The following is a 70,562-nucleotide window of genomic DNA, read 5'->3' as shown; positions in this document are numbered from 1 at the left end:
CCTGGCCCTGGCCCTGGCCTGGCCTGGCCTGGCTGGCCTGGCCTGGCCCTGGCCTGGCCCTGGCCCTGGCCTATTTTCTTTCAGCCTGGCCTGGCCTGGCCCTGGCCCTGGCCTGGCCTGGCCTGAGCCTGGCCTGGCCTGGCCTGGCCTGGCCTGGCCCTGGCCTATTTTCTTCTCAGCCTGGCCTGGCCTGGCCTGTTTGGCCTGGCCTGGCCTGGCCTGGCCTGGCCTGGCCTGTTTGGCCTGGCTGGCCTGCTGAGCCTGGCCTGGCCCTGGCCTGGCCTGTTTGGCTGGCCTGGCCTGGCCTATTTTCTTCCTGGCCTATTTTCTTCTGTGCCTGGCCTGGCCTGGCCTGGCCTGGCCTGGCTGGCCTGGCCTGGCCTGGCCTGGCCTGGCCTGTTTCTTCTTCTGGCCTGGCCCTGGCCTGGCCCTGGCTCAAACCCTGGCCCTGGCCTGGCCTGGCCTGGCCTGGCCTGGCCTGGCCTGGCCTGAGCTGTTTTCAAGCCTGCCTAGCCTCGGCCTGGCCTGGCCTCAGGCCTGGCCTGGCCTGGCCTATTTGCCTGGCCTGGCCCTGAGCCTGCCACTGGCCTCGGCCTGCCCTGCTTCCACAGGCCTGGCCCTGGCCTGGCCTGGCCCTGGCTCTTTGGCCTGCTGGCTCAGCCTGGCCTGGCCTGGCCTGGCCTGGCCTCAGCCTGGCCCTGGCCTGGCCTGGCCTGGCCTGGCCTGGCCTGGCCTGGCCTGGCCTGGCCTGGCCTGGCCCTGGCCTGGCTGCCCTGGCCTGGCCTGGCCTGGCCTGGCCTGGCCTGGCCTGGCCTGGCCTGGCCTGGCTGGCCTGGCCTGGCCTGGCCTGACCTGGCCTGGCCTGAGCCTGGCCTGGCCCTGGCCTGGCCTGGCCTGGCCTGGCCTGGCCTGGCCTGGCCCTGGCCTGGCCTGGCCTGGCCTGGCTGGCCCTGGCCCTGGCCCTGGCCCTGGCCTGGCCTGGCCTGGCCCTGGCCCTGGCCCTGGCCCTGGCCTGGCCTGGCCTGGCCTGGCCTGGCCTGGCCTGGCGCTGGCCTGGCCTGGCCTGGCCTGGCCCTGGCCCTGGCCTGGCCTGCCCTGCCTGGCCTGGCCTGTTGCCTGGCCTGGCCCTGGCCTGGCTGGCCTGGCCTGGCCCCTGGCCTGGCCTGGCCTGGCCTGGCCTGGCCTGGCCTGGCCTGGCCTATTTCGGCCTGCCTGGCCTGGCCCTGGCCTGGCCCTGGCCTGGCCTGGCCTGGCCTGGCCTGGCCTGGCCCTGGCCTGGCCTGAGCCTCGGCTGGCCTATTTTGTCCCTGGCCTGGCCCTGGCCCTGGCCCTGGCCTGGCCTGGCCCTGGCCTGGCCTGGCCCTGGCCTGGCCCTGGCCTGGCCTGGCCTGGCCCTGGCCTGGCCTATTTTCGGCCTGGCCCTGGCCTGGCCCTGGCCTGGCCTGACCTCAGCCTGGCCTGGCCTGGCCTATTTTCAGGCCTGGCCTGGCCTGGCCCTGGCCTGGCCTATTTTCTTTAGCCTGGCCTGGCCTGGCCTGGCCTGGCCTGCTGGCCTGGCTGTTTGGCCTGGCCTGGCCTCGGCCTGGCCTGGCCTGGCCTGGCTGGCCTGGCCTGGCCTGGCCTGGCCTGGCTGACCTGGCCTGGCCCTGTGTTACAGCCTGGCCTGAGCCTGGCCTGCTGGCCTGGCCTGGCCTGGCCTGCTGGCCTGGCCCTGGCCTGGCCTGGCCTGGCCTGGCCTGGCCTGGCCTATTTTCGGCCTGGCCTGGCCTAGCCTGGCCCTGGCCCTGGCCTGGCCTATTTCTTCCTATTTCTTCAACCTGGCCTGGCCTGGCCTGGCCCTGGCCTGGCCTGGCCTGGCCTGGCCTGGCCTGGCCTGGCTGGCCTGGGCCTGGCCTGGCCTGGCCTGGCCCTGGCCCTGGCCTGGCCTGGCCCTGGCCTGGCCTGGCCTGGCCTGGCCCTGGCCTGGCCCTGGCCTGGCCTGGCACCTGGCCCTGGCCCTGGCCCTGGCCTGGCCTGGCCTGGCCTGGCTGGCCTGAGCTGGCCTGGCCTGGCCTGGCCTGGCCCTGGCCTGGCCTGGCTGGCTGGCCTGGCCCTGAGCCTGGCCTGGCCTGGCCCTGGCCTGCTGGCCTGGCCTGGCTGGCCTGGCTGGCCCTGGCCTGGCCTGGCCTGGCCTGCTGGCCTGGCCTGGCCCTGGCCCTGGCCTGGCCTATTTTATGGCCTATTGCCTGGCCTGGCCTGGCCCTGGCCCTGGCCCTGGCCCTGGCCCTGGCCTGGCCTGGCCTGGCCCTGGCCTGGCCCTGGCCCTGGCCTGGCCTGCTGGCCTGGCCTGGCCCTGGCCTGGCCCTGGCCTGGCTGGCCTGGCCCTGGCCCTGGCCTGGCCTGGCCCTGGCCCTGGCCTGGCCTGGCCTGACCTGGCCTGGCCCTGGCCTGGCCTGGCCTGGCCCTGGCCTGGCCTGGCCCTGGCCTGGCCTGGCCCTGGCCTGGCTGGCCTGGCCTGGCCCCTGGCCTGGCCCTGGCCCTGGCCCTGGCCCTGGCCTGGCCTATTCTGCCTGCCTGGCCTGGCCTGGCCTGGCCTGTTTTCGGCCTGGCCTGGCCCTGGCCCTGGCCTGAGCCTGGCCCTGGCTGGCCTGGCCCTGGCCCTGGCCTGGCCTGGCCCTGGCCTGCTTGGCCTGGCCCTGGCCTGGCCTGGCCTGGCCTGGCCTGGCCTGGCCTGGCCTGGCCTGGCCTGGCCTGGCTCCTGGCCTGGCCTGGCCTGGCCTGGCCTGCCTGGCCTGGCCTGGCCTGGCCTGTTTCTTCCTGGCTGGCCTGGCCCTGGCCTGAACTGGCCTGGCCTGGCCTGGCCCTGTTTCTTCCTGGCCTATTTTCAGCTATTACTGTTTTCTGGCCTGGCCTGGCCTATTTTCATTTAGCTGGCCTGGCCTGGCCTGGCCTGGCCTGGCCCTGGCCTGGCCTGGCCTGGCCTGGCCTGGCCTGGCCTGGCCTGGCCTGGCCTGGCCCTGGCCTGGCCCTGCCCTGGCCTGGCCCTGGCCTGCTGGCCTGGCCTGGCCTGGCCTGAGCTGGCCTGGCCTATTTTTGGCCTGGCCTATTTCGGCCTGGCCCTGCTCCCCTGGCCTGGCCTGGCTGGGCCTGGGGCCTGGCCCTGGCCTGGCCTGGCCTGGCCTGGCCCTGTCAGCCTGGCCTGGCCTGTTGGCCTGGCCCTGGCCTGGCCTGGCCTGCTGGCCTGGCCTGGCCCTGGCCTGGCTCGGCCTGGCCTGGCCTGGCCCTGGCTCGGCCTGGCCTGGCCTGGCCTGGCCTGGCCTGGCCTGGCCTACTGTTTCAGCTGGCTACTGGCTGGCCCTGGCCTATTTTTCTTCTGAAAGCTGGCCTGGCCCTGGCCTGGCCTGGCCCTGGCCTGGCCTGGCCTGGCCTGGGCCCTGGCCTGGCCTGGCCTGGCCTGGCCTGGCCTGGCCTGCCTGGCCTGGCCTGTTTCGCCTGGCCTGGCCTGGCCTGGCCCTGCCTGGCCTGCCTGGCCTGGCCTGGCCTATTTCTGGCCTGGCCTGGCCCTGGCCCTGGCTGGCCTGGCCTGGCCTGGCCCTGGCCTGGCCTGGCCTGGCCTGGCCTGGCCTGGCCTGGCCTGGCCTGGCCTGGCCTGGCCCTGGCCTGGCCTGGCCTGCCTGCTGGCCTGGCCCTGGCCTGGCCTGGCCTGGCCTGGCCTGGCCTGGCCTGGCCTGGCCTGGCCTGGCCTGGCCTGGCCTGGCTGGCCTGGCCTGGCCTGGCTGGCCTGGCCTGTTTTCGGCCTGGCCTGCCTGGCCTGGCCTGGCCTGGCCTCGGCCTGGCCCTGGCCTGGCCCTGGCCTATTTTCAGCCTGGCCTGGCCTGGCCCTGTGGCCTGTGGCCTGGCCTGGCCTGGCCTGGCCTGGCCTGGCCCTGGCCCTGGCCTGGCCTGGCCTAGGCCTGGCCTGGCCTGGCCTGGCCTGGCCTGGCTGGCCTGGCCTGGCCTGCTGGCCTGGCCTGGGCCCCTGTTTGGCCTGGCCTGCTGGCCTGGCCACTGGCCTGGCCTGGCCTGGCCCTGGCCTGGCCTGGCCTATTTTCAGCCTGGCCCTGGCCTGGCTGGGCCCTGGCCTGGCTCGCCTGGCCTGGCCTGGCCTGGCCTGTTGGCCTGGCCTGGCCTGGCCTGGCCTGGCTGGCCTGGCCTGGCCTGGCCTGGCCCTGGCCTGGCCCTGGCCTGGCCCTGGCCTGGCCTGGCCCTGGCCTGCCTGGCCTGGCCCTGCCTGGCCTGGCCTGGCCTGGCCTGGCCCTGCTCGCCTGGCCTGGCCCTGGCCCTGGCCCTGTTTCTTTGGCTGGCTGGCCTGGCCTGGCCTGGCCTGGCTCGGCCCTGGCCTATTTTCTTCTTCTTCTTTCTTCTGGCCTGCTAGCCTGGCCTGGCCCTGGCCTGGCCTGGCCTGGCCTGGCCTGGGCCCTGGCCTGGCCCTGGCTACCTGGCCTGGCCCTGGCCCTGGCCTGGCCCTGGCCCTGGCCTGGCCTGGCCTGGCCTGGCTCAGCCTGGCCTGGCCTGGCTGGCCTGGCCTGGCCCTGGCCTGGCCTGGCCTGGCCTGGCCTGGCCTGGCCTGGCCTGGCCTGGCTGGCCTGGCCTGGCCTGGCCCTGGCCTGGCCTGGCCTGGCCTGGCTGGCCTGGCCTGGCCTGGCCCTGGCCTGGCCTGGCCTGGCCTGGCCTGGCCCTGGCCTGGCCCTGGCCCTGGCCTGGCCTGGCCTGGCCTGGCCTGGCCTGGCCTGCCCTGGCCTGTGCCACCTGCCCTGCCTGCCTGCCTGGCCCTGGCCTGAGCTGGCCCTGGCCCTGGCCCTGGCCTGGCCTGTGGCCTGGCCCCTGGCCTGGCCTGGCCTGGCCTGGCCTGGCCTGGCCTGGCCCTGGCCTGCCCTGGCCCTGGCCTGGCTATTTGGCCTGGCCTGGCCTGGCCTGGCCTGGCCTGCCTGGCCTGGCCTGGCCTGGCCTGGCCTGGCCTGGCCTGCCTGGCCCTGGCCTAGCCCCCAGCCTGGCCTAGCCTGCCTATTTCTGTTCTGGCTCTAGCCTGCCTCCTTACAGCCTGGCCTGCCTGACTGCCTGCCTGCCTCCTCCTCCTGCCCTGGCCTGCCTGGCCTGGCCCTGCCTCTCTTCAACTGTGCCTGGCCTGGCCTGAGCCTGACCTGGCCTGGCCTGGCCCTGGCCTGTTTCAGCCTGGCCTGCCTCCCTGGCCTGAGCCTGGCCTGGCCTGGCCTGGCCTGGCCTGACCTGGCCTGGCCTGGCCTGCCTGGCACTGGCCTGACCTGGCCTGAGCCTGGCCTGGCCTGGCCTATTTCTTTGTTTCAGCCTGGCTATTTTTGACCTGGCCTATTCTTTCCTGGCCTGGCCTGGCCTGGCCTAGCCTGGCCTGGCCTGGCCTGGCCCTGGCCTGTTTGGCCTATTTTCAACTGGCTATTTCTTTCTTTATTACAGCCACCCCTGGCCTATTTCTTCCTGGCCCTGCGGCCTAGCCTGGCCTGGCTCTTGGCCTGCCCTGCCTGGCCTGCCTGGCCTGGAGCCTGGCCTTCTTCGCCTGGCCTGGCCTGGCCTGGCCTGGCCTGCCTCCTCTTCCCTGGCCTGGGCCTGCGGCCTGGCCTGCCTGGCCTGTTCCTGGCCCTGGCCTGGCCTGGCCTGGCCTCCCTGGCCTGGCCTGGCCCTGCCTGGCCTGGCTGGCCTGGCCTGGCCTGGCCTGGCCTGGCCTGGCCTGGCCTGGCCTGCTGGCCCTGGCCTGGCCCTGCCTGCCTGGCCTGCCTGGCCTGTGCCTGGCCTGGCGCTGGCCCTGCCTGGCCCTATCGCCTCCCTGCCTGCCTGTGCTGCCTGCCTTTCCTGGCCTGGCCTGGCCTGCCTCCCCTGGCCCTGGCCTGGCCCTGGGGCCTGGCCTGGCCTGGCCTGGCCTGGCCTGTCCTGCCTCCCTGCCTGCCTGCCTCTGCCTGCCTGGCCTGCCTGCCTGCCTCCCCTCTCCTGGCCCTGCCTGCCTGGCCTGGCCTGCCTGGCCTGCTGCCTCCTGCCTCCTCTGCCTTGGCTCCTGGCCTCCTCTGCCTGCCTGGCCTCTGGCCCTGCCCTGGCCTGCCTGCCTGGCCTGCCTGCCTGCCTCCTGGCCTCCTCTGGCCTGGCCTGCCTGGCCTGGCCTGGCTGCCTCCTGCCTGGCCCTGCTCTCCTCCTGGCCTGCCTCCTGCCTGGCCTGCCCCCTGGCCTGGCCCTGGCCTGGCCTGGCCTGCCTCCTGGCCTGGCCTGGCCTGGCCTGGCCTGGCCTGGCCCTGCCTCCTGGCCCTGGCCTGGCTGGCCTGGCCTGGCCTGGCCCTGGCCTGGCCTGGCCTGGCCACTGGCCCTGGCCTGGCCTGGCCTGGCCCTGGCCCTGGCCTGGCCTGCCTGGCCTGCCTGCGCGGCCTGGCCCTGCTCCTGCTGCCTGCCTGGCCTCCTGGCCTGGCCTGGCCTGCCTGCCTGCCTGGCCCTGGCCTCCTCTCTGCCTGCCTGCCTGGCCTGGTGTCCTGGTGGCTGGCTGCCTGGCCCCCCTGCCTGCCTGCCTCTGGCCTGGCCTGGCCTGCCTGGCCTCCTCCTGGCTGGCTGGCCTGGCCTGGCTGCCTCCTGGCCTCCTGGCCTCCTGGCCTGGCCTGTGCCTGGCCTGGCCTGCCCTCCTGCCCTCCTCCTGCTCCTGCCTGCTGGCCTGTTCTCCTGCCTGGCCTCCTCCTCCTGCTGCCTGGCCTCCTCTCTCTTGCTGGCCTGCCTGCCTGCCTGGCCTGGCCTCTCCTCCTGCTCTGGTGCCTGGCTCCCTGGCCTGGCCTGGCCTGCCTGCCTGGCCTGGGCCTGGCCTGGCCTGGCTGGCCTGGCCTGGCCTGGCCTGGGCCTGGCCTGGCCTGGCCTGGCCTGGCCTCTGGCCTGGCCTGGCCTGCCCTGGCCTGGCCTGGCCTGGCCTGGCCTGGCCTGGCCTGGCCTGGCCTGGCCTGGCCTGCCTGCCTGGCCTGCCTGCCTGCCTGCCTGTGCCTCTCCTGGCCCTGGCCTGGCCTGGCCTGGCCTGGCCTGCCTGGCCTTGGGCCTGGCCTGGCCTGGCCTGGCCTGGCCTGGCCTGGCCTGGCTGGCCTCGGCCTGGCCCTGGCCTGGCCTGGCCTGGCCTGGCCCTGGCCCTGGCCTGCTCCTCCTCCTCCTGCCTGCCTCCTGGCCTGGCCGCTGGCCTGGCCTGGCCTGGCCTCCCTGCCTGGCCTGGCCTGCCTGCCTGCTCCTGGCCTGGCCTGGCCTCCTGGCCTGGCCTGCCTGGCCTGGCCTGCCTGGCCTGCCTGCTGGCCTGGTGCCTGGCCTGGGCCTGGCCTGGCCTCCTGGCCTGGCCTGGCCCTGGCCTGGCCTGGCCCTGGCCTGGCCCTGGCCTGGCCTGGCCTGCCTCGGCCTGCCTGGCCTGGCCCTGGCCTGGCCTGAGCCTGGCCTGGTCCTGGCCTGGCCTGGCCTGGCCCTGGCCTGCCTGGCCTGCCTCCCTGCCTGCCTGGCCTGGCCCTGCCTGCCCTGGCCTGGCCTGGCCTGCCTGCCTGGCCTGCCTGGCCTGCCTGGCCTGGCCCTGGCCCTGGCCCTGGCCTGCCTGCCTGGCCTCCTGCCTGGCCTCCTGGCCTGGCCTGCCTCCTGGCCTTTCCTGCCTCCTCTCCCTGCCTGGCCTGGCCTGGCCTGGCCCTGGCCTGGCCTGGCCTGCCTGCTCCTCCTGGCCTGGCCTGGCCTGCCCTGGCCTGCCTGCCCCACCTCCCCTCCAAAGCACATCAATGGACATCTCGGCCTCCCAGGAGTACAACAAAACAAACCCCAGCTCCCCACACATTACCTTCTCCACATACAGAGATTGGACAGGGGGTGTCCAATTGAGTTTTTATCCCTGTACCTATGTGCAAAAACATAGCCAAATTTTGAAATCCACCTAGCCCCCTCCAAAGCACATCAATGGACATCTCGGCCTCCCAGAAGTACAACAAAACAAACCCCCACCTCCCCATGACATTACCTTCTCCACATACAGAATTGGACAGGGGTGTCCAATTGAGTTTTTATCCCTGTACCTAACCAAATTTTGAAATCCACCTAGCCCCCTCCAAAAGCACATCGATTGACATCTACGGCCTCCCAGGAGTACAGCAAAACAAACCCCAGCTCCCCACGACATTACCTTCTCCACATACAGAATTGGACAGGGGTGTCCGGTGGGTTTTTATCCCTGTACCTAACCCTACCCTAACCTAACCCTAACCCTAACCCCAGCTCCCCCCCAAATTACCTTCTCCACTACAGAATTGGACAGGGGTGTCCAATTGAGTTTTATCCCTGTACCTATGTGCTAAAAAACATAACCACATTTTGAAATCCACCTAAACCCATCAATGGACATCTACGGCCTCCCAGGAGTACAACAAAACCAACCCCCAGCTCCCCACGACATTACCTTCTCCACATACAGAATTGGACAGGGGTGTCCAATTGATTTTTATCCCTGTACCTACCCAAATTTTGAAATCCACCTAGCCCCCTCCAAAGCACATCAATGGACATCTCCGGCCTCCCAGAGTACAACAAAACAAACCCCAGCTCCCCACGACATTACCTTCTCCACATACAGAATTGGACAGGGTGTCCAATTGATTTTTTATCCCTGTACCTAACCAAATTTTGAAATCCACCTAGCCCCCCTCCAAAGCACATCGATTGACATCTAAGGCCTCCCAGGAGTACAGCAAAACAAACCCCAGCTCCCCACGACATTACCTTCTCCACATACAGAATTGGCCAGGGGTGTCCAATTGAGTTTTTATCCCTGTACCTATGTGCTAAAAAACATAACCACATTTTGAAATCCACCTAAACCCATCAATGGACATCTCGGCCTCCCAGAGTACAACAAAACCAACCCCAGCTCCCCCCACATTACCTTCTCCACATACAGAATTGGACAGGGGTGTCCAATTGATTTTTTATCTCTGTACCTACCCAAATTTTGAAATCCACCTAGCCCCCTCCAAAGCACATCGATTGACATCTAAGGCCTCCCAGAGTACAGCAAAACAAACCCCAGCTCCCCACGACATTACCTTCTCCACATACAGAATTGGACAGGGGTGTCCAATTGAGTTTTTATCCCTGTACCTATGTGCTAAAAACATAACCAATTTTGAAATCCACCTAACCCCCTCCAAACCCCATCAATGGACATCTACGGCCTCCCAGGAGTACAACAAAACCAACCCCAGCTCCCCACGACATTACCTTCTCCACATACAGAATTGGACAGGGGGTGTCCGATGGAGTTTTTATCCCTGTACCTAACCCTAACCCTAACCTAACCTAACCTAAACCCTAACCCAACCTAACCCTAACCTAACCCTAACCTAACACATTTTTCAAAAAAGGGACTGCGACAAATCTACCGACTTTTTCTGGTGTTATTGAGTCATTTGGAGACTCTGATGTGAAAGCATCGTATCGTTCGTACTCTTCTCCAACGAGCAGCGGGTTGGTTAAAATTAGCGTTTTTTACAGCCCGGCTCTATCTCTGAACGAATGTCGGAGCGACTTTGGCTGCCCGTAATTTTCCCACCTACCCTGAGCAGTTAAAATTAGCGTGTTTTACAGCCCCTCTATCTCTGGGCGACTTTGGCTGCCTCGTAATTTTCCCACCTAACCCTGAGCTGTTAAAATTAGGCGTGTTTTACAGCCCCGGCTCTATCTCTGGAACAAATGGTATTTCAGTGGACCCGTATATACGAACATCATATTTACCATTGAAGTGTTTTGCATTAATTAAAAAACTAGTCTATTTTAGAAGACGTGTATTGACCTCTTTTGTTCCTAATACCAGATTTGAATTGACGCAACTTAACACAAGAGTCTATTGTCCTGCTAATAGCCCATCATGGGTGGATGGATTGTTGCCTCTGCCTGTTGGAGGTGGAGTTCCAGAGCTCACAGGTGTGCCTGGCATGGATTGTGACTCCATGTCGTTCCTCGCCCTCTTCAACGCATCATTCTCCGTCTGACGGAATGTGTACATTAGTACGCAGTAAATTGATGCGTGCCTCTCCGCCAGTGTTGCCAACTTAGCGACTTTGTCGCTATATTTATCAAGTTTTCAGACCCCTCTAGCGACACATTTTCAAAAAGGGACTAGCGACAAATCTACCCGACTTTTTCTGGTGTTATTGGAGTCATTTGGAGACTCTGATGTGAAAGCTAACGTATCTAAACCTAACCCTAACCTAACCCTAACCCTAACCCTAACGCCTCCCAGGAGTACAACAAAACAAACCACAGCTCCCCACGACATTTCCTTCTCCACATACAGAATTGGACAGGGTTGTCCAATTGAGTTTTTATCCCTGTAACTAACCAAATTTTGAAATCCACCTAGCCCCCTCCAAAGCACATTGATTGACATCTCGGCCTCCCAGGAGAACAGCAAAACAAACCCACAGCTCCCCACGACATTACCTTCTCCACATACAGAATTGGACAGGGTGTCCAATTGAGTTTTTATCCCTGTACCTAACCCTAACCTAACCTAACCTAACCCTAACTCTAACCCTAACCCTAACCTAACCCTAGCCCCCTCCAAAGCACATCGATGGACATCTCGGCCTCCCAGGAGTAGAGCAAAACAAACCCCAGCTCCCCACACATTACCTTCTCCAATACAGAATTGGACAGGGGGTGTCCAATTGAGTTTTTATCCCTGTACTAACCCAACCCTAGCCCCCTCCAAAGCACATCGATTGACATCTACGGCCTCCCAGGAGTACAACAAAACAAACCCCAGCTCCCCACGACATTACCTTCTCCACATACAGAATTGGACAGGGCTGTCCAATGGAGTTTTTATCCCTGTACCTATGTGCTAAAAACATAACCAAATTTTGAAATCCACCTAGCCCCCTCCAAAGCATCAATTAACATCTACGCCTCCCAGAGTACCACAAAAACAAACCAGCTCCCCACGACATTACCTTCTCTACATAAGAGATTGGACAGGGTGTCCAATTGAGTTTTTATCCCTGTACCTATGTGCAAAAAAAAATAACCACATTTTGAAATCCACTAGCCCCCTCCAAAGCACATCGATTGACGTCTACGGCCTCCCAGGAGTACAGTAAAACAAACCACAGCTACCCACGACATTACCTTCTCCACATACAGAATTGGACAGGGTGCAAAAAAGTTCCCTGTAAAACCCTCTAGGAGCACGTTTCAATACCCCCAGAGTCATCTGGAATAGGTTTGTGTTGCACTTTTTTTAAGTCACCAAAGAGCCAAACACAGCAATTCATCAGACGGAGACTAAGTTTTGAAATCCACCTAGCCCCCTCCAAAGCACATCGATGGACATCTCCGGCCTCCCAGGAGTACAACAAAACAAACCCACTCCCCACGCATTACCTTCTCCACATACAGAATTGGACAGGGGTGTCCGATGGGTTTTTATCCCTGTACCTATGTGCAAAAAACAAAACCACATTTTGAAATCCACCTAGCCCCCTCCAAAGCACATCGATGGACATCTCCCCGGCCTCCCAGGAGTACAACAAAACAAACCCCAGCTCCCCACGACATTCCTTCTCCACATACAGAATTGGACAGGGGTGTCAATGGAGTTTTTATCCCTGTACCTATGTGCTAAAAACATAACCAAATTTTGAAATCCACCTAGCCCCCTCCAAGCACATCAATAACATCTATGGCCTCCCAGGAGTACAACAAAACAAACCCCAGCTCCCCACGACATGACCTTCTCCACATACAGAATTGGACAGGGGTGTCCAATTGAGTTTTTATCCCTGTACCCTATGTGCAAAAAAAATAACCAAATTTTGAAATCCACCTAGCCCCCTCCAAAGCACATCGATTGACATCTACGGCCTCCCAGGAGTAGAACAAAACAAACCCCAGCTCCCCACGACATTACCTTCTCCACATACGGAGATTGGACAGGGGTGTCCAATTGAGTTTTTTTTCCTGTACCCTAACCTAACCTAGCCCCCTCCAAAGCACATCGATGGACATCTACGGCCTCCCAGAGTACAACAAAACAAACCCCAGCTCCCCCACGACATTACGCTTCTCCACATACAGAATTGGACAGGGGTGTCCAATGGAGTTTTTATCCCTGTACCTATGTGCAAAAAACAAAAACAAATTTTGAAATCCACCTAGCCCCTCCAAAGCACATCGATTGACATCTAAGGCCTCCCAGAGTACAGCAAAACAAACCCCAGCTCCCCACGACATTACCTTCTCCACATACAGAATTGCCAGGGGTGTCCAATTGAGTTTTTATCCCTGTACCTATGTGCTAAAAAACATAACCACATTTTGAAATCCACCTAAACCCATCAATGACATCTACGGCCTCCCAGGAGTACAACAAAACCAACCCCAGCTCCCCCACCATTACCTTCTCCACATACAGAATTGGACAGGGGTGTCCAATTGATTTTTATCTCTGTACCTACCCAAATTTTGAAATCCACCTAGCCCCCTCCAAAGCACATCGATTGACATCTAAGGCCTCCCAGGAGTACAGCAAAACAAACCCCAGCTCCCCACGACATTACCTTCTCCACATACAGAATTGGACAGGGGTGTCCAATTGAGTTTTTTATCCCTGTACCTATGTGCTAAAAAACATAACCACATTTTGAAATCCACCTAACCCTCCAAACCCCATCAATGGACATCTCGGCCTCCCAGGAGTACAACAAAACCAACCCCAGCTCCCCACGACATTACCTTCTCCACATACAGAATTGGACAGGGGTGTCCGATGGAGTTTTTATCCCTGTACCTAACCTAACCCTAACCCTAACCCTAACCTAAACCCTAACCCTAACCTAACCTAACCTAACCTAACCTAACACATTTTCAAAAAGGGACTAGCGACAAATCTACCGACTTTTTCTGGTGTTATTGGAGTCATTTGGAGACTCTGATGTGAAAGCACGTATCGTTCGTACTCTTCTCCAACGAGCAGCGGGTGGTTAAAATTAGCGTTTTTTACAGCCCCGGCTCTATCTCTGGAACGGAATGTCGGACGACTTTGGCTGCCCGTAATTTTTCCCCACCTACCCCTGAGCAGTTAAAATTGGCGTGTTTTACAGCCCGGCTCTATCTCTGGAGCGACTTTGGCTGCCCGTAATTTTCCCACCTAACCCTGAGCTGTTAAAATTAGCGTGTTTTACGCCCGGCTCTATCTCTGGAACAAATGGTATTTCAGTGGACCCGTATATCACAACATCATATTTACCATTGAAGTGTTTTTGCATTAATTAAAAAACTAGTCTATTTTAGAAGACGTGTATTGACCTCTTTTGTTCCTAATACCAGATTTGAATTGGCGCAACTTAACACAAGAGTCTATTGTCCTGCTAATAGCCCATCATGGGTGGATGGATTGTTGCCTCTGCCTGTTGGAGGTGGAGTTCCAGAGCTCACAGGTGTGCCTGGCATGGATTGTGACTCCATGTCGTTCCTCGCCCTCTTCAACGCATCATTCTCCGTCTGACGGAATGTGTACATTAGTACGCAGTAAATTGATGCGTGCCTCTCCCCAGTGTTGCCAACTTAGCGACTTTGTCGCTATATTTATCAAGTTTTCAGACCCCTCTAGCGACACATTTTCAAAAAAGGGACTAGCGACAAATCTACCGACTTTTTTCTGGTGTTATTGGGTCATTTGGAGACTCTGATGTGAAAGCACGTATCTAAACCTAACCCTAACCCTAACCCCTAACCCTAACCTAACGCCTCCCAGGAGTACAACAAAACAAACCACAGCTCCCCCACGACATTTCCTTCTCCACATACAGAATTGGACAGGGTTGTCCAATTGAGTTTTTATCCCTGTAACTAACCAAATTTTTGAAATCCACCTAGCCCCCTCCAAAGCACATTGATTGACATCTACGACCTCCCAGGAGAACAGCAAAACAAACCACAGCTCCCCACTACATTACCTTCTCCACATACAGAATTGGACAGGGGTGTCCAATTGAGTTTTTATCCCTGTACCTAACCTAACCTAACCTAACCCTAACCTAACCTAACCCTAACCCTAACCCTAACCCCTAACCCTAGCCCCCTCCAAAGCACATCGATGGACATCTACGGCCTCCCAGGAGTAGAGCAAAACAAACCCCATCTCCCCACGACATTACCTTCTCCACATACAGAATTGGACAGGGGTGTCCAATTGAGTTTTTATCCCTGTACCTTACCCTAACCCTAGCCCCCTCCAAAGCACATCGATTGACATCTCGGCCTCCCAGGAGTACAACAAAACAAACCCCAGCTCCCCACGACATTACCTTCTCCACATACAGAATTGGACAGGGCTGTCCAATGGAGTTTTTATCCCTGTACCTATGTGCTAAAAACATAACCAAATTTTGAAATCCACCTAGCCCCTCCAAAGCACATCAATTAACTCTCCGGCCTCCCAGGAGTACCACAAAAAAAACCCAGCTCCCCACCATTACCTTCTCTACATACAGAATTGGACAGGGGTGTCCAATTGAGTTTTTATCCCTGTACCTATGTGCAAAAAAAAATAACCACATTTTGAAATCCACCTAGCCCCCTCCAAAGCACATCGATTGACGTCTCACGGCCACCCAGGAGTACAGTAAAACAAACCACAGCTACCCACGACATTACCTTCTCCACATACAGAATTGGACAGGGGTGCAAAAAAAGTTCCCTGTAAAACCCTCTAGGAGCACGTTTCAATACCCCCAGAGTCATCTGGAATAGGTTTGTGTTGCACTTTTTTTTAAGTCACCAAAGAGCCAAACCAGCAGAATTCATCAGACGGAGACTAAGTTTTGAAATCCACCTAGCCCCTCCAAAGCACATCGATGGACATCTCGGCCTCCCAGGAGTACAACAAAACAAACCCCAGCTCCCCACGACATTACCTTCTCCACATACAGAATTGGACAGGGGTGTCCGATGGAGTTTTTATCCCTGTACCTATGTGCAAAAAAACAAAACCACATTTTGAAATCCCACCTAGCCCCCTCCAAAAGCACATCGATGGACATCTACGGCCTCCCAGAGTACAACAAAACAAACCCCAGCTCCCCCACGACATTACCTTCTCCACATACAGAATTGGACAGGGGTGTCCAATTGAGTTTTTTCCCTGTACCTAACCCTAACCCTAGCCCCCTCCAAAGCACTCGATGGACATCTCCGGCCTCCCAGGAGTACAACAAACAAACCCCAGCTCCCCACGACATTCCTTCTCCAATACAGGATTACGGGTGTCCGTTGGGTTTTATCCTGTACCTAACCTCCTACTCCTCCTGGCTCTACCTGCTGCCCTTCTGGCCTGCCTGCTGCCTCCTGCCTGTCCTGCCTGCCTGCTGGCCTCCTGCTGCCCTGGCCTGGCCTGGCCTGGCCCTGGCCTGGCCTGGCCTGGCCTGGCCTGCCTGGCCTGGCCTGGCCTGGCCTGGCCTGGCCTCTCCTCCCTGCTGCCTGCCTGGCCTGCCTGCCTGCCTGCCTCCTGCCTCCTGGCCTGCCTGCCTGCCTGGCTGCCTGGCCCTGGCCTGGCCTGGCCTGGCCTGGCCCTGGCTGCCTGGCCTGGCCTGGCCCTGGCCTGGCCTGGCCTGGCCTGGGCCCTGGCCTGGCCTGGCCTGGGCCTGGCCTGCTCCTGCTGCCTCCTGCCTGGCTGCTGGCCTGCCTGGCCTGCCTGGCCCTGGCCTGCCTGGCCTGCCTGCCTGCCTGCCTGCCTCTCTCCTGCCCTGCCTCCTGCCTGCCTGCCTGCCTGGCCTGGCCTCCCTGCCCTGGCCTGGCCCTGGCCCTGCTTCCTGGCCTCGCCTGGCCTGGCCCTGCCTGCCTTGCTGTGCCTGGCCTGGCCTGGGCCCTGGCCTGGCCTGGCCTGGCCTGGCCTGCTGGCCTGGCCCTCCTCCTGCCTCCTGGCCTTGGCCTGGCCTGGCTGGCCTGGCCTGGCCTGGCCTGCCTGGCCTCCTGCTCCTGGCCTCCTGCCTGGCCTGCCTGGCCTGGCCTGGTGCCTGGCCTGGCCTGCCTGCCCTGCCTGCCTGCCTGGCCTGGCCTGCCTGCCTGCCTTCCCTGCCTGCCTGCTGCCTGCCTGGCCTGCCTGGCCCTGGCCTGGCCTGGCCCTGGCCTGGCCCTGGCCTGGGGCCTGGCCTGGCCCTGCCTGCCTGGCCTGGCCTGGCCTGGCCTGCCTGCCTGGGCCCTGGCCTTGCCTGCCTGGCCTGGCCTGCCTGGCCTGGCCTGGCCTGGCCTGGCCTGGCCTGCCTGCCTGGCCTGGCTGTGCCTTGCTCTGCTCCTGCCTGGCCTGGCCTGGCCTGGGCCTGGCCCTGGGCCTGGCCTGGCCTGGCCCTGGCCTGGCCTGTCCTGCCTGCCTGCCTTCTCTCTGCCTGCCTGTGCCTTCCTGCCTGCCTGGCCCTGCCTTCCTGGCCTGGCCTCCTGCTGCTGGCCTGGCCTGGCCCTGGCCTGGCCTGGCCTGGCCCGCTCCTGCCCTGGCCTGGCCTGGCCTGTCCTGCGGCCTGGCCTGCCTGCCTGCCTGCCTGGCCTGCCTGCCTGCCTGGCCCTGGCCCTGGCCTGCCTGGCCTGGCCTGGCCTGCCTTGGCCTGGCCTGGCCTGGCCTGGCCTGGCCTGGGCTGCCTGCCTGCCTGGCCTGGCCTGGCCTGGCCTGGCCTGGCCTCCCTCCTCCTGCCTGCTCTGGCCTGGCCCTGGCCTGGCTGGCCTGGCTGGCCCTGGCCTAGCCTAACCACCCTACCCCTCCAAAGCACATCAATGGACATCTACGGCCTCCCAGGAGTACAACAAAACAAACCCCAGCTCCCCACGACATTACCTTCTCCACATACAGAATTGGACAGGGGTGTCCAATTGAGTTTTTATCCCTGTACCTATGTGCAAAAAACATAACCAAATTTTGAAATCCACCTAGCTCCCTCCAAAGCACATCAATGGACATCTCGGCCTCCCAGAAGTACAACAAAACAAACCCCACCTCCCCATGACATTACCTTCTCCACATACAGAATTGGACAGGGGTGTCCAATTGAGTTTTTATCCCTGTACCTAACCAAATTTTGAAATCCACCTAGCCCCTCCAAAGCACATCGATTGACATCTCCGGCCTCCCAGGAGTACAGCAAAACAAACCCCAGCTCCCCACGACATTACCTTCTCCACATACAGAGATTGGACAGGGGTGTCCGATGGAGTTTTTATCCCTGTACCTAACCCTAACCTAACCCTAACCCTAACCCCAGCTCCCCACGAAATTACCTTCTCCACATACAGAATTGGACGGGGTGTCCAATTGAGTTTTTATCCCTGTACCTATGTGCTAAAAACATAACCACATTTTGAAATCCACCTAAACCCATCAATGGACATCTACGGCCTCCCAGGAGTACAACAAAACCAACCCCAGCTCCCCACACATTACCTTCTCCACATACAGAATTGGACAGGGGTGTCCAATTGATTTTTATCCCTGTACCTACCCAAATTTTTGAAATCCACCTAGCCCCCTCCAAAGCACATCCAATGGACATCTCGGCCTCCCAGGAGTACAACAAAACAAACCCCAGCTCCCCACGACATTACCTTCTCCACATACAGAATTGGACAGGGGTGTCCAATTGAGTTTTTATCCCTGTACCTAACCAAATTTTGAAATCCACCTAGCCCCCTCCAAAGCACATCGATTGACATCTAAGGCCTCCCAGGAGTACAGCAAAACAAACCCCAGCTCCCCACGACATTACCTTCTCCACATACAGAATTGGCCAGGGGTGTCCAATTGAGTTTTTTATCCCTGTACCTATGTGCTAAAAACATAACCACATTTTGAAATCCACCTAAACCCATCAATGGACATCTCCGGCCTCCCAGGAGTACAACAAAACCAACCCCAGCTCCCCACGACATTACCTTCTCCACATACAGAATTGGACAGGGGGTGTCCAATTGATTTTTTATCTCTGTACCTACCCAAATTTTGAAATCCACCTAGCCCCCTCCAAAGCACATCGATTGACATCTAAGGCCTCCCAGGAGTACAGCAAAACAAACCCCAGCTCCCCACGACATTACCTTCTCCACATACAGAATTGGACAGGGGTGTCCAATTGAGTTTTTATCCCTGTACCTATGTGCTAAAAACATAACCACATTTTGAAATCCACCTAACCCTCCAAACCCCATCAATGGACATCTACGGCCTCCCAGGAGTACAACAAAACCAACCCCAGCTCCCCACGACATTACCTTCTCCACATACAGAATTGGACAGGGGGTGTCCGATGGAGTTTTTATCCCTGTACCTAACCTAACCCTAACCCTAACCCTAACCTAAACCCTAACCCTAACCCCTAACCCTAACCCTAACCCTAACCCTAACACATTTTCAAAAAGGGACTAGCGACAAATCTACCGACTTTTTTCTGGTGTTATTGGAGTCATTTGGAGACTCTGATGTGAAAGCACGTATCGTTCGTACTCTTCTCAACGAGCAGCGGGTGGTTAAAATTAGCGTTTTTTTACAGCCCGGCTCTATCTCTGGAACGGAATGTCGGAGCGACTTTGGCTGCCCGTAATTTTCCCACCTACCCCTGAGCAGTTAAAATTGGCGTGTTTTACAGCCCGGCTCTATCTCTGGAGCGACTTTGGCTGCCCGTAATTTTCCCACCTAACCCTGAGCTGTTAAAATTGGCGTGTTTTACAGCCCGGCTCTATCTCTGGAACAAATGGTATTTCAGTGGACCCGTATATCCGAACATCATATTTACCATTGAAGTGTTTTGCATTAATTAAAAAACTAGTCTATTTTAGAAGACGTGTATTGACCTCTTTTGTTCCTAATACCAGATTTGAATTGACGCAACTTAACACAAGAGTCTATTGTCCTGCTAATAGCCCATCATGGGTGGATGGATTGTTTGCCTCTGCCTGTTGGAGGTGGAGTTCCAGAGCTCACAGGTGTGCCTGGCATGGATTGTGACTCCATGTCGTTCCTCGCCCTCTTCAACGCATCATTCTCCGATCTGACGGAATGTGTACATTAGTACGCAGTAAATTGATGCGTGCCTCTCCGACCAGTGTTGCCAACTTAGCGACTTTGTCGCTATATTTATCAAGTTTTCAGACCCCTCTAGCGACACATTTTTCAAAAAGGGACTAGCGACAAATCTACCGACTTTTTCTGGTGTTATTGGAGTCATTTGGAGACTCTGATGTGAAAGCTACGTATCTAAACCAACCCTAACCCTAACCCTAACCCTAACCCTAACGCCTCCCAGGAGTACAACAAAACAAACCACAGCTCCCCACGACATTTCCTTCTCCACATACAGAATTGGACAGGGTTGTCCAATTGAGTTTTTATCCCCTGTAACTAACCAAATTTTGAAAATCCACCTAGCCCCTCCAAAGCACATTGATTGACATCTACGGCCTCCCAGGAGAACAGCAAAACAAACCACAGCTCCCCACGACATTACCTTCTCCACATACGGAATTGGACAGGGGTGTCCAATTGAGTTTTTATCCCTGTACCTAACCTAACCCTAACTCTAACTCTAACCTAACCCTAACCCTAACCCTAACCCTAACCCTAACCCTGGCCCCCTCCAAAGCACATCGATGGACATCTACGGCCTCCCAGGAGTAGAGCAAAACAAACCCCAGCTCCCCACGACATTACCTTCTCCACATACAGAATTGGACAGGGGTGTCCAATTGAGTTTTTATCCCTGTACCCTAACCCTAACCCTAGCCCCCTCCAAAGCACATCGATTGACATCTCCGGCCTCCCAGAGTACAACAAAACAAACTCCAGCTCCCCACGCATTACCTTCTCCACATACAGAATTGGACAGGGCTGTCCAATGGAGTTTTTTATCCCTGTACCTATGTGCTAAAAAACATAACCAAATTTTGAAATCCACCTAGCCCCCTCCAAAGCACATCAATTAACATCTCCGGCCTCCCAGGAGTACCACAAAAAAAACCCAGCTCCCCACGACATTACCTTCTCTACATACAGAATTGGACAGGGTGTCCAATTGAGTTTTTATCCCTGTACCTATGTGCAAAAAAAATAACCACATTTTGAAATCCACCTAGCCTCCAAAGCACATCGATTGACGTCTACGGCCTCCCAGAGTACAGTAAAACAAACCACAGCTACCCACGACATTACCTTCTCCACATACAGAATTGGACAGGGGGTGCAAAAAAGTTCCCTGTAAAACCCTCTAGGAGCACGTTTCAATACCCCCCAGAGTCATCTGGAATAGGTTTGTGTTGCACTTTTTTTTTAAGTCACCAAAGAGCCAAACACAGCAGAATTCATCAGACGGAGACTAAGTTTTGAAATCCACCTAGCCCCCTCCAAAGCACATCGATGGACATCTACGACCTCCCAAGAGTACAACAAAACAAACCCCAGCTCCCACTACATTACCTTCTCCACATACAGAATTGGACAGGGGTGTCCGATGGAGTTTTTATCCCTGTACCTATGTGCAAAAAAACAAAACCACATTTTGAAATCCACCTAGCCCCCTCCAAAGCACTCGATGACATCTACGCTCCCAGAGTACAACAAAACAAACCCCAGCTCCCCACGACATTACCTTCTCCACATACAGAATTGGACAGGGGTGTCCAATGGAGTTTTTATCCCTGTACCTATGTGCTAAAAACATAACCAAATTTTGAAATCCACCTAGCCCCCTCCAAAGCACATCAATGAACATCTATGGCCTCCCAGGAGTACAACAAAACAAACCCCCTCCCCACGACATGACCTTCTCCACATACAGAATTGGACAGGGGTGTCCAATTGAGTTTTTTATCCCTGTACCTATGTGCAAAAAAAAATAACCAAATTTTGAAATCCACCTAGCCCCCTCCAAAGCACATCGATTGACATCTCGGCCTCCCAGGAGTAGAGCAAAACAAACCCCACTCCCCACCATTACCTTCTCCACATACAGAATTGGACAGGGGTGTCCAATTGAGTTTTTTCCCTGTACCTAACCCTAACCCTAGCCCCCTCCAAAGCACATCGATGGACATCTCGGCCTCCCAGAGTACAACAAAACAAACCCCAGCTCCCCACATTACCTTCTCCACATACAGAGATTGGACAGGGGTGTCCGTGGGTTTTTATCCCTGTACCTAACCTAACCTCCTTACCTCCCTTCCTCTCCTGCCTGCTGCTGGCTGCCCTGGCCTGCCCTGGCGGCTGGCCTGCCTGGCCTCCTGGCCTCCTGGCTGCCTCCTGCCTGGCCTGGCTGCCTGCCTGGCCCTGGGCCCTGGCCTGGCCTGGCCTGGCCTGCCTGGCCCTGGCCTGCCCTGCCTGCCCTGGCCTGGCCTGCCTTGCCTGTGTTCCTGGCCTGGCCTGGCCTGGCCTGGCCTGCCTCCTGGCCTGGCCTGGCCTGGCACTGGCTCCCTGGCCTGGCCTGGCCTGGCCTGGCCTGGCCTGCCTGGCCTGCCTTCCTGCCTGCCTCCTGCCTGCCTGCCTCCCTGTCCTGCCTGGCCTGGCCTGGCCTGGCCTGGCCCTGGCCTGGCCTGCCTAGCCTGCTGGCCTGGCCTGCCTGCCTGGCCTGGCCTGGTGGCCTGGCCTGGCCTGCCTGGCCTGGCCTCCTCTGCCTCCTCCTGCTGGTCTCCTCCTGGCCTTCCCTGGCCTGGCCTGGCCTGGCCTCGGCCCTGCCTGGCCTGGCCCTGGCCTGCCTGGCCTGCTGCCTGCCTGGCCTCTCCTCCCTCCTCTGGCCTGGCCTGGCCTGCCCTCTGTGCCTGCCTGTGGCCTGCCTGCCTCCTGGCCTGGCCTGCTGGCCTGGCCTGGCCTGCCTGGCTGCCTGCCTGCCTGCCTGCCTCGGCCTGCCTGCCTGCCTCCTGCCTCCTCCTGCCTGCCTGGCCTGGCCTGCCTCCTGCCTGGCTTCTCCTCCTCCTCCTTCTACCTCCTCCCTCCTCCCTGCCTGCCTCCTCTCCTGCCATCTGTCTTCCTGCTCTGCTGTGCCTGCCTGCCTCCCCCTGCCTGGCCTCCTCCTCGCCTGCCTCCTTCTTCCTTGGCCCTGGCCTCGCCTGGCCTCCTGCTGCCTGGCCTGGCCTGGCCTGCCTCCTGGCTCTGCCAGCTGGCCTGGCCTGGCCTGGCCTGGCCTCCTCCTCTGGCCTCTTGCCTCCTGCCTGCCTGCCTGCCTCCTCCCTGGCCTGCCTGCCTGGCCTGCCCGCCTCCTGGCCTGGGCCTGCCTGGCCTGGCCTGCTGGCCTGCCTGGCCTGGCCTGGCCTCGCCCTGCCTGGCCTGCCTGGCCTGGGCCTGGCCTGTCTCCTGGCCTGGCCTGGCCTGGCCTCTCCTCCCTGGCCTGGCCCTGGCCTGGCCTGGCCTGGCCTGGCCTGGCCTGGTTCCTGGCCTGGCCTGGCCTGGCCTGCTCCTCTGCCTGGCCTGGCCCTGGCCCTGGGCCTGGCCTGCCTGGCCTGCCTGGCCTGGCCTGGCCTGGCCTGGGCCCTGGCCTGGCCTGCCTGGCCTGGCCCTGGCCTGGCCTGGCCCTGGCCTGGCCTGCCTGCCTTCCTCCTGCCTGGCTCCTCCTCCTCTGCTTGCTCCTTGCCTTCCCTAGCCACCTCCCCCTAGCACATCAATACATCTCGGCCTCCCAGGTCACCAAACTTTCTCCCTGAATTCAGGTTCCATTAGTTTTTTCCCTGTCCTATTCAAAAAACATAACCAAATTTTGAAATCCACCTAGCCCCCTCCAAAGCACATCAATGACATCTCCTCCCAGAATACAACAAAACAAACCCCACCTCCCCATACATTACCTTCTCCACATACGGGATTGACGGGGTTCCAATTGAGTTTTTATCCCTGTACCTAACCAAATTTTAAATCCACCTAGCCCCCTCCAAACACATCGATTGACATCTACCGCCCTCCCAGGAGTACAGCAAAACAAACCCCACTCCCCCCACATTACCTTCTCCACATACAGAATTGGACAGGGGTGTCTGGAGTTTTTATCCCTTACCTAACCCTAACCCTAACCCTAACCCTCCCTAACCCCAGCTCCCCACAATTACCTTCTCCACATACAGAATTGACAGGGGTTCCAATTGAGTTTTTATCCCTGTACCTATGTGCTAAAAAACATAACCACATTTTGAAATCCACCTAAACCCATCATACATCTCCCTCCCGATACAACAAAACCACCCCCAGCTCCCCACGACCTTGCCTTCTCCACATACAGAATTGACAGGGGTGTCCAATTATTTTTATCCCCTGTACCTACCCAAATTTTTAAATCCACCTAGCCCCCTCCAAAGCACCATCAATGACATCTCCGGCCTCCCAGGAGTACAACAAAACAAACCCCAGCTCCCCACGACATTACCTTCTCCACATACAGAATTGACGGGGTGTCCAATTGATTTTTATCCCTGTACCTAACCAAATTTTAAATCCACCTAGCCCCCTCAAAGCACATCATTGACATCTAAGGCCTCCCGGACTACAGCAAAACCAACCCCAGCTCCCCACACATTACCTTCTCCACATAGAATTGGCCAGGTGTCCAATTGGTTTTTATCCCTGTACCTATGTGCTAAAAACATAACCACATTTTGAAATCCACCTACAGCCCATCAATGACATCTCGGCTCCCAGGAGTACAACAAAACCAACCCCACTCCCCACGACATTACCTTCTCCACACTACAGGGTTGGACAGGGTGTCAATTGATTTTTTTATCTCTGTACCTACCCAAATTTTGAAATCCCCCCCTAGCCCCCTCCAAAGCACATCGATTGACATCTAAGGCCTCCCAGGAGTACAGCAAAACAAACCCCAGCTCCCCCCACACTTACCTTCTCCACATGTTGAGTGTCCAGTTGAGTTTTTATCCCTTACCTATGTGCTAAAAACATAACCACATTTTAAATCCACCTAACCCCCCTCCAAGCCCCATCAATACATCTCCGGCCTCCCAGGAGTACAGCAAAACCAACCCCAGCTCCCCCACTTCCTTCTCCACATACAGAATTGACAGGGTTCCGTATTTTTATCCTCCTCTAACCCTAACCCTACCCCTATCAACCCTACAACCCCTAACCCTAACCCTACCTACACATTTTCAAAAGGACTATCGACAAATCTACCCTTTTTTGGTGTTATTGGAGTCATTTGGAACTCTGATTAAACTTTTCTCTCTTCTCACGGCATTGGTTAAAATTGCGTTTTTTCCCCGGCTCTATCTCTGGAGCGAATGTCGGACCACTTTGGCTGCCCGTAATTTTCCCCACCTACCCCTAGCAGTTAAAATTGCGTTTTTCACCGCTCTATCTCTGAACTTTGGCTGTATTTTCCCACCTCTTTATTGGCGTGTTTTACCGCTCTATCTCTAACAATGTATTTCCAGTATTTCTCAACATCCTTTTACCATTAATGTTTTCATTAATTAAAAACTAGTCTATTTTATGTATTGACCTCTTTTGTTCCTAATACCAATTTGAATTGTCCAACTAACACAGGAGTCTATTGTCCTGCTAATACCCATCATGGGTGGATGGATTGTTGCCTCTTTTGGGGTGGTTCCGACTCACAGGTGTGCCTGGCATGATTGTACTCCATGTGTTCCTCGCCCTCTTCAACGCATCATTCTCCGTCTGACGGAATGTGTACATTATACGCATAAATTGATGCGTGCCTCTCCGTAGTGTTGCCAACTTGCGACTTTGTCGCTATATTTATCAAGTTTTCAGACCCCTCTAGCACAATTTTCAAAAGGGGACTACACAAATCTACCGCTTTTTTCTGGTGTTATTGAGTCATTTGGAACTCTGATGTGAAACTTCTATCTCCACCTAACCCTAACCCTAACCCCTAACTCCTAACCCTAACCCTCCCAGGAGTACAACAACACCCTCCCCACCTTTCCTTTACAGAATTGACAGGGTTGTCCAATTGAGTTTTTATCCCTTACTAACCAAATTTTGAAATCCACCTACCCCCTCCAAAAGCACATTGATTGACATCTCGGCCTCCCAGAAACAGCAAAACAAACCACAGCTCCCCACGACATTACCTTCTCCACATACGAGGTGGACAGGGGTGTCCCAGTTGGTTTTTATCCCTGTACCTAACCCTACACCCTAACCTACCCTCCTAACCCTTCCCTAACCCCTCCCACCCTAACCCTCCCCTCCAACACATTTCCTCCCAGGAGTAGAGCAAAGCAAACCCCACTCCCCCACATTATTCTCACATCAGTTGACGGTTCCATTGTTTATCCCTTCTCCTACTCCCCTCCAAAGCACGTCGATTACATCTCGCCTCCCAGAGTACAACAAAACAACCCCCAGCTCCCCCCACATTACCTTCTCCACATACAGAATTGACAGGGCTGTCCAATGAGTTTTTATCCCTGTACCTATGTCTAAAACCATACCAAATTTTGAAATCCACCTACCCCCTCCAAACACATCAATTACATCTGCCTCCCAAGTACCACAAAAAAAACCCCAGCTCCCCCCACATTCCTTCTCTACATACAGTTACGGGTTCCATTGAGTTTTTATCCCCTGTACCTATGTCAAAAAAATAACCACATTTTGAATCCACCTAGCCCCCTCAACATCGATTGGCGTCTCCGCCTCCCAATACAGTAAAACAAACCACAGCTACCCCACATTACCTTCTCCACATACAGAATTGGACAGGGGTGCAAAAAAAGTTCCCTGTAAAACCCTCTAGGAGCACGTTTCAATACCCCCAGTGTCATCTGGAATAGGTTTGTGTTGCACTTTTTTTTAAGTCACCAAGCCCTGCGAATTCATCAGACGAGCTAAGTTTTTTTAAATCCACCTAGCCCCCTCCAAAGCCCATCGATACATCTACCCTCCCAGGAGTACAACAAAACAAACCCCAGCTCCCCACACATTACCTTCTCCACATACAGAGATTGACAGGGTGTCCGATGGTTTTTATCCCTGTACCTATGTGCAAAAAACAAAACCACATTTTGAAATCCACCTAGCCCCCTCCAAAGCACATCGATACATCTCCGGCCTCCCAGGAGTACAACAAAACAAACCCCAGCTCCCCCTACATTACCTTCTCCACATACAGAATTACGGGTTTCCATTGTTTTTATCCCTTACATCTCTGCTCCAAACACATCGATACACTCCCCTCCCAGAGTACAACAAAACAAACCCCAGCTCCCCACACATTACTTCTCCACATACAGTTGAGTTCTTTTTCCTCCTTGCCTAACCTAACCTACCTCCTCCTCCGCTGTCCTTGCCTGGCCTGGCCTGGCCTGGCTGCCTGCCTCCTGCCTGGCCTGGCCTGGCCCTGCCTGGCCTGGCCTGGCCTCCTGGCCTGGCCTGGCCTGGCCTGCCTGCCTTCCGGCCTCCTGGCCCTGGCCTGGCCCCTGGCCTGGCCTGGCCTGGCTGCCTGCCTCTCTCTGGCCTGGCCTCGCCCCCTCTCTCCTGCCTGCCTGCTTCTCCTGGCCTGGCCCTGGCCTGGCCTGGCCTGGCCTGGCCCCTGCCTGCCTGGCCTGGCCTGGCCTGCCTGGTCCTCCTCCTGCTCTCCTCCTCCTGCTTGGCCTGCCCTGGCCTGGCCTGCTGGCTGCCTCCTCCTCCTGCCTGTGGCCTGCCTCCTCCTCCTGGCTCCTGCCTCTCCCTCCTTCCTGACCTGGCCTGGCCCTGGCCTGGCCTGCCTGCCTGGCCTGGCCTGGCCTGGCCTGGCTTCCTCCTGCCTGGCCCTGGCCTGCCCTGCCTAGGCCTGGCCTGGCCTGCCTGGCCCTGCCCTGCCTGGCCTGCCTGGCCCCTGGCCTGCCTCCTGCCTGCCCCTGGCCTGGCCTGCCTGGCTGCCTGGCCTGGCCCTGGCCTGCCTGGGTCCTGTCCTGGCCTGCTCCTCTTCTCTGCTCTTCCTGGCCTGGCCTGCCTGCCTGCCTGGCCTGCCTGGCCTGGCCCTGCCTGGCCTGCCTGGCCTGGCCTGGCCTGGCCTGGCCTGGCCTGGCCTGGCCTGCTGGCCTGCCCTGGCCTGGCCTGGCCCTGGCCTGGCCTGGCCTGGCCTGGCCTGGGCGGCCCTGGGCCTGGCCTCGGCCCTGGCCCTGGCCTGGCCTCGGCCTGGCCTGGCCTGGCCTGGCTGGCCTGGCCCTGGCCTGGCCTGCTGCTCCTGGCCCTGGCCTGGCCTGGCGCCTCGGCCCTGGCCTGGCCCCTGCTGCCTCCTCCTCCTCCTCTTCCTCCTGCCTGGCTCCTGCCTTGGCTGGCCTGCCTCTGCCTGGGCCTGGCCTGCCTGGCCTCCTGGGCTGCCTGGCCTCCTCCTGGCCTGCCTGGCCTGGGCCTGGCCTGCCTGCCTGCCTGCCTGTCCTGGCCTCTGTGCTGCTGCCTGGCCTGCCTGCCTGCCTCCTGCTCTCCTGCCTGCTCCTCCCCTGGCTCCTGCCTGGCCTGGCCTTCCCTGCCTGGCCTGCCTGCCTGCCGCCCTCGCCTGGCCTGCCTGGCCTGGCCTGGCCTGGCCTGCCCTGCTGCCTGGCCTGGCCTGGCCTGGCCTGGGCCTCCTGCCTGGCCTGGGCCTGGCCTGGCCTGGCCTGCTCCTGCCTGCCTCTGCCTGGCCTGCCTCCTTCCTGCCTAGGCCTGGCCTGGCCTCCTGGCCCTGCCTGGCCTGGCCTGCCTGCCTGGCCTGGCCTGGCCCTGGCCTGACCTGGCCTGACCCTAACCTAACCTAACCTAACCCTAACCCTAACCCTAACCCTAACCACCTAGCCCCCTCCAAAGCACATCAATGGACATCTACGGCCTCCCAGGAGTACAACAAAACAAACCCCAGCTCCCCACGACATTACCTTCTCCACATACAGAATTGGACAGGGGTGTCCAATTGAGTTTTTATCCCTGTACCTATGTGCAAAAAACATAACCAAATTTTGAAATCCACCTAGCTCCCTCCAAAGCACATCAATGGACATCTACGGCCTCCCAGAAGTACAACAAAACAAACCCCACCTCCCCATGACATTACCTTCTCCACATACAGAATTGGACAGGGGTGTCCAATTGAGTTTTTATCCCTGTACCTAACCAAATTTTGAAATCCACCTAGCCCCCTCCAAAGCACATCGATTGACATCTACGGCCTCCCAGGAGTACAGCAAAACAAACCCCAGCTCCCCACGACATTACCTTCTCCACATACAGAATTGGACAGGGGTGTCCGATGGAGTTTTTATCCCTGTACCTAACCCTAACCCTAACCCTAACCCTAACCCTAACCCCAGCTCCCCACGAAATTACCTTCTCCACATACAGAATTGGACAGGGGTGTCCAATTGAGTTTTTATCCCTGTACCTATGTGCTAAAAACATAACCACATTTTGAAATCCACCTAAACCCATCAATGGACATCTACGGCCTCCCAGGAGTACAACAAAACCAACCCCAGCTCCCCACGACATTACCTTCTCCACATACAGAATTGGACAGGGGTGTCCAATTGATTTTTTATCCCTGTACCTACCCAAATTTTGAAATCCACCTAGCCCCCTCCAAAGCACATCAATGGACATCTACGGCCTCCCAGGAGTACAACAAAACAAACCCCAGCTCCCCACGACATTACCTTCTCCACATACAGAATTGGACAGGGGTGTCCAATTGAGTTTTTATCCCTGTACCTAACCAAATTTTGAAATCCACCTAGCCCCCTCCAAAGCACATCGATTGACATCTAAGGCCTCCCAGGAGTACAGCAAAACAAACCCCAGCTCCCCACGACATTACCTTCTCCACATACAGAATTGGCCAGGGGTGTCCAATTGAGTTTTTATCCCTGTACCTATGTGCTAAAAACATAACCACATTTTGAAATCCACCTAAACCCATCAATGGACATCTACGGCCTCCCAGGAGTACAACAAAACCAACCCCAGCTCCCCACGACATTACCTTCTCCACATACAGAATTGGACAGGGGTGTCCAATTGATTTTTTATCTCTGTACCTACCCAAATTTTGAAATCCACCTAGCCCCCTCCAAAGCACATCGATTGACATCTAAGGCCTCCCAGGAGTACAGCAAAACAAACCCCAGCTCCCCACGACATTACCTTCTCCACATACAGAATTGGACAGGGGTGTCCAATTGAGTTTTTATCCCTGTACCTATGTGCTAAAAACATAACCACATTTTGAAATCCACCTAACCCCCTCCAAACCCCATCAATGGACATCTACGGCCTCCCAGGAGTACAACAAAACCAACCCCAGCTCCCCACGACATTACCTTCTCCACATACAGAATTGGACAGGGGTGTCCGATGGAGTTTTTATCCCTGTACCTAACCCTAACCCTAACCCTAACCCTAACCCTAAACCCTAACCCTAACCCTAACCCTAACCCTAACCCTAACCCTAACACATTTTCAAAAAAGGGACTAGCGACAAATCTACCGACTTTTTCTGGTGTTATTGGAGTCATTTGGAGACTCTGATGTGAAAGCACGTATCGTTCGTACTCTTCTCAACGAGCAGCGGGTGGTTAAAATTAGCGTTTTTTACAGCCCGGCTCTATCTCTGGAACGGAATGTCGGAGCGACTTTGGCTGCCCGTAATTTTCCCACCTACCCCTGAGCAGTTAAAATTGGCGTGTTTTACAGCCCGGCTCTATCTCTGGAGCGACTTTGGCTGCCCGTAATTTTCCCACCTAACCCTGAGCTGTTAAAATTGGCGTGTTTTACAGCCCGGCTCTATCTCTGGAACAAATGGTATTTCAGTGGACCCGTATATACGAACATCATATTTACCATTGAAGTGTTTTGCATTAATTAAAAAACTAGTCTATTTTAGAAGACGTGTATTGACCTCTTTTGTTCCTAATACCAGATTTGAATTGACGCAACTTAACACAAGAGTCTATTGTCCTGCTAATAGCCCATCATGGGTGGATGGATTGTTGCCTCTGCCTGTTGGAGGTGGAGTTCCAGAGCTCACAGGTGTGCCTGGCATGGATTGTGACTCCATGTCGTTCCTCGCCCTCTTCAACGCATCATTCTCCGTCTGACGGAATGTGTACATTAGTACGCAGTAAATTGATGCGTGCCTCTCCGGCCAGTGTTGCCAACTTAGCGACTTTGTCGCTATATTTATCAAGTTTTCAGACCCCTCTAGCGACACATTTTCAAAAAAGGGACTAGCGACAAATCTACCGACTTTTTCTGGTGTTATTGGAGTCATTTGGAGACTCTGATGTGAAAGCACGTATCTAAACCTAACCCTAACCCTAACCCTAACCCTAACCCTAACGCCTCCCAGGAGTACAACAAAACAAACCACAGCTCCCCACGACATTTCCTTCTCCACATACAGAATTGGACAGGGTTGTCCAATTGAGTTTTTATCCCTGTAACTAACCAAATTTTGAAATCCACCTAGCCCCTCCAAAGCACATTGATTGACATCTACGGCCTCCCAGGAGAACAGCAAAACAAACCACAGCTCCCCACGACATTACCTTCTCCACATACAGAATTGGACAGGGGTGTCCAATTGAGTTTTTATCCCTGTACCTAACCCTAACCCTAACCCTAACCCTAACCTAACCCTAACCCCTAACCCTAACCCCTAACCCCTAACCCTAACCCCCTCCAAAGCACATCGATTGACATCTACGGCCTCCCAGGCGTGAAGCAAAACAAACCCCAGCTCCCCACGACATTACCTTCTCCACATACAGAATTGGACAGGGGTGTCCGATGGAGTTTTTATCCCTGTACCCTAACCCTAACCCTAGCCCCCTCCAAAGCACATCGATTGACATCTACGGCCTCCCAGGAGTACAACAAAACAAACCCCAGCTCCCCACGACATTACCTTCTCCACATACAGAATTGGACAGGGCTGTCCAATGGAGTTTTTATCCCTGTACCTATGTGCTAAAAACATAACCAAATTTTGAAATCCACCTAGCCCCCTCCAAAGCACATCAATTAACATCTACGGCCTCCCAGGAGTACCACAAAAAAAACCCAGCTCCCCACGACATTACCTTCTCTACATACAGAATTGGACAGGGGTGTCCAATTGAGTTTTTATCCCTGTACCTATGTGCAAAAAAAATAACCACATTTTGAAATCCACCTAGCCCCCTCCAAAGCACATCGATTGACGTCTACGGCCTCCCAGGAGTACAGTAAAACAAACCACAGCTACCCACGACATTACCTTCTCCACATACAGAATTGGACAGGGGTGCAAAAAAAGTTCCCTGTAAAACCCTCTAGGAGCACGTTTCAATACCCCCAGAGTCATCTGGAATAGGTTTGTGTTGCACTTTTTTTTAAGTCACCAAAGAGCCAAACACAGCAGAATTCATCAGACGGAGACTAAGTTTTGAAATCCACCTAGCCCCCTCCAAAGCACATCGATGGACATCTACGGCCTCCCAGGAGTACAACAAAACAAACCCCAGCTCCCCACGACATTACCTTCTCCACATACAGAATTGGACAGGGTGTCCGATGGAGTTTTTATCCCTGTACCTATGTGCAAAAAACAAAACCACATTTTGAAATCCACCTAGCCCCTCCAAAGCACATCGATGGACATCTACGGCCTCCCAGGAGTACAACAAAACAAACCCCAGCTCCCCACGACATTACCTTCTCCACATACAGAATTGGACAGGGGTGTCCAATGGAGTTTTTATCCCTGTACCTATGTGCTAAAAAACATAACCAAATTTTGAAATCCACCTAGCCCCTCCAAAGCACATCAATGAACATCTATGGCCTCCCAGGAGTACAACAAAACAAACCCCAGCTCCCCACGACATGACCTTCTCCACATACAGAATTGGACAGGGGTGTCCAATTGAGTTTTTATCCCTGTACCCTATGTGCAAAAAAAATAACCAAATTTTGAAATCCACCTAGCCCCCTCCAAAGCACATCGATTGACATCTACGGCCTCCCAGGAGTAGAGCAAAACAAACCCCAGCTCCCCACGACATTACCTTCTCCACATACAGAATTGGACAGGGGTGTCCAATTGAGTTTTTTTTCCCTGTACCCTAACCCTAACCCTAGCCCCCTCCAAAGCACATCGATGGACATCTACGGCCTCCCAGGAGTACAACAAAACAAACCCCAGCTCCCCACGACATTACCTTCTCCACATACAGAATTGGACAGGGGTGTCCGATGGAGTTTTTATCCCTGTACCTATGTGCAAAAAACAAAAACAAATTTTGAAATCCACCTAGCCCCCTCCAAAGCACATCGATTGACATCTAAGGCCTCCCAGGAGTACAGCAAAACAAACCCCAGCTCCCCACGACATTACCTTCTCCACATACAGAATTGGCCAGGGGTGTCCAATTGAGTTTTTATCCCTGTACCTATGTGCTAAAAACATAACCACATTTTGAAATCCACCTAAACCCATCAATGGACATCTACGGCCTCCCAGGAGTACAACAAAACCAACCCCAGCTCCCCACGACATTACCTTCTCCACATACAGAATTGGACAGGGGTGTCCAATTGATTTTTTATCTCTGTACCTACCCAAATTTTGAAATCCACCTAGCCCCCTCCAAAGCACATCGATTGACATCTAAGGCCTCCCAGGAGTACAGCAAAACAAACCCCAGCTCCCCACGACATTACCTTCTCTACATACAGAATTGGACAGGGGTGTCCAATTGAGTTTTTATCCCTGTACCTATGTGCTAAAAACATAACCACATTTTGAAATCCACCTAACCCCCTCCAAACCCCATCAATGGACATCTACGGCCTCCCAGGAGTACAACAAAACCAACCCCAGCTCCCCACGACATTACCTTCTCCACATACAGAATTGGACAGGGGTGTCCGATGGAGTTTTTATCCCTGTACCTAACCCTAACCCTAACCCTAACCCTAACCCTAAACCCTAACCCTAACCCTAACCCTAACCCTAACCCTAACCCTAACACATTTTCAAAAAAGGGACTAGCGACAAATCTACCGACTTTTTCTGGTGTTATTGGAGTCATTTGGAGACTCTGATGTGAAAGCACGTATCGTTCGTACTCTTCTCAACGAGCAGCGGGTGGTTAAAATTAGCGTTTTTACAGCCCGGCTCTATCTCTGGAACGGAATGTCGGAGCGACTTTGGCTGCCCGTAATTTTCCCACCTACCCCTGAGCAGTTAAAATTGGCGTGTTTTACAGCCCGGCTCTATCTCTGGAGCGACTTTGGCTGCCCGTAATTTTCCCACCTAACCCTGAGCTGTTAAAATTGGCGTGTTTTACAGCCCGGCTCTATCTCTGGAACAAATGGTATTTCAGTGGACCCGTATATACGAACATCATATTTACCATTGAAGTGTTTTGCATTAATTAAAAAACTAGTCTATTTTAGAAGACGTGTATTGACCTCTTTTGTTCCTAATACCAGATTTGAATTGACGCAACTTAACACAAGAGTCTATTGTCCTGCTAATAGCCCATCATGGGTGGATGGATTGTTGCCTCTGCCTGTTGGAGGTGGAGTTCCAGAGCTCACAGGTGTGCCTGGCATGGATTGTGACTCCATGTCGTTCCTCGCCCTCTTCAACGCATCATTCTCCGTCTGACGGAATGTGTACATTAGTACGCAGTAAATTGATGCGTGCCTCTCCGGCCAGTGTTGCCAACTTAGCGACTTTGTCGCTATATTTATCAAGTTTTCAGACCCCTCTAGCGACACATTTTCAAAAAAGGGACTAGCGACAAATCTACCGACTTTTTCTGGTGTTATTGGAGTCATTTGGAGACTCTGATGTGAAAGCACGTATCTAAACCTAACCCTAACCCTAACCCTAACCCTAACCCTAACGCCTCCCAGGAGTACAACAAAACAAACCACAGCTCCCCACGACATTTCCTTCTCCACATACAGAATTGGACAGGGTTGTCCAATTGAGTTTTTATCCCTGTAACTAACCAAATTTTGAAATCCACCTAGCCCCCTCCAAAGCACATTGATTGACATCTACGGCCTCCCAGGAGAACAGCAAAACAAACCACAGCTCCCCACGACATTACCTTCTCCACATACAGAATTGGACAGGGGTGTCCAATTGAGTTTTTATCCCTGTACCTAACCCTAACCCTAACCCTAACCCTAACCTAACCCTAACCCTAACCCTAACCCTAACCCTAACCCTAGCCCCCTCCAAAGCACATCGATGGACATCTACGGCCTCCCAGGAGTAGAGCAAAACAAACCCCAGCTCCCCACGACATTACCTTCTCCACATACAGAATTGGACAGGGGTGTCCAATTGAGTTTTTATCCCTGTACCCTAACCCTAACCCTAGCCCCCTCCAAAGCACATCGATTGACATCTACGGCCTCCCAGGAGTACAACAAAACAAACCCCAGCTCCCCACGACATTACCTTCTCCACATACAGAATTGGACAGGGCTGTCCAATGGAGTTTTTATCCCTGTACCTATGTGCTAAAAACATAACCAAATTTTGAAATCCACCTAGCCCCCTCCAAAGCACATCAATTAACATCTACGGCCTCCCAGGAGTACCACAAAAAAAAACCCAGCTCCCCACGACATTACCTTCTCTACATACAGAATTGGACAGGGGTGTCCAATTGAGTTTTTATCCCTGTACCTATGTGCAAAAAAAATAACCACATTTTGAAATCCACCTAGCCCCCTCCAAAGCACATCGATTGACGTCTACGGCCTCCCAGGAGTACAGTAAAACAAACCACAGCTACCCACGACATTACCTTCTCCACATACAGAATTGGACAGGGGTGCAAAAAAAGTTCCCTGTAAAACCCTCTAGGAGCACGTTTCAATACCCCCAGAGTCATCTGGAATAGGTTTGTGTTGCACTTTTTTTTAAGTCACCAAAGAGCCAAACACAGCAGAATTCATCAGACGGAGACTAAGTTTTGAAATCCACCTAGCCCCCTCCAAAGCACATCGATGGACATCTACGGCCTCCCAGGAGTACAACAAAACAAACCCCAGCTCCCCACGACATTACCTTCTCCACATACAGAATTGGACAGGGGTGTCCGATGGAGTTTTTATCCCTGTACCTATGTGCAAAAAACAAAACCACATTTTGAAATCCACCTAGCCCCCTCCAAAGCACATCGATGGACATCTACGGCCTCCCAGGAGTACAACAAAACAAACCCCAGCTCCCCACGACATTACCTTCTCCACATACAGAATTGGACAGGGGTGTCCAATGGAGTTTTTATCCCTGTACCTATGTGCTAAAAACATAACCAAATTTTGAAATCCACCTAGCCCCCTCCAAAGCACATCAATGAACATCTATGGCCTCCCAGGAGTACAACAAAACAAACCCCAGCTCCCCACGACATGACCTTCTCCACATACAGAATTGGACAGGGGTGTCCAATTGAGTTTTTATCCCTGTACCCTATGTGCAAAAAAAATAACCAAATTTTGAAATCCACCTAGCCCCCTCCAAAGCACATCGATTGACATCTACGGCCTCCCAGGAGTAGAGCAAAACAAACCCCAGCTCCCCACGACATTACCTTCTCCACATACAGAATTGGACAGGGGTGTCCAATTGAGTTTTTTTCCCTGTACCCTAACACTAACCCTAGCCCCCTCCAAAGCACATCGATGGACATCTACGGCCTCCCAGGAGTACAACAAAACAAACCCCAGCTCCCCACGACATTACCTTCTCCACATACAGAATTGGACAGGGGTGTCCGATGGAGTTTTTATCCCTGTACCTATGTGCAAAAAACAAAAACAAATTTTGAAATCCACCTAGCCCCCTCCAAAGCACATCGATGGACATCTATGGCCTCCCAGGAGTACAACAAAACAAACCCCAGCTCCCCACGACATTACCTTCTCCACATACAGAATTGGACAGGGGTGTCCAATTGAGTTTTTATCCCTGTACCTATATGCAAAAAAAATAACCAAATTTTGAAATCCACCTAGCCCCCTCCAAAGCACATCGATTGACATCTACGGCCTCCCAGGAGTAGAGCAAAACAAACCCCAGCTCCCCACGACATTACCTTCTCCACATACAGAATTGGACAGGGGTGTCCAATTGAGTTTTTATCCCTGTACCCTAACCCTAACCCTAGCCCCCTCCAAAGCACATCGATGGACATCTACGGCCTCCCAGGAGTACAACAAAACAAACCCCAGCTCCCCACGACATTACCTTCTCCACATACAGAATTGGACAGGGGTGTCCAATGGAGTTTTTATCCTGTACCTATGTGCTAAAAACATAACCACATTTTGAAATCCACCTAGCCCCCTCCAAAGCACATCAATTAACATCTATGGCCTCCCAGGAGTACAACAAAACAAACCCCAGCTCCCCACGACATGACCTTCTCCACATACAGAATTGGACAGGGGTGTCCAATTGAGTTTTTATCCCTGTACCTAACCCTAACCCTAACCCTAACCCTAACCCTAACCCTAACCCTAACCCTAACCCTAACCCTACATCTACGGCCTCCCAGGAGTACAGCAAAACAAACCCCAGCTCCCCACCACATTACCTTCTCCACATACAGAATTGGACAGGGGTGTCCAATTGAGTTTTTATCCCTGTACCTAACCCTAACCCTAACCCCTAACCCCTAACCCTAACCCCTAACCCTAACCAAATTTTGAAATCCACCTAGCCCCCTCCAAAGCACATCGATTGACATCTACGTCCTCCCAGGAGTACAGCAAAACAAACCCCAGCTCCCCACGACATTACCTTCTCCACATACAGAATTGGACAGGGGTGTCCAATTGAGTTTTTATCCCTGTACCTAACCCTAACCCTAACCCTAACCCTAACCCCTTACCCTAACCCTAACCCTAACCCTAACCCTAACCCTAACCTAACCTAACCCTAACCCTAACCCTAACCCTAACCCTAACCTAACCCTAACCCCTAACCCTAACCCTAACCCTAACCCTAACCCCTAACCCTAACCCTAACCCTAACCCTAACCCTAACCCTAACCCATCTACGGCCTCCCAGGAGTAGAGCAAAACAAACCCCAGCTCCCCACGACATTACCTTCTCCACATACAGAATTGGACAGGGGTGTCCAATTGAGTTTTTATCCCTGTACCCTAACCCTAACCCTAGCCCCCTCCAACGCACATCGATGGACATCTACGGCCTCCCAGGAGTACAACAAAACAAACCCCAGCTCCCCACGACATTACCTTCTCCACATACAGAATTGGACAGGGGTGTCCAATGGAGTTTTTATCCCTGTACCTAACCCTAACCCTAACCCTAACCCTAACCCTAACCTAACCCTAACCCTAACCCTAACCCTAACCCTATCCCTAACCCTAACCCTAACCCTAACCCTAACCCTAACCCTAACCCCTAACCCTAACCCTAACCCTAACCCTAACCCTAACCCTAACCCTAACCTCTTTTATAGTGTTTTTCTAGGCAAATGAAAAAAGTGATCCTGGAATATGCCTTTCCTATTTCCTTTTTATATTCTGCCAATTTGAATGGCCTTTCTGACCCAGGCACATGAACCACCTCTGAGCAGTCTGGATACAAAAGGACATAAGGTCCTTCGTGCATGTCCTTGTTAAATGTTGTCATTTTCTGGACAGCTTGTTTCAGTAGATCAGGTGCTGCTACCTCTGGGTCTGTAAATAACGGTAGTGTTTTCCCTCTTAGAGGTTTTAAATCAGTTCCACTTGGCACCATCAATCCTACGTTTATCTAGTAAAATAACAAAGATATAATTAATGTATACATAGGTAAAATAAATATACACAAACACACAAATACATATAGAGCATTGCAAAATTGTATAGGACGGTCAGTACACCTTACCTGGACGTGTTTTCTTTCTTTAGGCCTATATCTTCCTTTTGGCCCATAGTTAAAAGACTGTCGTTCTTTTGATTTCGAGCTTCTGTACTCCATGAGCTGTTTGTATGATGGGCATGGCTGTTCTGCAGAAATGGACAGAGTTCCGAAACAGAAAGTTAGAAGCCGCTCAAAAAATCATTAGCGTTACTGTCCTTAGATAGCTAGCGTTTTGGTTTTGCTAAACTTACTTTGCATAGCACTGTCCGGCTGTCGAGACGTCCCCTGTGTTTCCAATGTTTCCGTCTTGTCCGCGTCCTTTAAAAACTCCAAACACCGACCACACGTAAAGCAAAACCGCGTTAAGCTGTTCATGTGTTTGCCACAAAACGGGCAAAACATCCCTCGGCCGCAGTCCATGTTCGTGCGGTCACCATAAACGCCATAAACTCCACAACAACAACACGAAAAGACCACGCTCATCACTTCCGTGTCACTTCCGGTATGTGGTACATTCCTTTTCCGTGAAGAATCTGTCATTTGTACATTTGTTTCGGGACTGGTAAAAGTGTTTTGCGTCTTGTTAATTTGTTTTCTAAAATGTAAATTTGTCTCGAGCTTTGTAAAAGTCGCTGGGCCAGACAGGACTGGCAAAAAGTGCTCTTCACTGACGAGTCGCGGTTTTGTCTCACCAGGGGTGATGGTCGGATTCGCGTTTATCGTCGAAGGAATGAGCGTTACACCGAGGCCTGTACTCTGGAGCGGGATCGAGGTGGAGGGTCCGTCATGGTCTGGGGCGGTGTGTCACAGCATCATCTGACTGAGCTTGTTGTCATTGCAGGCAATCTCAACGCTGTGCGTTACAGGGAAGACATCCTCCTCCCTCATGTGGTACCCTTCCTGCAGGCTCATCCTGACAAGACCCTCCAGCATGACAATGCCACCAGCCATACTGCTCGTTCTGTGTGTGATTTCCTGCAAGACAGAAATGTCAGTGTTCTGCCATGGCCAGCGAAGAGCCCGGATCTCAATCCCATTGAGCACGTCTGGGACCTGTTGGATCGGAGGGTGAGGGCTAGGGCCATTCCACCCCAGAACTGTCCGGGAACATACAGGTGCCTTGGTGGAAGTGTGGGGTAACATCTCACAGCAAGAACTGGCAAATCTGGTGCAGTCCATGAGGAGATGCACTGCAGTACTTAATGCAGCTGGTGGCCACACCGGATACTGACTGTTACTTTTGTTCAGGGACACATTATTCAATTTCTGTTAGTCACATGTCTGTGGAACTTGTTCAGTTTATGTCTCAGTTGTTGAATCTTATGCTCGTACAAATATTTACACATTAAGTTTGCTGAAAATAAACGCAGTTGACAGTGAGAGGATGTTTGTTTTTTTGCTGAGTTTATATGCGAAAACAAACCATATGGGGGATTGGAAGTGATGCAGATAATTACATTGATGGAAGTTACAATCTATCTGCAATATTAATGCTGATCTAACCCCTAAAAAAAAGTATGGTTCTACGAATACCTGGAAGGCCATCAGTACTTTCCTGTCACTCTGAATCTTTTGGGTGAGAAGATTCTCTGAGACAGTGCGTGGTCTGACATAAAACCGTACATGAACCGTGTGGGCACGTCCTCCCATGTCACGTCACCGGCGTGACTTTACTCATCCTCGCGCTCTGGAGAGGTCATAATCCATACTTTCAATCATACGGATGGTTTACAACAGGGTTCTTCAATTCCGGTCCTGGAGGGCCGAAACACTTCTGTTTTTTATTTCTACCTGGTAGTTAATTGCACTCACCTGGTGTCCCAGGTCTGAATTAGCCCCTGATTAGAAGGAGAGGATGAAAAACAGAGGTGTTTCGGCCCTCCAGGACCGGAATTGAAGAACCCTGGTTTACAAGGTATTCGTAGAACCATAGTTACATTTGTAACTTCTATTTCCTGAGCTACGCCCCTATACATAAATGTTTCTTGAAGGTATCTGACCAACATATTCCCAGTCATGTGAAATCCATAGATTAGGGTTTATTGAATTTATTTCAATTGACAGATTTCCTTTATGTGAACTCTTTAATTGTTGCATGTTTATTTTTGTTCAGTGTATACATGAGTTGTATATAGGCCCTCTGTAGCTCAGTTGGTAGAGCATGGCGTTTTCAAAAAGTGAGAAATTCAGGCACAATAAGTTGAGTACTGCTTAAATAAACCCGACTTCGATGGTATATGTGCAGGAGCGCCACAATGCCTTAGAGTTAATCTTCTATAAGAGGAACAGGAGCGCAAGCTGTAGAACATTTTAGTTGCTGGTACTCAGCCCTGGTGAGCTCTTGCCCAAGTCAAGCACTGTTAGCAAGACGGTCTCCCGAGTGGCGCAGTGGTCTAAGGCACTGCAATGCAGTGCTAGAGATCCTGGTTCGAATCCAGGCTCTGTCGTAGCCGGCCGCGACTGGGAGACCCATGGAGCGGCGCACAATTGGCCCAGCATCGTCCAGGGTATGGGAAGGAATGGCCGGCAGGGATGTAGCTCAGTTGGTAGAGCATGGCGTTTGCAACGCCAGGGTTGTGGGTTCGATTCCCACGGGGGGCCAGTATGAAAAATATATATTTAAAAAATGTATGCACTCATTAACTGTAAGTTGCTCTGGATAAGAACGTCTGCTAAATGACTAAAATGGAAGACCATTATATTATTATTTGTTCATATAGCCAACTATCAAGTCTTACTATCATTGATACAAAACAGTCAATAGGATGCTCACAACAACCAACTTCATGTGGCTAAATAGTGCTCACCAGCCAGTAAACATTAATATACAAATACAATTTATTGAATCACAACTTTTAATTTGAACGTAAAACATGCATAGGTGGCATTAGTGGATCAACGTTAGATGTCTTGGTATCATTGCTGATTCGCTTTGACTTTGTTGTAAAGGTAGTCCATCAGTTTCTAAATGAGAAAGATTAGTCAATTAATTGTAGGGGATATATTGTCCATTTTAAATGAGAAATTCACAACAGATTACATTTTACCATCAACTTCTGCATCTGGAAAATAGCCATGTCATCCAGTAACCCAATGTCGGCATCTTCAACAGTATCATCCGAGAGGCACAATGTCTTTGGAGAAAATATATGACTAGTTTAGACTGCTTGAACCCCAACAACCTCAATATGAAAAGTTACCTCTCCATGGGCTGTAGAGATTGTTACATGTGGAGACAATCCAGACAGGGAGCAATACAGGTGGTCATCACTGGCTGACCGCAAAACAGATCTAGAAACAGAATTTAGGACAGAATTAATTTGATCAACTCTGATATCCCTTAAAAGATTGCAGTTTTGAAACTGCAGTAAAGGTGCAGTAACTGCAGTCGACTCAACTGGTATTTTGGACCCAGTAATTGCAGAACTGCAGTTACACTGCACTGGGATTGTGATAAGTGAAGACAAACCCGTGTTTCGTTCCAGTCAGTGGCGACTGATCACTGATTTTGGCAAGACGAGTTTTGGTTATTTTTGTATTTGTGGATGTGGCACACCTGCAAGAACAAATGAGCAGAATCAACCAGAAGAGGGCGTTTCAACTAACACTACTGAATTAGTTCAATCAGGTGTTTGAGTGGTGGACTGGAATAAAATGAGTAGCACCCGGTTGCTCACCAGGACTGATGAATATATAGGGAGAGTTACCGTAGGCTTCCAGTGCTTGAGCTATTGGCAAGTAATCTGGCTTTCTTGGAACCCTTTAGAAAAAGAAAAAATACAATTTAGTACATTTTCTATGTGGAAATGGCCAGTCTGTTCCCAAACACACATTGGTCTAATGCCATGCAAATAAAGTGGGAGCTAAACTATACCTACCGCTGCCTAAACATCAGCCCTTTATGGTTGTGGGGTCTGCTCACCAACCAAGAATTCACAGAATGGGACAAACACCAAATTGAGACTGCATGCAGAATTCTGCATAAACATGGGTGTAGAACGTAAAACACCAAATAATGCATGCAGAGCAGAATTAGGCAGATACCCGCTAATTATCAAAATACAGAAAAGAGCCGTTAAAATTCTACAACTACCTTAAAGGAAGCGATTCACAGAGACCAGAGCCCCAGGACAGCTACACAATTAGACCCAACCAAATCGTGAGAAAACAAAATGATAATTACTTAACACATTGGCATGACTTTACCAAAAAAACACAGCAAACTGGACTGCTATTTGGACCTAAACAGAGAGTAGTGGCAGAATACCTGACCACTGACAACCAAAATTAAGGAAAGCTTTGACTATGTGTAGACTCAGTGAACATAGTCTTGCTATTGAGATGCAGCCATAGCCGGTCTTCTCTTGAGAGCCAGGTCTGCCTGTGCACACTGCCCACAGAACGAGGTGGAAACTGACCTGCACTTCCTAACCTGCCAAATGTATGACCAGAGAGACATTTCCCTCAGATTACAGACCTACAAAGAACTCGAAAACAAATCAAATTTGGATAAACTCCCATATATTAGGCGAAATACCAGTGTGTCATCACAGCAGCAAGATTTGGGACCTGTTGCCACAAGAAAAGGGCAACTAGTGAAGAACAAACAATTGTAAATACAACCCCTGTTTATTTTCCCTTTTGTACTTTATCCATTTGCACATCTTTATAACACTGTTTATTATCTATTTCACGTGCTTTGGCAATGTAAACATACGTTTCCCATGCCAATAAAGCTCTTTGAATTGCGAGCTACCTTTGATGGTTCTGTTGTAGTCTTCCGTTTATGAGCCGATGCACCTTCACTTACTTTGACTACAGAAGTAAGAAATGTATCGTTAATGACAAGTTTATATGCATTTAAATTAATTGAGGAAATAAACCATTACCTTTTTTTACTGAGCTTCCTAGTGAGAGGCTGGTGAATCTCGGGTGACTCGGTCTGTAAAATATGTTGGATGTTGACATTTCTACAGTAAGCCACAAGGAGGCAGTACTAAGCCATTTATAGCCAGTCGGATAATCAATGTTCCATCCTACCTTTATGGCGATTGTGACTTCACCTGCCGAAATGTCATCTGCTAGGAAAGTAAGGGTGGAAACAACCCTTACTTAAAAACATACATGTATTCCAAAAAATTATTAAAATACAATTGAAAATCGCACCATTTATTAAATCCATTATCAGGGTTTTTTGAAGCGCAGGTGGCATTTTCATCAATTCCACTTTGAAAACCTGATCTACTGTTGCAAGAGTCTGCTCCAATTTTGCCTCCATCTCGTTTATACGGTCCTGTGCTGTAAAGGGAGAACATAGTGAATTCAGTTCATTTGAAGAACATGGAAAACGGACGGTAGGGTTAGGCCTTCTTCAAATTAAAAACCTTCTTTCTCGAACTGTTGAATAAAAAGCGCCCCTCGCTTTTGGCGCATCTCTTTGCTAATTTGACCATCTGTGTGTCCTTCTGCCTGATTGCTGATTTTTCTTATCCTTCTTGGTGCCATGGTTTCATCAGTGTGCCTTTTCCCCCTGCCTCCACATCACCTGAACGCTGATTTATAACCTTCAGGACACCAGGTGTTCCTGATCAGTCAATTGACCTTAAATTGACCCTAGAATCCACCTGAGGCCACTAATAACTCATCTCACTAACCATTAGTGCTGGGCTAGGACAAAACTGTGTCCTGTGGGTCAATCTAATATTAATTTAAAAGATGGCCAAGTTTAAGATCTATTAACAGTTCAGTACTGGAAAGCTGATGTTTTACATTTTACATTTACATTTTAGTCATTTAGCAGACGCTCTTATCCAGAGCGACTTACAGGAGCAATTAGGGTTAAGTGCCTTGCTCAAGGGCACATTTACGTCATTTAGCAGACGCTCTTATCCAGAGCGACTCACCAATTGGTGCGTTCACCCTATAGCCAGTGGGATAACCACTTTACAATTTTGGGGGGGGGGGTAGAAGGATTACTTTATCCTATCCCAGGTATTCCTTAAAGAGGTGGGGTTTCAAATGCCTCCGGAAGGTGGTGAGTGACTCCGCTGTCCTGGCGTCGTGAGGGAGCTTGTTCCACCATTGGGGTGCCAGAGCAGCGAACAGTTTTGACTGGGCTGAGCGGGAACTATGCTTCCGCAGAGGAAGGGGAGCCAGCAGGCCAGAGGTGGATGAACGCAATGCCCTCGTTTGGGTGTAGGGACTGATCAGAGCCCGAAGGTACGGAGGTGCCGTTCCCCTCACTGCTCCATAGGCAAGCACCATGGTCTTGTAGCGGATGCGAGCTTCAACTGGAAGCCAGTGGAGTGTGCGGAGGAGGGGGGTGACGTGAGAGAACTTGGGAAGGTTGAACACCAGACGGGCTGCGGCATTCTGGATGAGTTGTAGGGGTTTAATGGCACAGGCAGGGAGGCCAGCCAACAGCGAGTTGCAGTAGTCCAGACGGGAGATGACAAGTGCCTGGATTAGGACCTGTGCCGCTTCCTGTGTAAGGCAGGGTCGTACTCTCCGAATGTTGTAGAGCATGAACCTGCAGGAGCGGGTCACCGCCTTGATGTTGGCGGAGAACGACAGGGTGTTGTCCAGGGTCACGCCTAGGCTCTTCGCACTCTGGGAGGAGGACACAGCGGAGTTGTCAACCGTGATGGCGAGATCATGGAACGGGCAGTCCTTCCCCGGGAGGAAGAGCAGCTCCGTCTTGCCAGGGTTCAGCTTGAGGTGGTGATCCGTCATCCATACTGATATGTCTGCCAGACATGCAGAGATGCGATTCGCCACCTGGTTATCAGAAGGGGGAAAGGAGAAGATTAGTTGTGTATCGAGGAGACAACATCAACATCACCTGTACTGTCCTGGGAGAGCCAGAGATGGACGTCAGCTTCACATGGACTTATCCTGGCCAGGTAAACTGGATGTCACCATTTCTCAGTGATGCTTGACCTTGGTGTTTCGTCTCTTCAGCTTGTGAGACACACCACCCGCGTCTTCCAGAGCGTCATGGCCGTCGATGACCTTGAGACCATCGACTTTGGAAGATACATCTGCAGAGCCAAGAACAAGCACGGGGAGATGGCCACCAGCGTCCACTCTAACTAGCTAGACAGCAAGAGAGAACACTTATAACCTGTATAGGCATCATTCCACTTCAGTGGCTACTTCACATTAGGCCTCTTGCAGCTTGAGTAGATTTCATCTATGTTTGCCACTTTGCTGAGGTTGATTGACCAATAAGGCTAGCACAGAGGGATTATACTAGTTGAGCTATTAGAAAACCACAGTGTCAGTTTGACTAGCTCTGTTATCCAGTCAAAATCTGAATGTAAATATCAATTTAGAAATCTGAATGTATCCAGCTTATGTAGATGCACATTTACTCAATGTGTCGGAGGACATTATTAAAGATATGTCCATACCTTTACCTCCTCTACAATGTATTTATGGTGAAACTCTTATTGGTAGGACAGATGGATCTGTATCCCCCACACACCTTTCCCTTCTGCGGGGAAAGACATTTTACAATGAAACAATATTGGATGCTTTGTTGGGGGATTTGTCTAAAAGGAAGACCATCATGTGAGAGAAGCCTCTGCTCCCTCTGTCTGGTGTGAAGGGGAATCAAATAGAAACAGTGTGCCCTGCCTCACTCCTAATGGGCTCCGCATGTGGAATGTGAAACTCCGGCCCAGATCTTATTATGGTCCAGTGTAACACACTGACTGCATTTCCCACCTCTCTCTCAACAGAAACGCACTAGGCTGTTGCTGTTTCTTAGAATGATCTATACTGAACTACATGGAAAGTGTTGATCCCATGTTTCATGCGCTTAAATAAAAGATCCCAGAAATGTTCCATTCGCACAAAAAGCTTATTTCTCTAGAATTTTGTTCACAAATGTGGTTACATCCCTGTTAGCGAGCATTTCTCCTTTGCCAAGATAATCCATCCACCTGACAGGTGTGGCATATCAAGAAGCTGATTAAACAGCGTGATCATTACACAGGTGCACCTTGTGCTGGGGACAATAAAAGGCCACTCTAAAATGTGCAGTTTTGTCACACAACACAATGACACAGATTTCTCAAGTTTTGAGGGAGCGTGCAATTGGCATGCTGACTGCAGGAATGTCCACCAGAGCTGTAATTATCTCACTTATTTTCTCCAGTTTATTTGTGTTTATAAACTGGAGAAAATAATTGAAATTGCATACATTGGTTTTGAAATTGCATTGCTGTTCACTGCAATGTTGTTGTTCCCAAAGTATGTCAATCCTGATTAGCCAATGGGCTTTCATGATTTTACAGGAGTTTCATAATATTTGTTCAGCGCAAGACGACCAGCCTCGGCTCTCCCACCAAATTCAAAACCAAGGCAGCACTGAACATCAGCTAGCAAGCCTTTTGTTATAAGTTCAGGGCGCGAAATGTCATCAGCAAAGAAAAATAAGGCAGATGTCCTCTTGGACAAAGGAATATCGATTTGTTTTACAGAAGGACCGGTCTGTTTGAGCTCTTGTTGTAAAACTGTTGTTTGTCGGACATCAAGTGTATTGATGACGTTGCCATAAATACATATCTTTAATATGAGGTATCAAATATTTATCTTAGAGGGAAAACAAATCCTGGTATTCCTCAGCACTAGTAGAACATGACACATTAATGCTCCTCTCACAGCCAAGACTAAGATCACAGTGGAGGGGAAAGCCATGACTAAGATCACTGTGGAGGGGAAAGCCAAGACTAAGATCACTGTGGAGGGGAAAGCCAAGACTAAGATCACTGTGGAGGGGAAAGCCATGACAGCCAAGACTAAGATCACAGTGGAGGGGAAAGCCAAGACTAAGATCACTGTGGAGGGGAAAGCCATGACTAAGATCACTGTGGAGGGGAAAGCCAAGACTAAGATCACTGTGGAGGGGAAAGCCATGACAGCCAAGACTAAGATCACTGTGGAGGGGAAAGCCATGACTAAGATCACTGTGGAGGGGAAAGCCATGACTAAGATCACTGTGGAGGGGAAAGCCAAGACTAAGATCACTGTGGAGGGGAAAGCCATGACAGCCAAGACTAAGATCACTGTGGAGGGGAAAGCCATGACTAAGATCACTGTGGAGGGGAAAGCCAAGACTAAGATCACTGTGGAGGGGAAAGCCATGACAGCCAAGACTAAGATCACTGTGGAGGGGAAAGCCATGACTAAGATCACTGTGGAGGGGAAAGCCATGACTAAGATCACTGTGGAGGGGAAAGCCATGACTAAGATCACTGTGGAGGGGAAAGCCATGACAGCCAAGACTAAGATCACTGTGGAGGGGAAAGCCAAGACTAAGATCACTGTGGAGGGGAAAGCCATGACTAAGATCACTGTGGAGGGGAAAGCCAAGACTAAGATCACTGTGGAGGGGAAAGCCATGACAGCCAAGACTAAGATCACTGTGGAGGGGAAGCCAAGACTAAGATCACTGTGGAGGGGAAAGCCATGACTAAGATCACTGTGGAGGGGAAAGCCAAGACTAAGATCACTGTGGAGGGGAAAGCCAAGACTAAGATCACTGTGGAGGGGAAAGCCATGACAGCCAAGACTAAGATCACTGTGGAGGGGAAAGCCATGACAGCCAAGACTAAGATCACAGTGGAGGGGAAAAGCAAAGAAGGCTAGAAGTACTAGATGGGATGCTTGTCAGGTGGGGTAAGTATTAGATGGGAGTAGGGGTGTAACGATTCGTTTTAACAACGATTCGATTTGTATCACGATTCGTGGTTGTCGATACGATTCAAGGACGATATTGGTTCATTTAGAACGATACGATCCGAAACGATTCAGTGACTTGAAATCGATTCAGTAACCTTTTAGCCAAAAATTCAACCAGTGTGACTGAAATAAATACCTGGATACTGGACAGTGCAGGTGAAGTTTCCTAGATTCCTGTTTCTTGTAATGGAATCAGGTATCAATTAATTATGAATATAAATAAACAAGTAAACAACAATGAATGGCAAATGCATTCACATTTTATTTGAATAAAGTGCAAACAACACTTTAGGTTGAATTCACAGGAAGTTAAAATTGTCTGATCTCATTTTCAATATTCAATACATTTTCAATAAAAGTACAGTAAGTGCAACCAACATTTCAACAGTAGGTTTACCTGCTACTTCTGCTTTTGTTTTTCAACATTAAAATATTCAATATTAATATCAAAAATAAAGTGCAACCAACATCTCTTCAGGTTGAATAAAGAGTAGGTTTACCTGCTACTTCTGCTTTTGTTTTTCAACATGAAAATATTCAATATTAATATCAAAAATAAAGTGCAACCAACATCTCTTCAGGTTGAATTAACAGTAGGTTTACCTGCTACTTCTGCTTTTGTTTTTCAACATTACAATACAAATACAGTATTAATATCAAAAATAAAGTGCAACCAACATTTCTTCAGGTTGAATGAGCAGTGGATGAACCTGCTACTACTCTCATTTTAATAAACAAACAATATTCAACAAAAGATCAAGTGTAACCTACTAGGCTACTCTTCAATGACTACAGATTTTTTTCCAAAAATATCAACTGATCAACATGATCTGGCCGCAGAACCCTTCTCTGTGCGTTCACTATGTCGCCAGCAGTACTAAAAACTCGTTCTGCTGGCACACTGGTGCCTGGAATGCACAGGTACCGTTTAGCAAGGGTGGAAAGTACAGGTAGCTCTTTCTCCTGAGATCTCCACCACTTCATGGCATTTTCAGTCAAAGGCAACGCATCTTTTGCTCGGTACCTTAACACCTCTGCTCTGGCTGTCTCGCTTGTGGATTTTCTTTCTCTTTGGGTGAAGGAATCGCCAAACAGCGCATCTAAGGCTTTCTTCTTACAAGGAGGTGACTCATTTGGAGCTACAATATAAGAAATATATTTCAAAATATAGTCATGTTTCTCATTAATACAAAACAACAACAATCTTTTATTGGTATCACATGAAACACACCTGTGGTCTCTTCATTGAATCCTGACAGCTTTGTGCTTGAGCTTCCCTCGTCTTCCTCCTGATTTCCCATTGCTTGCATCTATTGATGTAAGAATGTGTGAACTGTTCAGATTTCTGTTCTGTAATACTGCACACATAAATTTAGAGGAAGATAAAGAACAGATGAGATTTGAGAGAGGACAAATGAAAGGGGAGAAGAGAAAAGAGCAGAGGAAAGAGGAGAGAAGAGTTACCTGGTGGGACACTTCTGCCTCAAAAACCAGTTTTGTGTAGACCTGTTCTCTGTCCTCTTTTTCCAGGTAGGGCAGTTCTTTAAATCGCGGGTCCAACGCTGATGCTGTTTAAAGAACAAGAATATTGCATTCATTGCATTATTAAATTAAGTTGACCTGAAATTGCAAGTGATGACCACCTCCTCATACACAAAATAATCAGAAGATTAAACTTTAGTATGTTTAAAAGAAATGTGGCACAGTGATGATGTAAAGCCACCATGAACTAAGAATTGACAATATCTTGTTTACTTTTCCATATGAAAAAACAACTCAAATTCAAACTTGAAAACGCAAAGGTGTGCCATTTTACAAATTAATACAGTCTAATAACCTAAAATATTAACCAAGTTGATTTTAATTAAGACTCCAAATTAATTACCTATGTTGAGAGCATCTTGGGTGCCTCTGTAGCGTGTGGAGAGGTCACTGGCCATCACCCTCTTAATCTCTGCAACCAGGGTTGAGTCGTCTTCGCATGGCTGTAGGTGTTTCAGCAGTTTTGCTTGAAGAGGAGCAATTACAGAGAGAGTTGGCTGGTCTTCTTCACACATCACAGTGGTTGCCATTTTGACAGGACCCATCAACTGAACAATGTCATCCATGTTGGCAATATCACTCTCACTCAGCGTGCCTACATCTGTGACCCCCTTTCGTAGATCCTTGGACATCAGAGTTGCCATTATAGCTGGCTGTTGTTCCAAAAAACGTTCAAGCATTTCGAATGAACTGTTCCATCTGGTGATTATGTCTTGGATCAGTTTATGTTTTGGTAAATCCATCAGAGTTTGTTTTTCCCTGTAGGGCGTGACATGCAATCGGGCTGCGGTGAAAATATCCAACAATTTTTCGCACTTTCCCCAACAACCTGGAAGCACGGTCCACCCCCAAACCCTTCTGCGAGGCAAGGTTGAGTGTATGTGCGAAGCAGGTAATGTGTGGACTGAACTGGGCTTCTGCACCGGCCACAATCATATTCCTGGCGTTATCTGTGACGATGGCAGGATTCTTGTCGTAGATTTTCCACTCCATGCAGGCTTCACGCAGTAACGCGCCAATATTTCATTTAAAACTCTGGTTAGCAGAACAAAGGTCTTCATTTTCCACTCCGGATCAATGTGATGAGAGGTAATTGTCACATACCCTTGATTTGAGCATGACGTCCAGCCATCTGTCGTTATCGCTACTCATTCAGCTTGAGAAAGCGACAGTTTCACATCATTCTTAGTACTTTCGTACAATGCAGGAATAACCTTTTCTGAGATGTGTGGTCGGCTTGGTATTGTGTACCTTGGCTCCAATGTTTGAATCATTTCACGGAATCCCGGATTTTCAACCACACTGTAGGGTCGCATGTCTTTGCAGATAAACTTGGCAATTGTTGCCGTGATGTTTTTCGCCCGAGCTGAGTTTTGGCCTAGTCTCTGACTAAACATGCAGGCGAGACCTGAGGCTTCTGCAGAGTTGACTTTACCTTTCGCTGCTGTAGCAGCGGGAACGCTGCAAGAGGTGCCTGGACGGTCGGTGTTGTGTGAAATCCCATGGCGCCTTAGTAGGTGGTTGGAGAGATTTGTCGTGTTGCCGTTGTACTTTACTTGACCTTTACATATCCTACAAACAGCGAGCGACTTATTTAGAACATCTCTGTCTTTGCAAAAGCCAAAGTGTTTCCACACACTGGACCGCAATTGTGGCTTGATAATTTCTCGCTCGTCGGCTTCTGGCTCGTAGGCAGACTGAATCGAGTAATGTTTAAAGCCTTTATCATTAAAAGTGCTAAGAAAAAACATCCATATAAAGTCTGACGTGCTTAAATCCAATGGGTTATTTCCTAGTATCGATACAATCAATTTATTACATTTTAAAACGATGTTAGATTGATATATGTTGTCCAAAAGGCCAACTCGCCGAGCACAGATCGATGTAGTTGGATCATAAGAATATAAATCGATACATCGATGTAGTAGATGGATCGTTACACCCCTAGATGGGAGGCTTGTCAGGTGGGGTAAGTACTAGATGGGAGGCTAGTCAGGTGGGGTCAGTACTAGATGGGAGGCTTGTCAGGTGGGGTAAGTACTAGATGGGAGGCTTGTCAGGTGGCGTAAGGTTTAAAAACAAAACAGGGTTGAAATAACTACAATCACAGCAAACCAAAAACACGTCAGCCCACACAAATCAAAACCTGATTTTAATCTCATTCAAAGGTCTCTTCAGCGCTCCAATGGCATAACGACAGCCTTAAATGTTCAACTTCAGTCAGTTGGCTTGCCCGGGTTGAGACTTGAGAAAGTAACAGCGCTTCAGCCCAAATGGCACCCTATTCATGGCAGCCCCCATGGGCCCTGGTCAATAGTAGTGCACTAACAAGGCCCCATCCTGCTTAGCTTCCGAGGTCGGACGAGATAAGGCATATTCTGGATGGTATGGCCGTAAGCGCAGGAACATCTCTTGGTACACTATATAAAGATATGAACAAAATGTATCAGCGATTCGTATATCCATGCAACTTAATGAACCGACTAAAAACAAAGGCTGAATGTACTGCCTATATTTTGAGGGAAACGCTTTGTCTATTATTTAATTTGATAAGGGTAGAACATCATATACAAACTGCATTTAGTCCAATAAAAATACATGATATTATTAGGGTGATAAATAAAAGGCAGTTGCTCCATGACACATATATTTTGAGGGAAACGCACTGTCTATTATTTAATTTGATCAGGTTAGGACAGCACATACAAACTGCATTTAGTCCAATAAAATACATGATATTATTAGGGTGATAAATAAAAGGCAGTTGCTCCATGACACAAGAGTACTCTCTAGTGGAACAAAAAGCGTACAGCACCTGGTATTCCTAGGCGGTCTCCCATCCAAGTACTAACCAGGCCCAATCCTGCTTAGCTTTCAACATCAGACGAGATCAGGTGTATTATTTTTTTTTTTAAATATAATTCCTCCACATCATAGCTTCCTATATCATGACATTGCTCCTTATGAAACACCATAGCTTCAGAGCCTTAATTACATGTCATAGCTTCATAATTCACATCATATATCCACATCTCAGCTTATAACACAGATTATCATACAACGTCATAGCTTCTTACGTGCTTTTACAGCAACTGGTATTCCAAGGTGGTCTCCCATCCAAGTACTAACCAGCCCCAATACTGCTTAGCTTCCGAGATCCGACGAGATCAGGTGTATCCTGGCTTGTATGGCCTTAAGCGAGTGAACAACTCTTGGTACACTATATAAAGACATGAACAAAATGTATCAGTGATTTGAATTTCCGTGCAACTTAATGAACCGACTAAAAACAAAGGCTGAATGTACTGCCTATATTTTCAGGGAAACGCTTTGTCTATTATTTAATTTGACCAGGGCAGGGCAGCACATACAAACTGCATTTAGTCCAATAAAAATAAAGGATATTATTATGGTGATAAATAAAAGGCAGTTGCTCCATGACACATGTATTTTGAGGGAAACACACTGACTATTATTTAATTTGATCAGGGCAGGGCAGGGCAGCACATAGAAACTGCATTTAGTCCAATAAAATATATAATATTATTAAGGTGATGAATAAAAGGCAGTTGCTCCATGACACAAGATTACTCTCTAGTGGAACAAATAGCTTACAGCACCTGGTATTCCCAGGCAGTCTCCCATCCAAGTACTATAGAGGCCCAATCCTGCTTAGCTTCCAAGATCAGACGAGATCTGGTGTATTCAGGCAGGTATGGCCGTAAGCGAGTGAACAACTCTTGGTACACTATATAAAGACATGAACAAAATTGATCAGTGATTCGAATTTCCGTACAACTTAATGAACCGACTAAAAACAAAGGCTGAATGTACTTCCTATATTTTGAGGGAAACGCTTTGTCTATATTTTAATTTGACCAGGGCAGGGCAGCACATACAAACTGCATTTAGTCCAATAAAAATACATGATATTATTAGGGTGATAAATAAAAGGCAGTTGCTCCATGACACATATATTTTGAGAGAAACGCTTTGTCTATTATTAAATTTGACCAGGGCAGGGCAGCACATACAAACTGCATTTAGTCCAATAAAAATACATGAATACCAGGCCCAATCCTGCTTAGCTTCCGAGATGAGACGAGATCGGGTGTATTCAGGCTGGTATGGCCGTAAGCGAGTGAACAACTCTTGGTACACTATATAAAGAAATGAACAAAAATTTACCTGTGATTCGAATTTCCGTGCAACTTAATGAACCGACTAAAACAAAGGCTGAATGTACTGCCTATATTTTCAGGGAAATGCACTGTCTATTATTTAATTTTATCAGGTTAGGACAGCGCATACAAACTGCATTTAGTCCAATAAAAATACAGGATATTATTAGGGTGATAAATAAAAGGCAGTTGCTCCATGACACATATATTTTGAGGGAAACGCACTGACTATTATTTAATTTGATCAGTGCAGGGCAGGGCAGCACATACAAACTGCATTTAGTCCAATAAAATTACATGATATTATTAGGGTGATAAATAAAAGCAGTTGCTCCATGACACAAGAGTACTCTCTAGTGGAATTAAAGCTTACAGCACCTGGTATTCCCAGGCGGTCTCACATCCAGGTACTAACGAGGCCCGATCCTGCTTAGCTTCCGAGGTCGGACGAGATCAGGCATATTCAGGATGGTATGGCCGTAAGCGCAGGAACAACTCTTGGTACACTATATAAAGATATGAACAAAATGTATCAGCGATTCGTATATCCATGCAACTTAATGAACCGACTAAAAACAAAGGCTGAATGTACTGCCTATATTTTGAGGGAAACGCTTTGTCTATTATTTAATTTGATAAGGGTAGAACATCATATACAAACTGCATTTAGTCCAATAAAAATACATGATATTATTAGGGTGATAAATAAAAGGCAGTTGCTCCATGACACATATATTTTGAGGGGAAACGCACTGTCTATTATTTAATTTGATCAGGTTAGGGCAGCACATACAAACTGCATTTAGTCCAATAAAATACATGATATTATTAGGGTGATAAATAAAAGGCAGGTGCTCCATGACACAAGAGCACTCTCTAGTGGAACAAAAAGCTTACAGCACCTGGTATTCCCAGGCGGTCTCCCATCCAAGTACTAACCATACCCGATCCTGCTTAGCTTCCGAGATCGGACGAGATCAGGCATATTCAGGATGGTATGGCCGTAAGCGCAGGAACAACTTTTGGTACACTATATAAAGACATGAACAAAATGTATCAGCGATTCGAATTTCCGTACAACTTAATGAACCGACTAAAAACAAAGGCTGAATGTACTTCCTATAAAAGGTAGTTGCTCCATGACACAAGAGCACTCTCTAGTCGAACAAAATAGTTAACAGCACATGGTATTCCCAGGCGGTCTCCCATCCAAGTACTAACCAGGCCCAATCCTGCTTTGCTTCCGAGATCAGACGAGATCGGGTGTATTCAGGCTGGTATGGCCGTAAGCGATTGAACAACTCTTGGTATACTATATAAAGAAATGAAAAAAAAGTTACCAGTGATTCGAATTTCCGTGCAACTTAATGAACCGACTAAAAACAAAGGCTGAATGTAATGCTTATATTTTGAGGGGAACGCTTTGTCTATTATTTAATTTGACCAGGGCAGCACATACAAACTGCATTTAGTCCAATAAAAATACATTAAATTATTAGGGTGATAAATAATAGGCAGTTGCTCCATGACACAAGAGCACTCTCTAGTGGAACAAATAGCTAACAGCATATGGTATTCCCAGGCGGTCTCCCATCCAAGTACTAACCAGGCCCGATACTGCTTAGCTTCCGAGATCAGACAAGATCAGGCATATTCAGGTTGGTATGGCCGTAAGCGCCTGAACAACTCTTGGTACACTATATAAAGACATGAACAGAATTTACCAGTGATTCGAATTTCCGTGCAACTTAATGAACCGACTAAAAACAAAGTCTGAATGTACTGCCTATATTTTGAGTGAAACGCACTGTCTATTATTTAAATTAATCAGGGCAGCACATACAAACTGCATTTAGTCCAATGAAAATACATGATATTATTAGGGTGATAAATAAAATGCAGTTGCTCCATGAGACATATATTTTGAGGGAAACGCACTGTCTATTATTTAAATTGATCAGGGCAGGGCAGCACATACAAACTGCATTTAGTCCAATAAAAGAAATTATATTATTAGGGTGATAAATAAAAGGCAGTTTCTCCATGACACATATCTTTTGAGTGAAACGCACTGTCCATTATTTAAATTGATCAGGACAGGGCAGGGCATTACATACAAACTGCATTTAGTCCAATAAAAATACATGATATTATTAGGGTGATAAATAAAAGGCAGTTGCTCCATGACACAAGAGCACTCTCTAGTGGAACAAAAAGCTTACAGCACATGGTATTCCGAGTCTGTCTCCCATCCAAGTACTAACCAGGCCCGATCCTGCTTAGCTTCCGAGATCAGACGTATTCAGGCTGGTATGGCCGTAAGCTAGTTAACAACACTTGGTACACTATATAAAGAAATGAACAAAATTTACCAGTGATTCGAATTTCCGTGCAACTTAATGAACCGACTAAAAACAAAGGCTGAATGTAATGCCTATATTTTGAGGGGAACGCTTTGTCTATTATTTAATTTGACCAGGGCAGCACATACAAACTGCATTTAGTCCAATAAAAATACATGATATTATTAGGGTGATAAATAAAAGGCAGTTGCTCCATGACACATATATTTTGAGGGAAACGCACAGTCCATTATTTAAATTGATCAGGGCAGGGCAGGGCAGCACATACAAACTGCATTTAGTCCAATAAAAATACATGATATTATTAGGGTGATAAATAAAAGGCAGTTGCTCCATGACACAAGACTACTCTCTAGTGGAGCAAAAAGCTTACAGCACATGGTATTCCCAGGCGGTATCCCATCCAAGTACTAACCAGGCACAATCCTGCTTAGCTTCCAAGATCAGACGAGATCGGGTGTTTTTTTTTTTTTTTTTTTTTAATTATCAAAAAATTCAATTTTTTACAATATTTACAGTACAATATTACAAAGAACAATACAGAAGACACTAGCCTAACATAGGCAGGTGAACAATTCACCCCCTATCAAATCAAAGAACCCAAAGAAATAAAAATACAACAAAAACTAGTATACAAAAAAAACCCCAGACATGACTAAGACATAACAAATTCCACCCACAAAATAGGCAGATTAAAAACACCCCCCTATCAAATAAAATAAACAAAGAAAATATTCAAAATAATTCTTTCAAAAATTATAAGTGATTCCTCCACCATCCACCTTTGCAATCAACCCACACCCCTCAACAAAATGTTCATCAAAATCTTCCATCCCATAATTAAACAACATATCCATGTGTTTACTAAACAGTGATATGAAAATGCCCCACACCTTCACCCTCTTCCTGTCAAAAAAACCATAATTCCTCCTACAAAAAATAGCATACCTCACAAAACTCAAAACAATATTCAACAAGCACACATTAACGCCATCACATTTACCAGACACTCCAAATAACACAAGTTCCTCCCACACATACTTTTTCAAGAAATCACCCCCCCAGTTTTTACTTAACATTTCCTTAACTTTACAAAACATATCTTTTAATTCCTCACATTCTATAAACAAATGCATAAGCGTTTCTGGGAAACATCCACATATATCGCATTCCCTTTTTACTTCACAATTAATTTGATGTAACACCACCTTTGTAAATATTCTATTGTGTCTTAACTTAAAATCATTATTTTCACACTCCTTACTATTATATTTTACATTTAAATTTTCCCATATCTTTTTTCATCCAATTCTGGAAAAACTGTTTTCCAAAATTTTTCAGCAGCCGGCCTTCTATAACATTTTCCTACCATTATTCTATACAATATTTTCACTGGTATAGTAGATAAATGTACTTTCTTCTCACTGCTACCAATGAACAAATTAGGAAATACAAACAGATTTTCTCTTTCAACCTCACTATTTATTAAATCCACCCATGCGCTTGGTATGCTATTCTTTATCTTGTCATACATATTATTCACTGTTCCCCTTCCCACCTCTTCATCCCATTCCTTGATAATATCAAAAATAGCTTCTTCAGGTAAAAACCCTGGAATTACCTCATAGGTATAATCTTTTATTTGTCGTAGACCTGCACTCCTAAATACTTTATTATACAAAACTTGTTCTTTGTTCTTGATTTTCTCATTCAGAAATATAGGTTGATTCATAATCAGGTCAATATGACCACATTCATAATATACATTAGGCAACAACTCTGCCCATGCATTTAGCACCTCTTTATAAAAATCTGGTACCTTTTCAAACATTTTCCTTTTAAGCCCCATCAATAAACCATTATCTCCACATCCACCACTCTCCTCTAAGTAGACCTTAAAGAAGTGTTTCCAGCCATAATCTTCACTGTCATACAAATATTTCTTTACTGTTTTTATCCTAATAGCTTTTCTTTTGACATCTAAATCTACAAGTTTTAAACCTCCATCCACATAGTCAGCTATCAATGTTTTCTGAGATATTCTAACACCTTTACCATCCCATATAAAATTAGACACCACCTTATTTAATTCATTTAGCACCCACTCAGGCATGTCCAGGACTCCCAAAACATACACAAATTTAGATAATACCAAAGCATTTGCAACAATTACTTTACCTTTTAACCTTAATTTTCTATTTTTCCAGAAATTTAACGTTAGCTTGACTTTATTAAGGATCCCAGTCCAAGTTATATCTTTTGCCTCTTTCTCCTTTACACCAATGTTTACTCCCAGCACTTTAATAAAATCCCTTGCTATCTTGAATGGAATCTCACACTTATTTGCATCGATATCCCCAACAAACATTATTTCAGTCTTCTCTATATTAACTTTAGCGCCCGATGCCTTACCATATATATCTATGATTCTCATAATGCTTCCAATGCTTCCTATATCTTTCACAGTGCAAGTAGTGTCATCAGCGTACTGATGTACAACGATACCACCACCTGGGATTCCGACACCCCTTACCTCTTTATTACTATTTATTAAAGTAGCTAACGGTTCTGTAGAAATACTGTACAACAGAGCTGACAAAGGACAGCCCTGCCTTACTGACCTCTCTACAGGAAAAGTATCTGTTACCACTCCGTTACATTTGACACAACTTTTAGCCCCGCTGTACAACAGGTTGATCCAAGCTACAAACTTTGGCCCAAAACCAAACCTCTCCATAGTCTGTAATAGGAAGCTATGCTCCACTCTATCAAAGGCTTTGTTAAAATCCAAACTTAATACTATACCGCCTTCATTTTTCATTTGATTAACAACATCTCTAATTGTACAAATTACATCTGCAACATCTCTTCCAGGTATACCGTAGGCTTGTGTTGATGCAATAATACTCCCAATCACCTTTTTTCATCCTATTCGCTAACACTTTAGTCAATATCTTATAATCGGAATTTAGAAGACTAATAGGCCTATAATTTTCTAACTTTAATCTACTGCCCCTATTCTTGAATAAAATCGTTAGCATACCAGTTGACATAGACTCAGGGATTTCCTTATTCTCTTCCATATAATGAAACACCTTCCCTAAAATGGGTGCCAAAATATCTACAAAGACTTTATAGAACTCATTTGTTAAACCATCCAAACCCGGACTTTTATTGCCTTGAGTGTTAACAATTGCTTCCTTGATTTCCATAATCGAAATCTCTTCATCACACATCATTCTATCTACCTGAGATACTTTGGCACTAATTGTATCCAGCACTTTTTCAACACATACTTTATCTACATCATTCTTTTTGTAAAGATTTCTGTAAAAGGATTCAACTGTATCTAAGATCTCAACAAAATCGTTTACCTTTACACCTTTTTCATTTTCCAACTCTACAATGTAACTCTTAGTTTGTTTTCTTTTTTCAAGCCCCAAAAAAAAGGATGTACATTTCTCTCCCTCCAAAGCGTACTGTGCCCTACTCCTAACAATAGCACCCAAACATTTCTTTTTTTCATAACGACCCAGCTCTGCATGGATTTTCAAATAGTTCACAACATCATAGTCTGGATCAGTATCAGCCTTTTCAAGTTCATGCAACATCCTATTTCTAAGCATTGTTTCTTTCTGCTTATCTAACCGGTTGTGATTTCTAGCATACCTAATACTCCTGTTTTTTACTTTTCCTTTCACTTCCTCCCACCATAAACACACATTCTCTTTTAACAGTACATTAGACATTTCATCATTAATACATTCAACAATTTCATTTCTATATCCTTCCTCCTTTAACAGACTGGCATTTAAACACCAGACACCTCCCCCTCTCCTCTCCACACCAAAACCCATTTGAAATGACATTACTGCGTGATCACTATATGCTGTAAAGTTATATGACATCTTCTTAACATGCTGCACCAATTCTTGTTTTGCTAGACATAAATCAATTCTGCTTTGTTTTAATTCCTTTAGCACCACCTGCCTTCTAGAAAACACTCTTCTGTTTGGATTTTCAGCCCTCCATATATCTACTAGATTCTCCTCATTCATAAGTTTCCATAATGCATTTCTAGAAGAGTCATATCTGAATCTAGCACAACTAGAGGCATCCATTCTACTACACCTCACATTAAAGTCTCCCATCAATATACAGTTTTCTGAGCACAGTGTTTTTAAGTTGTGAAACATTTCTCTCCTTTCAGATTCAATGTTTGAAGCATAAACATTGATTAAACGAAAAACTACATTTTGCACTTCAAATTCAATTGCAATAAGTCTGCCATCATTGTCAGCATATATTTGTTTTACATTTTGAACCACATCGTTTTTTATCAAAATAGCCACACCACATGTTTTATCACTTCCATGACTACAAAAAATTTAATCAGACCATTTACTCTTAATCTCCTGTATTTTGGAATCTGTCCAATTGGTCTCTTGAAAACACAACATGTCTGCCTTAACAGACACTAAAACCTGCTCAAATTTGCTCATGTTTCTCAAACTGTTACCATTTAGGGATGCGACTGTAATCATTAGTAATGTGTGCAGAGGTATAATCAGAGCAAAACAAGTCCTTTCAAAACCTACTTTTTCTTTTTTCCAAATCCCATCATCTCCCTAGTTTTCGACAATGACCTCTTATTTTTTGCAAACAACTGATGATCCTCACTATCTATTTCATCCTCCGTCTCCTGATTTGGAGCGGCAGGGAAGCCTTTTGAAAAGTGCGCTTTAACAGTGCCAGTGACTTCAGTGGACCCAGCTCGCTCTTTGGTGTCATTTTTACACACGCTTGAAACTGGCTCAGGCACCTGAGAAGCACCTTGCACCATCTCTACCTGTGTATGTATTTCACCCATCATGTGCTGCTGTTCCACCTTGTCAGCAGCAGAGACCAAAACTGCGTCTCGTGTTTTGCCAGAAGACATTACAGGCTCTTCAGGCATATCTGCCACTGTCTCTGAAGTCACACTCCCCATGTCACTCTCTTTTTCTCCTTCCATAAACACACTCCCCTCCTCTTCCTCAGAAGTGAGGTCCATTGTTTGCAAAAGTAAGTGATCTTTTCCCTTCTTACAGCTACATCTAACTTTCGGTCTGTCACACATTTCACACACATTACCTATGTTCAAACATTCTCTGGCATAATGCCCTTGTTCACTACATTTATGGCAAGTGAATTCTGGACATTCCTTAAGTATGTGCCCCGGCTGAATACATAGTCTACATACCTTCACTTGATTGTCATGGATTACACGAAAATATTCAAATCCCTCGACAGTGTTAAATTTGGTAGAATATGGCAAGGATTGCACATTGTCTGTGAACTTCACCTTGCAAAATCTCGTCCCGTCTACAATGTCTGTTCCTGGCCACATCCTCCTCTTGATTGGCGTGGTCGCCTTCACTTTCCAGCCTCTTAGTTTCTCATATATCTCCCCATCTGTAATGTATGCAGGCAAGTTCAAAAGGACACCACAAGCTCATCGTTCCCTAGCTCTTTAGCCATGATTTGACAGTTCTTTATCTTTAGCCCGTCCATTAGTCTTTCTTTTCCCTTTACATGAGACATTGTTATTTCATACTTATTTCCGTCTCTCATTCTACATCCAAGTATTGTTCCACAAACTTCCCTTATTCCTCTCAGCAATTCCATCGTTGTTATTTTCCCTTCTCCAATTATTTCCACGTTCACCGTCAGTTCCTTCTCATACTTTCTTTTCTTCAGTTCTTCATTTGAAATTCTGATTTCACTGTTGTCCTTTCTCGTCGTCGTTTGTATTCTTGATGTTGACGCCATGTTGTCCATCCGGTTATTTTAATCAATATCCCCCAAACAGCTCACGCCGATGGGGGATAATAACAAAAAAGTTTCAAAGAAAATCAACTACAATCACACACAAACTTTCAAACTTATAAATTTAAAAAAAACTCCAAACAAACGATATCCTCTCTCAAGCACTCAGACACCTGCCGCTCATCCACTTCCTGAAATTCCAAAAAGGGGTGTTTTCAGGCTGGTATGGCCGTAAGCGAGTGAACAACTCTTGGTACACTATATAAAGACATGAACAAAATTTACCAGTGATTCGAATTTCCGTGCAACTTAATGAACCGACTAAAAACAAAGGCTGAATGTACTGCCTATATTTTGAGGGAAACGCTTTGTCTATTATTTAATTTGACCAGGGCAGGGCAGCACATACAAACTGCATTTAGTCCAATAAAAATACATGATATTATTAGGGTGATAAATAAAAGGCAGTTGCTCCATGAGACATATATTTTGAGGGAAACGCACTGTCTATTATTTAAATTGATCAGGGCAGGGCAGCACATACAAACTGCATTTAGTCCAATAAAAATACATGATTTTATTAGGGTGATAAATAAAAGGCACTTGCTCCATGACAAATATATTTGGAAGGAAATGCACTGTCTATTATTTAAATTGATCAGGGCAGGGCAGGGCAGCACAGCACATACAAACTGCATTTAGTCCAATAAAAATACATGATATTATTAGGGTGATAAATAAAAGGCAGTTGCTCCATGACACAAGAGCACTCTCTAGTGGAACACAAAGCTTACAGCACATGGTATTCCCAGGCAGTCTCCCATCCAAGTAATACCCAGTCCAAATCCTGCTTAGCTTCTGAGATCAGGTGTATTCAGGCTGGTATGGCCGTAAGCGAGTTAACAACTCTTGGTACACTATATAAAGAAATGAACAAAATTTACCAGTGATTCGAATTTCCGTGCAACTTAATGAACCGACTAAAAACAAAGGCTGAATGTAATGCCTATATTTTGAGGGGAACGCTTTGTCTATTATTTAATTTGACCAGGGCAGCACATACAAACTGCATTTAGTCCAATAAAAATACATGATATTATTAGGGTGATAAATAAAAGGCAGTTGCTCCATGACATATATATTTTGAGGGAAACACACTGTCCATTATTTAAATTGATCAGGGCAGGGCAGGGCAGCACATACAAACTGCATTTAGTCCAATACAATTACATGATATTATTAGGTTGATAAATAAAATCAGTTGCTCCATGACACAAGAGTACTCTCTAGTGGAACAAAAGCTTACAGCACCTGGTATTCCCAGGCGGTCTCAAATTCAAGTACTAATCAGGCCCGATCCCGCTTAGCTTCCGAGATCAGACGAGATCAGGCATATTCAGGTTGGTATGGCCGTAAGCGCAGGAACAACTCTTGGTACACTATATAAAGACATGAACAAAATTTACAAGTGATTCGAATTTCCGTGCAACTTAATGAACCGACTAAAAACAAAGGCTGAATGTACTGCCTATATTTTGAGGGAAACGCTTTGTCTATTATTTAATTTGACCAGGGCAGGGCAGCACATACAAACTGCATTTAGTCCAATAAAAATACATGATATTATTAGGGTGATAAATAAAAGGCAGTTGCTCCATGACACATATATTTTGAGGGAAACGCACTGTCTATTATTTAAATTGATCAGGGCAGGGCAGGGCAGCACATACAAACTGCATTTAGTCCAATAAAATTACATGATATTATTAGGGTGATAAATAAAAGCAGTTGCTCCATGACACAAGAGTACTCTCTATTGGAACAGAATCTTACAGCACCTGGTATTCCCAGGCGGTCTCAAATTCAAGTACTAATCAGGCCCGATCCCGCTTAGCTTCCGAGATCAGACGAGATCAGGCATATTCAGGATGGTATGGCCGTAAGCGCAGGAACAACTCTTGGTACACTATATAAAGACATGAACAAAATGTATCAGTGATTCGTATTTCCGTGCAACTTAATGAACCGACTAAAAACAAAGGCTGAATGTACTGCCTATATTTTGAGGGAAACGCTTTGTCTATTATTTAACCCTCCTGTTGTCCTGGGTCATTCTGACCCCAAATTAAATCTTTTGCCGACAAAATATGTTTTTTATTCATCAATTGGTCTGAAAATAACGGTAGTTGTTTAATACTATGCTTTTTATGATTCAAACAAATTTGAAGTAATTTGATTGAATTATGGGTGTTTTACTAAATGTAATAACTTCTGTTGTCCTCTGGGGTCAAAAAGACCCCGCAGCACAAAGTTTACATACTGCTTGGCAAAACATCTTTGATCATGTTTCTTTGATGTGTGGGGTCAAAAGTTCTTTGATAATGTTTCTTTGATGTGTGGGGTCAAAACATCTTTGATCATGTTTCTTTGATGTGTGGGGTCAAGCAATGGTTATGACAACAACAACAACAAAAAAGTATTTTCTCACAGGTGTTTGGGCATTTCACATTTTAGTCTGAGAGAGACAGGCAGCACAATGAGGAGGCAGAAGTTTTATAATGCACAGGAGGCTTGCAAGATAATTTTTGAAATAAAAGAAAATAATGACCAGGAGGACAATGCTGCACATAATGAGGATGAATCAACTGATGAAGAGGGTTCAGGGTCAGAAGAGAAGGAACATAATGATGAGGTGATAGATCCAACATACAGACAGCATGCTACTTCTTCCTCCGAAGATTCCCCCACATCTCCTGCTGCAGAAATGGAAGATGATTATGAATATAAGGAAATGGATGAACGTGATGATGACGTAGAATCTGAAGCTGGTATGGAAGAAGTGTCAGAAGTGGAGCACTGCACCTATTATGATGAAGAATCAACAGATGAGGTAGAATCTGAAGTTGAAATGGAAGAAGTGTCAGAAGTGGGAGGACATCATCTATTATGATGAAGACGAAGAATCAACAGATGAGGTAGAATCTGAGGAAGAGGACCCAGCTGAGATGGAAGAATATTTCCAGTCAAAGGATGAAACATTGATCTGGTCTTCCATCCCTCCCAGTGACCGACGACGCATGTTGACAGCAGAGAGAGATACAAGCCACCATGGTCCAACTGCATATGCAAGGTCTCGGATTGATGACATAAAGTCCACTTTTGACCTGTTTCTGCCAAAGCCTATTGAAGACGACAGTGCTGAGCATGACAAACAAGGAGGGGCAACGCGTTTATGGCAACAAGTGGAGAAAGATGGATCAAATGGATTTGCAGGCATATGTGGGTGTGTTGGATTCTTGCTGGCGTGTACCGATCTAGTAAGGAAGCTACATCTAGTTTATGGCATGCCGAGTCTGGTAGGACAATTTTCCGTGCTACCATGACACTCAAGATGTTTCACAAAATCTCAAGAGTGATTAGATTTGATGATAAAGCCACAAGAGAAAATCGCCGTATCGAGACAAACTTGCCCCCATTCGAGATGTATGGGACAAGTGGGTGTCTCTCCTGCCGTTGATGTACGATCCAGGTACTGATGTGACTGTGGATGAGCGCCTGGTCCCCTTCAGAGGTCGCTGTCCATTCAAACAGTACATCCCGAGTAAACCAGGGAAATATGGGATAAAAATATGGGTAGCATGCGATGCCAGGTCTAGCTATGCATGGAACATGCAGGTATACACTGGCAAACCGGCTGGTGCGCAGTCAGAAAAAAATCAGGGCATGAGAGTTGTCCTTGACATGACAGAAGGTCTCCGGGGAAAACAATCACCTGTGACAACTTTTTACTTCACATGCCTTAGCTTGCAGCTGCTGAAAAGAAAGCTGTACATGGTGGGAACAGTACGGAGGAATAAGCCTGAGCTTCCCCTGCTCTGGTGTCAAAAGGGACTGGGCACGGTTCTCATCGAAGTTTGCCTTCACCGAGACCCATGCTCTAGTGTCATATCACCCCAAAAAACAGAAAAATGTTCTTCTGATGAGCACTCTGCATCGGGATGCTGCTGTGAGCAACAGGGATGACAAAAGGCCCAAAATCATTGAAGATTACAATCACAACAAAGGTGGTGTTGATATCCCCGACAAAGTTACCAGTGTGTACACGTGCAAAAGAATGACAGCCCGTTGGCCACTGGGTTGTCTTCTACAACATTCTCGACGTGTCTGCATACAACTCTTTTGTCCTATGGTCTGAAATCAAGCCAGCCTGGAATCAGGGAAAGTACAACAAGAGAAGGCTCTTCATGGAGGAGCTTGGGCGACAACTGGTGATACCTCACATCAAGCGCGCAAGGTTATTCCCGCACGTCAGCCGCTGTCAAATTGGTTAAGAAGATCCAGCAGGTCTCCTCCAGCTCTACCTCTGCAGCAGCTCCCCTCTCCCAGTTCCCTCATGCCGACCAGCCCTTCCTGCCCATTACCCAAAAGGAGTAGGTGCAAATTCTGCCCTCGCCAAGTGATTTCAAACATCCAAAATGTGCCAAAAATGCAATGCATACATCTGCAAAGATCACGCCATTACTACCTGCCTCGCATGCAACTGAGGGCTCATTCAGACTAAAAAGTTAGGTTTTGAAGTTGAAAATGTTTTGGAAATGAATTATAACATGTGTTATATGTCAGGTAATAGGTTGGAATAAAGTTGACTGAAAAGTTGAAACAGAGAAGTGATTGTAAATGTATACTGTACGCTTTATAAACAGTCAAACCAGGCGGGGTCATTTTTGACCCCAGAGGACAAAAGGTGTGATTATGGGCTGTCATTAATAAAAATAAAATGATTCAAAAACAGCATCCTCACTAAACTTTTACAAATACCACTCAGTGATAAGTCAAATAGTCAAAATAATAATAGGTCAAAATAATTCATAGTTTCATTGTATTTTTACTTAAAAACAGGGTATACTTTTATGTAAACAAGGTCTATTGGCTCTAAATTCCAAAACAAATGAAAAAAATTATAGTAATGGGTTGAACAGAAGTAAGACTAAAGATGTAACACAGAATTGATTGAAAATGTATACTGTATGCTTCATAAACAGTCAAACCAGGCGGGTCATTTTTGACCCCAGAGGACAAAAGGTGTGATTATGGGCTGTCATTAATAAAAATAAAATGATTCAAAAACAGCATCCTCACTAAACTTTTACAAATACCACTCAGTGATAAGTCAAATAGTCAAATAATAATAGGTCAAAATAATTCATAGTTTCATTGTATTTTTACTTAAAAACAGGGTATACTTTTATGTAAACAAGGTCTATTGGCTCTAAATTCCAAAACAAATGAAAAAAATTATAGTAATGGGTTGAACAGAAGTAAGACTAAAGATGTAACACAGAATTGATTGAAAATGTATACTGTATGCTTTATAAACAGTCAAACCAGGCGGGGGTCATTTTTGACCCCAGAGGACAAAAGGCGTAAGGCATTTGGGAGGACAACACGAGGGTTAAATTGATCAGGGCAGCACATACAAACTGCATTTAGTCCAATAAAAATACATGATATTATTAGGGTGATAAATAAAAGGCAGTTGCTCCATGAGACATATATTTTGAGGGAAATGCAATGTCTATTATTTAAATTGATCAGGGCAGGGCAGGGCAGCACAGTACATACAAACTGCATTTAGTCCAATAAAAATACATGATATTATTAGAGTGATAAATAAAAGGCAGTTGCTCCATGACAAATATATTTGGAGGGAAATGCACTGTCTATTATTTAAATTGATCAGGGCAGGGCAGGGCAGCACAGTACATACAAACTGCATTTAGTCCAATAAAATACATGATATTATTAGGGGATAAATAAAAGGCAGTTGCTCCATGTCACAAGAGCACTCTCTAGTGGAACAAAAAGCTTACAGCACATTGTATTCCCAGGCGGTCTCCCATCCAAGTACTAACCAGTCCCAATCCTGCTTAGCTTCCGAGATCAGGTGTATTCAGGCTGGTATGGCCGTAAGCGAGTTAACAACTCTTGGTACACTATATAAAGAAATGAACAAAATTTACCAGTGATTCGAATTTCCGTGCAACTTAATGAACCGACTAAAAACAAAGGCTGAATGTAATGCCTATATTTTGAGGGGAACGCTTTGTCTATTATTTAATTTGACCAGGGCAGCACATACAAACTGCATTTAGTCCAATAAAATACATGATATTATTAGGGTGATAAATAAAAGGCAGTTGCTCCATGACACATATATTTTGAGGGAAACACACTGTCCATTATTTAAATTGATCAGGGCAGGGCAGGGCAGCACATACAAACTGCATTTAGTCCAATACAATTACATGATATTATTAGGTTGATAAATAAAATCAGTTGCTCCATGACACAAGAGTACTCTCTAGTGGAACAAAAGCTTACAGCACCTGGTATTCCCAGGCGGTCTCCCATTCAAGTACTAACCAGGCCCGATCCTGCTAAGCTTCCGAGATCAGACGAGATCAGGCATATTCAGGTTGGTATGGCCGTAAGCGCAGGAACAACTCTTGGTACACTATATAAAGACATGAACAAAATGTACAAGTGATTCGAATTTCCGTGCAACTTAATGAACCGACTAAAAACAAAGGCTGAATGTACTGCCTATATTTTGAGGGGAAACGCTTTGTCTATTATTTAATTTGACCAGGGCAGGGCAGCACATACAAACTGCATTTAGTCCAATAAAAATACATGATATTATTAGGGTGATAAATAAAAGGCAGTTTCTCCATGACACATATATTTTGAGGGAAACGCACTGTCTATTATTTAAATTGATCAGGGCAGGGCAGGGCAGCACATACAAACTGCATTTAGTCCAATAAAATACATGATATTATTAGGGTGATAAATAAAAGGCTGTTGCTCCATGACACAAGATTACTCTCTAGTGGAACAGAAGCTTACAGCACCTGGTATTCCCAGGCGGTCTCAAATTCAAGTACTAATCAGGCCCGATCCCGCTTAGCTTCCGAGATCAGACGAGATCAGGCATATTCAGGATGGTATGGCCGTAAGCGCAGGAACAACTCTTGGTACACTATATAAAGACATGAACAAAATTTACCAGTGATTCGAATTTCCGTGCAACTTAATGAACCGACTAAAAAAAAGGCTGAATGTACTGCCTATATTTTGAGGGAAACGCTTTGTCTATTATTTAATTTGACCAGGGCAGGGCAGCATACAAACTGCATTTAGTCCAATAAAAAAATACATGATATTATTAGGGTGATAAATAAAAGGCAGTTGCTCCATGACACAAGAGTACTCTCTAGTGGAACAAAAGCTTGCAGCATCTGGTATTCCCAGAGGTCTCCCATCCAAGTACAAACCAGGACCAATCCTGGTTAGCTTCCAAAATCCGACAAAATCAGGCATATTAAGGACGGTTCGGCCGTAAGCGCAGGAAAAACTCTTGGTACACTATATAAAGACATGAACAAAACGTATCAGTGATTCGTATTTCCATGCAACTTAATGAACAGACAAAAACAAAGGCTGAATGTACTGCCTATATTTTCAGGGATACGCACTGTCTATTATTTAATTTGATCAGGTTAGGACGGCACATACAAACTACATTTAGTCCAATAAAAATACATGATATTATTAGGGTGATAGATAAAGGCAGTTGCTCCATGACACATATATTTTGAGAGAAACGTTTTGTCTATTATTAAATTTGACCAGGGCAGGGCAGCACATACAAACTGCATTTAGTCCAATAAAAATACATGAATACAAGGCTCAATCCTGCTTAGCTTCCGAGATCAGACGAGATCGGGTGTATTCAGGATGGTATGGCCGTAAGCGAGTGAACAACTCTTGGTACACTATAGAAAGACATGAACAAAATGTATCAGTGATTCGTATTTCCGTGCAACTTAATGAACAGACAAAAAACAATGGCTGAATGTACTGCCTATATTTTCAGGGATACGCACTGTCTATTATTTAATTTGATCAGGTTAGGACAGAACATACAAACTACATTTAGTCCAATAAAAATACAGGATATTATTAGGGTGATAAATAAAAGGCAGTTGCTCCATGACACATATATTTTGAGGGAAACTCACTGTCTATTATTTAATTTGATCAGGTTAGGACGGCACATACAAACTACATTTAGTCCAATAAAAATACATGATATTATTAGGGTGATAGATAAAAGGCAGTTGCTCCATGACACATATATTTTGAGAGAAACGTTTTGTCTATTATTAAATTTGACCAGGGCAGGGCAGCACATACAAACTGCATTTAGTCCAATAAAAATACATGAATACAAGGCTCAATCCTGCTTAGCTTCCGAGATCAGACGAGATCGGGTGTATTCAGGATGGTATGGCCGTAAGCGAGTGAACAACTCTTGGTACACTATATAAAGACATGAACTAAAATGTATCAGTGATTCGTATTTCCGTGCAACTTAATGAACAGACAAAAAACAATGGCTGAATGTACTGCCTATATTTTCAGGGATACGCACTGTCTATTATTTAATTTGATCAGGTTAGGACGGAACATACAAACTACATTTAGTCCAATAAAAATACAGGATATTATTAGGGTGATAAATAAAAGGCAGTTGCTCCATGACACATATATTTTGAGGGGAAACTCACTGTCTATTATTTAAATTGATCTGGGCAGGGCAGCACATTACAAACTGTATTTAGTCCAATAAAATTACATGATATTTTTAAGGTGATTAAAAAAAGGCAGTTGCTCCATGACACAAGAGCACTCTCTAGTGGAACAAAAGCTTACAGCACCTGGTATTCCCAGGTGGTCTCCCATCCTAGTACTAACCAGGCCCGATCCTGCTTAGCTTCCGAGATAGGACGAGATCAGGCATATTCAGGATGGTATGGCCATAAGCGCAGGAACAAATCTTGGTACACTATATAAAGATATGAACAAAATGTATCAGCGATTCGTATATCCATGCAACTTAATGAACCGGCTAAAAACAAAGGCTGAATGTGCGCCTATATTTTGAGGGAAACGCTTTGTCTATTATTTAATTTGATAAGGGTAGAACATCATAT

The 70,562-nt window shown here is 48.5% G+C and overlaps 1 protein-coding gene, 2 long non-coding RNA genes, 5 other non-coding genes and 8 pseudogenes across 11 annotated transcripts; all 16 read right to left on the bottom strand.

Moving 5' to 3' along the window:
• Positions 1–37,727: 37,727 nt before the first annotated feature.
• On the bottom strand, positions 37,728–38,002 carry LOC121558870. Its single transcript, XR_005998624.1, has 2 exons — positions 37,887–38,002; positions 37,728–37,772 (listed from the first exon to the last, which is right to left on the bottom strand). It is a non-coding gene; the product is annotated as an uncharacterized LOC121558870 (long non-coding RNA).
• Positions 38,003–40,686: 2,684 nt separating this feature from the next.
• Positions 40,687–43,408, bottom strand: LOC121558874. Of its 3 annotated transcripts, none has more exons than XR_006659959.1 (10): positions 43,247–43,408; positions 43,029–43,160; positions 42,903–42,940; positions 42,752–42,804; positions 42,619–42,677; positions 41,570–41,622; positions 41,332–41,418; positions 41,063–41,153; positions 40,910–40,996; positions 40,687–40,826 (listed from the first exon to the last, which is right to left on the bottom strand). It is a non-coding gene; the product is annotated as an uncharacterized LOC121558874 (long non-coding RNA). The 3 variants fall into 3 exon arrangements; XR_006659960.1 differs by having other exon boundaries at positions 42,903–42,925; XR_006659961.1 differs by lacking the exon at positions 41,332–41,418.
• Positions 43,409–48,300: 4,892 nt separating this feature from the next.
• Positions 48,301–50,169, bottom strand: LOC121559165 (E3 SUMO-protein ligase ZBED1-like). 2 transcript variants are annotated; one of them, XM_045219107.1, is made up of 4 exons: positions 49,495–50,169; positions 49,074–49,177; positions 48,841–48,919; positions 48,301–48,748 (listed from the first exon to the last, which is right to left on the bottom strand). In XM_045219107.1, the coding sequence occupies exons 1-4, from the start codon at positions 49,892–49,894 to the stop codon at positions 48,399–48,401; spliced, it is 933 nt and encodes a 310-aa protein (XP_045075042.1). In that variant the 5' UTR covers positions 49,895–50,169; the 3' UTR covers positions 48,301–48,398. The 2 variants fall into 2 exon arrangements, with proteins under 2 accessions (XP_045075042.1, XP_045075043.1); XM_045219108.1 differs by lacking the exon at positions 48,841–48,919.
• Positions 50,170–52,231: 2,062 nt separating this feature from the next.
• Positions 52,232–52,350, bottom strand: LOC121562804 (annotated as a pseudogene).
• A 409-nt stretch (positions 52,351–52,759) lies between these two features.
• Positions 52,760–52,878, bottom strand: LOC121562799 (annotated as a pseudogene).
• Positions 52,879–53,698: 820 nt separating this feature from the next.
• LOC121559175 lies at positions 53,699–53,817 on the bottom strand. Its single transcript, XR_005998705.2, has one exon. It is a non-coding gene; the product is annotated as a 5S ribosomal RNA (ribosomal RNA).
• A 405-nt stretch (positions 53,818–54,222) lies between these two features.
• On the bottom strand, positions 54,223–54,341 carry LOC121558878. The gene has a single exon (XR_006659963.1). It is a non-coding gene; the product is annotated as a 5S ribosomal RNA (ribosomal RNA).
• A 163-nt stretch (positions 54,342–54,504) lies between these two features.
• On the bottom strand, positions 54,505–54,623 carry LOC121559190. The gene has a single exon (XR_005998711.1). It is a non-coding gene; the product is annotated as a 5S ribosomal RNA (ribosomal RNA).
• A 266-nt stretch (positions 54,624–54,889) lies between these two features.
• On the bottom strand, positions 54,890–55,008 carry LOC121558881 (annotated as a pseudogene).
• Positions 55,009–62,290: 7,282 nt separating this feature from the next.
• Positions 62,291–62,399, bottom strand: LOC121558885 (annotated as a pseudogene).
• A 403-nt stretch (positions 62,400–62,802) lies between these two features.
• LOC121559177 lies at positions 62,803–62,921 on the bottom strand (annotated as a pseudogene).
• Positions 62,922–63,329: 408 nt separating this feature from the next.
• Positions 63,330–63,448, bottom strand: LOC121559186 (annotated as a pseudogene).
• A 3,918-nt stretch (positions 63,449–67,366) lies between these two features.
• Positions 67,367–67,475, bottom strand: LOC123488221 (annotated as a pseudogene).
• Positions 67,476–67,877: 402 nt separating this feature from the next.
• LOC123488222 lies at positions 67,878–67,996 on the bottom strand. The gene has a single exon (XR_006659964.1). It is a non-coding gene; the product is annotated as a 5S ribosomal RNA (ribosomal RNA).
• A 409-nt stretch (positions 67,997–68,405) lies between these two features.
• LOC123488220 lies at positions 68,406–68,524 on the bottom strand (annotated as a pseudogene).
• A 1,750-nt stretch (positions 68,525–70,274) lies between these two features.
• On the bottom strand, positions 70,275–70,393 carry LOC123488219. The gene has a single exon (XR_006659962.1). It is a non-coding gene; the product is annotated as a 5S ribosomal RNA (ribosomal RNA).
• Between the last annotated feature and the right edge of the window lie 169 nt (positions 70,394–70,562).

The sequence above is a fragment of the Coregonus clupeaformis genome, unplaced genomic scaffold (genome assembly GCF_020615455.1).
Source record: "Coregonus clupeaformis isolate EN_2021a unplaced genomic scaffold, ASM2061545v1 scaf2066, whole genome shotgun sequence".
Taxonomy (NCBI): domain Eukaryota; kingdom Metazoa; phylum Chordata; class Actinopteri; order Salmoniformes; family Salmonidae; genus Coregonus; species Coregonus clupeaformis.
The sequence above is the reverse complement of the archived record's forward strand: the minus strand, read 5'-3'. Positions and strand labels throughout refer to the sequence as shown.

What these genes read in the sequence shown, in the direction of transcription:
- LOC121559165 (XM_045219107.1), bottom strand. Translation starts at nt 49,894, where the DNA reads ATGGATTTACCAAAACATAAACTGATCCAAGACATAATCACCAGATGG. An exon ending in CCAAGATGCTCTCAACATAG is followed by an intron (nt 49,178 to 49,494) that starts GTAATTAATTTG and finishes TTCTTTAAACAG; the next exon opens with CATCAGCGTTGGACCCGCGA. An exon ending in ATTCAATGAAGAGACCACAG is followed by an intron (nt 48,749 to 48,840) that starts GTGTGTTTCATG and finishes CTTATATTGTAG; the next exon opens with CTCCAAATGAGTCACCTCCT.